This window comes from Pangasianodon hypophthalmus, chromosome 8 (genome assembly GCF_027358585.1).
Source record: "Pangasianodon hypophthalmus isolate fPanHyp1 chromosome 8, fPanHyp1.pri, whole genome shotgun sequence".
Classification (NCBI taxonomy): Eukaryota; Metazoa; Chordata; class Actinopteri; order Siluriformes; family Pangasiidae; genus Pangasianodon; species Pangasianodon hypophthalmus.
This window is the reverse complement of record NC_069717.1, coordinates 17,071,462-17,142,115: the sequence shown is the minus strand read 5'-3', so window position 1 is coordinate 17,142,115 and position 70,654 is coordinate 17,071,462. Positions and strand designations below refer to the sequence as shown.

The following is a 70,654-nucleotide window of genomic DNA, read 5'->3' as shown; positions in this document are numbered from 1 at the left end:
TGTGTGCGTGGGTGTGTCTGTGAGTATGAGACAGAGTATGTGAAAGAGGTTCGATGGTGTGTGTGTGTGTGTGTGTGTGTATGAGAGAGAGAGAGAGAGAGTATGATAGTGTGTGTGAGAGAGTGAGAGAGATCAAGTGAGTTGAATTTTGTCTATAATGGCCTCTCATAAGTGGCTTTACATTATATCCAGTGACATTGCAGCAGCAAAAATTACCCAATTTGCTGGGTTATCAGGTTTCTATCAGAAAAAAAATAAATCAAAATGGTGTTATGTTGTGCAAAAGCTGAGTTAGCATAATGTGATGAAGGTCCAAAAAATGACCCAACCTGCTCAACCCAGCAACTGGGTTCCTAAATAACCCAGCATTTTTAGAGTTTATGTACCTTTGAATAATTATTGAAATAATAATATTAAATATGTGTTTCTTTAAAAATAGCAACTGTACCTATATTATTGTTATGATCATACAAATATAATTTGTCATCTGAGGTGAACCCTTTTCCCCAACACATTCCATTAAGCTCTTTTATTCTCTCCATAAGTCAAAGGGAGCAGGCAATGAATATAGCAGAGAGAAAGGCAATAATCATTTACAAGCCTGCATGACAATATTTTGCATAACATTTGCCTTCATTACTGATGACCTAATTGGAATTTAAATAAGAAGAACATTTTTCAATGAACCTGTCAATTATTTACTTGCATACTTACTTAACCTTTTATTGTCCCCTTGGGGGCAATTTGTTTTGCAGCAATGGAATACCACTTACAAAAACAAGCAAATACACAAATTATACATTAAACATATTGTTACAGCAATGCCACAGCAATGCCGAATTTTCAATGTTCTTCAAATTGTCGAGAAAAAGATTAGGCTTTCGATTACAAAGAATTTTCAGTAGATAATTTTTTACTCCATATGAGGTTAAATACATGTTCAAGGTTGAGAAGAGGGACATAGTTAGTTATGACTTAGCTAGTTTTCTTTGCTTGCTAGCATGAGTTAGTTTAGTGAGGCAAATCTGGGGATCTCATCTAAGCTTTTAAATCTTTTTTTTTCTTCAACAAAACAGTTTCTGTGAAGGCTACAGATTTATTCATTTATTGAAGCTGATCTTTATAAATTACCAATTTAACCAGAACCTTAATCTGATTTTACTAGAAAATTGTGTGGAAACCCGTTGCCTTAAATCATTTAAGTTATTCATTTAAGGTGAAGCTAAGCAGGTCAAGTTGTATTAAGATAGAACCTTAATTGGATGCAGTAGACAAATCAAGTTTACATTAGTAGTCTTTACTCAAAATCATTAGTTCACATAAATTATTTCTTTTCTGGAGTGTAATTTGTATAAAATAACTATAGTATAACTATAGTAGTTAGCACGTTTCCCTCGCACCTCCAGGGTAGGAGATCAATTCCCGCCTTCGCCCTGTGTGCGTGGAGTTTGCCTGTTCTCCCCTTGATTTCCTTGGGGTTTCCTCCCCAAGTCCAAAGACATGTGATGCATTGATTGCCATCTCTAAAGTGTCCATAGTGAGTGAATGGGAATGTGTGTGCGATTGTGCCTTATGATGGGTTGGCACCCCGTCCAGGGTGTCTCTATTGCCCCAAGTCTCCTGGGATAGGCTTCAGGCTCCCTGCAACCCTGTGGAGGATAAGCGGTACAGAAAATGGATGGATAGATGGAAGTTAAACATACAAAAAATATATAATAAATATAACATTATTTGTCACTGCTTAAAATCATTTGTTAATATAAGTAATGTCTTTTCTTGTAATTTAATTAATTATACTATTTTGATTTTGAGATTATTGTATTAAATACATTCTGTTTCAACAAAATTAGAAGGGAAGCAATTAAATACATTTCAGCGTTCCAATGTATTTTACTGTTGACAAAACATTGCAAGGTAACACTACAAATGTGTTACTGCCACTCAGGTATCAGGTCCCCGCAGTGGAACAATATCTTATTCTTTAATTGTATAAAACTATTTTTTTTTTAATCAAAGACAGGAACTATCGAATAATGGTGAAAATTCAAGAATATGCCATTATGGTCCTTTTACATACTCTTTGAGAAAGTAAGAGGTCACTTACAAAGCATGCCTTGTGGAAGTCGGTGTGGTTGTCACCAAGGACAATAGGAAGCCCTTCGAGCACCAGTGACCAAATATCAGTTGGCGCTTTAGTCTTTTGGGGAGTAAAATGACAACACAGGTTACATAGCTAGAATGACAAGAAATGAATGGTCTTTAAGAAATCTGAACCAACCAAGCACAATTCTGATTGTATTGCACAACCAATATAGTAGCACTTTCTGTGACATGTTGTCATTACATAAGCTGTGAAGAACAATGCAATGCAAGTGTATAATGGATATGGACCAACCCTGGTCTGTTGTGAAAGCTGTCAACGTTCACCAGCTTTCACTGCCCTCACCAGCTCTGCAGGGCCAATCAGGCTCATTTTGATGGTGAAATTGCCAGCCATTAGCTTTGATACTCAAGATATCAGAATCAGAAGAAAGTTACTACTCACACTACTCTGCAACAGCTACCTGTCATTGCCAGCACAAAGCTCCTCCTGTTGTACAATCCAAGGCATCAAGCCGTTCATGCCAAAATCGTGGTGAACACAGCGACATGAATAGCAAGGGGTTGATTATTGTGTTCAGTGTGGTCTGCCTGGGCTACATATTCTCAGATAAAACATAATAAAAACTATTTGCAAACAAACATAAAAATACATGTAGGCCTATCTGGCTCATAACTCATAATTAATTTTAATTACAGCATGCTGCTGTTGACCGCCTTAGAGGGAAATATTTTCACTGGACATTATGACCGGAGAGATTTAAATATGTCAGACTTGAACAGATTTTCCCAGTAAAAAAATGGTAATTACAAGATAATTCAAACTTCTCTACCATTGTGTCTGCAGTTTAGGTGATTGCCTTAGTATTGAGAAACTTAATGCAGGAAAAAAAAACTAGCACAAATTGAACTATACCGCTCAGCTGAGCCATCTGCAATGTAGTGCTGAAAAATACCCATGAATGTCCTTACTGGATTTGAAATGATTAGTCTTTAGTCTATTAATTAGCCTCAATGTTCGATCCCCAACCAACTATACATGACCAAAATCTGCCCACCATACATTCTCACATGGGCCTTGAAGAATAAATGGGCAATGGAATAAATTAAGAAAAGATGATAAAGGGATATCCAGGGACATCAAATAATGACATCAAATAATGACAGAAAGATAGATAAGCAAAAATATTAGCATTATATTTCTCTTGAACATACCTGATGCTCTGTGAAAAGAGCAGGCCAGCATTCCACCATCTTGCTTATGGCAGGTTCAGACTCCACCACCTCTTTTCTTCTCAATGCAAACATCATGTCCATCTTCTGTTTTGCAAGTCATCCATCTGGTGTTCTCTTCTGCATTTTATCAACCAAGTCTTTGCAGGCACCCTCGAGGCCTCCCTGATCAAATCCGTCCAGAAAGTTGGGTAAGTAGTTGAGTTCGCCTTTCTTTGCCTTCTTGATATTCTTGTTAGCAGGTTCTCCTTCTGCTGAATGCCCTCCCCATTTACCTGCATTTACCGCAACATCAAGGCATTCTGATCTTTTACATTTGGTTCTGTGATTAGCCATTTTTTATTTTAGACTATTTTTCCAACCACCACAGCGTCTGGTTGAGCTTTGCTTGCTTATCAGTGCTGCTGCAACACTTTCAAACTGAGCATTATTTGGGTATGCTGTGTAGCTATACATAAGGATCTTGTGTTTTAGATCTTTTGATACTTTTAGGTCTGTTCTGTCCCTAAGATACAACAGATCTGCTTGCCTAAGTCTATATTGTACATCAACAGGCAAAGGTGGGATATCAAATAGTTCTGGCCACTGTGTCTGTCGGTCCTGAGATGAGTGTGAGAGGATCTCTGTATCTGCTGATCTGTGAGAGTCACCTAAGTTTTCATCAGATGTTGAGACAGGCACCAGCTCAATTACAGGGATGACTTTGACTGTTGATTTTTCTGAAAGATCTGCAATATCTGTCTGATTGCATAGTTCGTAACTGAATTTAGGATCTTTGTTTTGTACTGCCATTTTAATGAAGTCCCAGTGATTCTTTAAGCTTGCTTATCAATTCTTCCACTGTAGCAGCCCTTGTAGTCAGAGTGACCTGTCTTATATCCACCTCTGTGAGAATGACCCTCAAGGTCATCTTCTGGTTTGCATTATCTTGGGGATAAAAATAAAAATTAGCTCAATAGAAATATGCATGTCCTCAAGAACAGTTGGTTACTGAGCCACTGTAAGTATTAACAGCAAAATTAAGTATGAGAGGAAAGTTACTATACATATATGTTTATCTGACAGGGGCAGTGCATAATCAAGAAACAGTTCCATCAGAAGCCATGTTGCTTGAATTGATTACATCAATCACACTTGTGTTTTTTTTAACACAGAATATAACGCCTGAGTGTCACTATTAAATTATCTCCAAATCTGTATGCTGGAAGAGGGAAAACATCATTAGGCTCTTTTAGTTGCACCTCGCACAGAGAGGGGTTAGTGTTGTCACAGAGTTCAAAAGATCTGAACTGCTCATGGTACCATGCAGTCATCGATTTGCAGACAAACAGGATCTCTGTCTCTGCCAAAATCTGTTTGATCTTCTTGAATTTAGGGAGGCCTGAGCATGAACCAACAGAGAGTATCATATCAGCACAATATCTAATTCCATCTACAAAGACTGATGATGCAACAAGAACTGTTGCAAGCTGAGGAACTCTCTGGCAGAAAAATTATTGGACATTCTCAAAGGAAGATGCGATTTATGCTGTAGTAAACTTGTCCATTTCTGAGGGCTTGAAAAATTAACTTGTGTCTAAATAGTAAGCCATCATTTTCTGATGCTTTACAGCCAGTGTAAGAGCTACATTATTGAAGTTGTGAGCATTACGAATGACCTGCTTGAAAAATTTGTGCTTTCCCTCGAAGCGCATTGTCTGAAAGTGGACTGAATGCCTTAATCATCTCAGGATAATGCTCAATGAAGTGGTGTTTTGGACGTAATCTGATGTAGTGTGCAACAGTTCTTAGAAATCAGGTCTGCATTCCAGAGTGATAACTTGACAGGAAAAATGCCTTCCAAAAGGTGGAAGGTGGTAACCATGAACAAGGTGAAAGTGCTCCAAACTGTCAGTCTGGACATCCTCCTTTCACACCATACTATTTAGCCACAGTGGGATCCTGACATACCTTCTGCATCTGCCGGTTGTGAGTGTCTTTAATTCGGGGTTCAAAGATGCTTGAACATTCCTCTTTGTCTTGGATCTCATTGCTATGCAGAACCTGCAGAACCTGTCCACTGCAAAGATCTTGAAGGATCCTGCCAGTGAATAAGCAGCCAAGTTGTCAGCAGCCACATATAACACTGTGTCTTTGATATATGCTCCCAACTTCTCAACATATATACTGTGTTATTCCAAATAAACCAGATCTTGGATGAGAGAATGGAGAATTTTAGCATAGCCATATTCTTTTACATCAGAGGCTTTAAAAGAGCAAGCTGAATAGAGCGAAGCGTGGACCTATATTTTGATGGCACATTAGCTATCACCCAATACACCACACTCATTCTGTTTCTTTTTAGATGGTCCTAAAAGATTGGACACTTCAAATTCATCTGTGTAAAGTCCAGCAGCAACTTTGAACTCCTCCCCTTTAAGGTCATTTTCTCTACATTATGAACCATCTCTGTATGTACTGTACTCATGTGGCACATACTTTTGTACTGCAAGAGCTTTGTCTAAAATGTCTGCCCCATTCAACATTTTCTGTAGCATTGCATTTAGACGAAGATATACAGCACAAGATTTTTTTTTTCTCTATCAGTAATATACTCCACTGGCATAACCACTGTAAAGTTTTTGCTCATATATGCTGCTCTCTTTTTAGTGGTTGATAAGGAGCCATCCTTGCCACAAAATCTCATTATGACTTTGCTCTCTGAGGCAGCCCTGACTAACTGTCTCACAGCTGAATCATCTACATCTGTGTGTTGTTTCAGAATGTCCTTGGCTGAATTATACATCAGTGGCTGGGACAGTTCACATATCTCTAAAAGCTGTTGTATGACTTCTTGTACAGAACTTTCTGGAATATGAAGGATGGTTTGCATCTTTAAAAAGAAAGAGCTGTAAGGTTGTGCTCCAACTGTATCACTACACCATGAAGCTTTTCATTGCTGGAATCCTCACTGTCCTCTAAATCAGGGATGTTATTTGGAGGCATACGTTCTTCTTGGGCCATTTCGTTAGTTACACTACCAGAAACTATTTCTGGCTCGAACATCCTCCAATTGTTTGTTCTGTGCTCTTTACTTATATGTGCATTAAATGTGGAGTAGACATTAGTGAAAGTTACATCCTTTATATGGACACTGGACTCTGTGACTAACTTTTAAATGTGTACTGCGCAGGTGAGTGAAAAAAACTGCTTCTGTGCAGGGTGCACAAAAATCACATAACTGACAGTGAAAGGTTACTTGGGCAGTTTCTCACAGTTGTGTATCCTGGGCTTTCTGGTCAATCCTTGATAAGTGGATCTTAAGTGCATTAATGGAGTTAAATGTGCACAAATGTTTTAACCTGTAATATTTTAATAGGTAACCCCTTTTGTCACATATAAACTCACAATACTTCCACTTCAATCCAGACAATCCAGAGCCAAGGCCAGGGAGCAGACAAGCAGGCTAATCTGACCATCTGTTAGCTGCACTGAGTCACTTAGGTTCACTATATTGAGACTGTGTCTGTTCCCTGAGCTAAACAAAAATGTAGAAAAACTCAGAAGGTTTGTTGTCGTAACCTAATTAACATAAAATTAAATCATACTGAATGCCCTGAAGCTAGGACTGTTAAATATTGGATCTCTTACACCTAAAGCGCATATTGTTAGTGAAACTAGGAGTTTAATGTACTGTTTAACATAAACGTGGATTAAACCAAATAAGTATGTAGCATTAAATGAAGCTAGTCTTCCCAGATGCAGTTATATACATCAGCCTTGTCTAACTGGCAGAGGAGGTGTCGCAGTTATTTATAATGATTAAAATTAGACCAAACTAATTTCACTAATTTCCTCATCAAAATCATCAACTTGTATACTAGATTCCTTACCTACATGTTTCTTCAAACAGATAATTCCAGAAGCAATCGAACCTCTTCTAAAAATAATCAATACTTCCCTTAGCTTTGGCTATGTACCTAAATCTTTTAAACTAGCAGTTATCAAATCCCTGATTAAAAAAACCTGACCTCGACCCCTGTGAGTTGTCCAGCTATGTCCAACTACAACTAAAGCTTGTAGCACAGCAGTTATGCTATAGGAATAACATTCATGAAATCTTTCAATCAGGATTTAAGCCTCAACATAACTTAGAGACAGCGCTGGTTAAAGTGGTACTAACTGATCAGGGTTGTGTTTCCTTGTTTGTGTTGCTTGATCTTAGTGCAGTTTTCAATACCACTGATCATGCTATTCTCCTTGATAGACTAGAAAATGTTGGCATTAAGGGAACGGCCCTCTCCTGGCTCAGGTCTTATTTGACTGATTGTTATCATTTTGTATATGTAAATGGTGACATCTCTACTCAGTTACGTAAAGTTTGGTGTTCCACAAGGTTCTGTCTTAGGCCCACTGCTTTTTCCTTTATATATGCTATCTTTGGGTAAAATTATTCATAAACATGGTATTACCTTCCACTGTTATGCTGATGACACACAGTTGTATGTTTCAGCCAGATGAGAGACACCAGCTTAATAAAGTTGAGGAATGTGTAAAGGACAGTAAACACTGGATGCTTATTAACTTCCTTCTACTTAATTCCAAAAAGAGAGAAGTACTTGTACTTGGACCACATGCAGCAAGAAGTAAGCTTTCTGATTGTATAGTATCTCTGGATGGCATTTCAGTTTTATCATGTGATGCAGTAAAAGACCTTGGTGTGATTATTAACTCCAGTCTTTCATTTGTAGATAATATTACTAGGATAGCCTTCTTTCATCTCAGAAATATCGCTAATGTAAGAAATATAATGTCACTACGTGATGCAGAAAACTAGTTCTCTAGTTTGGATTATTGTAATGCCTTACTGTCTGGATGTTCCAGTAGGTGCATAAACAAGTTCCAGTTTAACTACTAGAACCAGAAGATCCACCACAACACCCCTATCTTATCCACCCTGCATTGGTTCCCAATCAAATTTCGCATTGATTATAAAATACTACTATCGACCTATAAATCACGGAATGGTCTCGTGCCACAGTACCTGAGCAAACTTTTGGTCTTTTATGATCCTACTCTGATCAAAAGGTGCAGGCTACTTGTTGGTACCTCGAATAGTGAAGGCTACAGCAGGGTGCAGAGCTTTCTCCTGCAAAGCCCCACAGTTAAGGAACAGCCTTCCAATTAGTGTTCGGAACTCAGACACAGTCTCAGTGTTTAAGTCTAGGCTGAAAACATATTTATTTAGTCAAGCCTATTGTGAATAGTTTTTTCTTAGGTAAAGGAGCAGATCTTGAGGGTTCACGGACATGTGTTATGGTGTTATGGTGAACTGGGATGTTAGAATGCTTTTTTGTGATGGGAATATGTACCAATGCACCATTTATAAGTCCATTTGATACATCCATGTTTTTCAGCAGCATGATCCATGCATTGATACCTATGTAAAGTTTTTCTGATAAACGTGTTGTAAACTTTTGCATGATGTCCATAAGTTTTTTTTGTGGCCATCCTGTTTTAGCAAACTCTCTCAAAGTCTCGGGCATGAAGCATAATAGGATTTGAGCATATTTTTTCCAGCATATCACTGTTGAACTTCATCAATGGTAGCATAGGAATGTAAAGTTGTAGTATCTTGGCCATCACCTGTTTCACATTTTCTAAGCATAGTGATATCCTCTAGCATTCGCTCATTCCTTTTACATGTTCTTCATCAGTTTAGTAATTATGCAAAACCCTTGTTTTTTGTCTCATAACATGAGTGAGTTCAGCTAAAGCAAAATGATTCTGCCATAGACTCAGGTTTCAGGTTTCTGTAGATTCAGGAGGTACAGATGTTTTCCTTTAACTGGACTGAACTGAGAAAAATCTTCAACTGCAATGAAGATTTCCAAAAGCAGTATAATACCCTGTTTGCTTGGTCTGTCTCAATGTGCCATGAACATCTGTGAGCAATTTGTGATCAATAATTAGTTATAATTATTAGTTAGTAATCAATAATTACTATTTACAATTTTCAGTCTAGCTCTTAATGAAGTAATTTTTTTTATTGGTTGGTAAGGCATTCCGCAGTCTGTTCCAATGGAGAAACAGATATGTATTGATACATTGATGTTATACACACTCATGACAGTTGGAGCAGTTAATAACACATGCATCTCATTAGGATTATCTGACAAATGTGATAGAATATGACATGGTTCATAATATACCGCTCTAATCAACATAGACATTCCCATACCACCAGGACCAGATAGGAATTCATGAAATGCCTCTGGATTTTCACATTGTACCTTTCTGCAAACACCACTGTCAGATTTTGTAGATTTCAGTTTGGTTTTCATTCTGTGAGTGAAGCAAAGACTTTTTGATCTTCCTGCATTTTTTCTTTCCTTCAAGATTGCTTCCTGCATTTTTATATTGGAAAAACTGTGCTCAAGTGCAGTAGAAGTTGGTCTTGGTAGTAAATCGGCATGTTCAGTGTCTATCTTTTTTGTGATTTGCTGGACATGACTCTAACCGTTCAGGTTCAGTCTCTTTACAGAGTTGTGTCCACGCATCCTCCATGGGACCATGCAACTATAGATCTTGTTCAGCTTTCACTCTGACTTTCACTGAGCAAAGCTCTTCACCAGTAAATTTCACAAAGCCAGTCTGGTAAAATTCCTGATTAGTGTTAAAATTGCTATGTAAAAGCTAGGCAAAAATAGATGCAAAATGCTTTGGTAATATATCTTGGGATTTTTTTTGTAGGTGAGAGTCAAGCATATTGAACCACTGCATCATCAGTTATGACCTTATTTTCACAAATCCAAATACATTTGTCCAATCTGATGCAGTCAGAGGACAAGCTCTCAGCATTTGATACTATTTTATACTGAGATGCAAAGTTGCAAGACATATTTCAGCAAAGTGTTGTGTTTTTGGTCAGCCTTTATATCTGTCAGTAATGCTGTTCATCCAAATGTTCTGAAATTTCTCATTACTGTATGTAGCTCTGTTGTGGATCACAGTATATGGTAGACTCATTCTGACTGCATCTTTTCCAGTTGGGATAAATTGTACCTTGTGAGATGATTCCTTTACCTTCATGTTAGTGAGATGGCAGACACTTTACTGAACTTCATGATCAAGAAAACAGTGCCTACTTTCTGTAAAACTTGCTTAGCAAGATTACTTTGCTCTTGAATTCTTCTTTCTGAGTCTGTGACAATAGCAGTCCCATCTCTCTTTCTGCTTTGTAAATATAGCTGATAATGTACATAATGCAAGCATGTGCATCAGCCAAAACTGAATGTCCATGTTTGCATTCCAACAGCATAAAAGGATTCTGTTATATTGATGTTCCGTTATATTGATTTATTGATTGATTTGGATTTCTTTTCAGAACTATGCTGGTTTTCCTTGTCATTCTTAAATAAGCAGCTTCAAATATTTCCTGATTAATACCAAATGAAGCAAATAATTCAATTCAATTCAATTCAATTTTATTTGTATAGCGCTTTTAACAATGGACATTGTCACAAAGCAGCTTTACAGAAATAAATGGATTCACAAAAATATATTGTAAATATTTGAATTTATCACTGTGAATTTATCCCTAATGAGCAAGCCAGTGGCGACGGTGGCAAGGAAAAACTCCCTGAGATGATATGAGGAAGAAACCTTGAGAAGAACCAGGCTCAAAAGGGAACCCATCCTCATCTGGGTGCAACGGATAGTGCGATTATAAATAAATCCCTTCTATTATTGTGTAGTATAAGGACAAATAGTGCAATTGTGCAAATTCATCACAGTTTTCGCAAGAAGTCCGGTTGGTTAAAATCTATCCACTGTCCACTGATGGAGTCCTGAGTACGAAGCTGCTCGTGGCAACTGCAGCCCCAAAGCCACTACAGCAATCGCAGTCCCAAGCCATTACAGTACAGCTCCCCATATGTGATCCCCAAGCCATCTCCACAGCGCCGAGGTGGCGCCATCCCCAGCAATCCAAACAGCAATCCAGCAGCAGTGAGCAAACTCAACCGATGAGAACTCCAACCTGAGTCAAGCAGCGAGGAGGAGCAGAAGGGGCATCAGGATGGGTCAGACAGCGAGGAGGAGCAGAAGGGGTCAGGATCACTGGCATCTCTGGCATCTCAGAAGTAGTATGTGTACTTCTGAGGGAGAGAGAGAGAGAGAGATGGAGAGAAAGGAAGAGATTGTTAGGTAAATAAAGATTCTACCAAGTCAAATGCAGCCTCAGTATTCAGGAGAGCAGTTCACACTTTCTTCATGATGGTTTGTGCTAACTCTACTTTTATTGGGGGGATGTATTTGTGACAGGTCTGACAACTTCATCACCACATTTGTCATCACTATGGTTCTCAGCAACATCAGTATAAGGTTTTGTAATAAACGACCTGTTACTTGGTGGATGTGGAAAGTTGAACCTGCAAGCTGTTCCTTTCTTCTTGCATGTTTTTGAATGTCTCATGCTGTGTTGTTGGCCAGAGGAGACAATTTAATGCAATTGTATGTCATCAGCAGGTGGCATTTCACTTGGCACAAAGCGGTCAACAAAAGCTAGAAATTCATCATTATCGTTCTGTGATTCATTTTTCACCCAAAACAAACAATGAATTTGAGGTGATCCATGTCGCTGAAATTCAATTCAAATTCAACTTAAAAATAAGTCTATTATGTCTCCAGTTGGTTGTGCTTCTGACATTATCACATCTTTAAGAAAGCAATGAAATAGATGGTTAAACATTCTGGCAGCTGTCACAGGGTTATTTTTGAACAGGGTGCATCGCACTGACCATTCAAGTTCATCAATTGGTGTTCCTCTCCCTTCTTGATTAATGATTGTTTGCATCAGTTCTGTCCATCAGAGATCAACTGAGGAAAAGGAGCAAAACCATGTTTGAATACTGAGCTGTCTCACCATTGCAAACAAGTCTTTCTGAACACATTTCCAGGACACAGGAGTACATCTTTTCGGTTTGAGAAATTTGTATCCTTCCTCAAAATTCAAGACCTTTAGTAGGGATTCTTTGTTTGTCAGTGTTTCTGAAGTAATGTCCTTTATTACATGCATAGGCAATAGTTACATTTGAAGCAACCTAGTTGAACTCATACAAATGCTGTGCATAAAAGATATAGTCCAAATTTTTTGGATTAATCTGCATTAAGGATTCTTGTATTCAAATACCTGCACAATGTAAACTTTTCCTGCCTAGTATCATGAAAAGTACCTATGCCTTTTGGGAATACCATGGGAAAGCACTTTGCCTCCTTTGAGTCATCATTTAGAAGCCTCATTGGGTTGTTACCTTCTGCACGTGCCACAACATGACACCATCAAAATGCTGATCTAATGTCTCTTGTGCCATATCGACAGGTTGTAAGCATGTATCCATAAACAGCCCATGTTTCTGTCTGTCATGCAGAGTTTCAATGATATCATCTTCAACTGTGCTATTTTCTTCATCGTTTTCCATATTACAATGGGCCCTGATATCTTGCTCATCCAATGCTTCTGCAGTTTTGCATAGGGAACTAACCTAATCATTGTTAAACTTCACATTGGTTTAGAAATTGTTTTGCTGTTTTAGATACAGCAATGCAATCTTTACTATTTTCAAGATGTACACATTCATATTTGTAGGGATCTTTGTATGTTAGCTTCCTGTTTAGTTTAATACTTACAGTAGATATAAAAAGTATACACACCCCTGTTAAAATGGCAGGTTTTTGTGATGAAATTAAACCAAGATAAATCATGTCAGAACTTTTTCCAGCCTCAACGTGAAATTAAAATACATACAATTAAGTGAAAAGCAATCAGAATTTTATTTTTTTTTTTACAATAACCAGGTTGCATAATGTCACGATGCAGGTACAGACGTGAGTGCAGGTATTCAATGTTTAATTAAAAAGTAGCAAACAAAACAGAGACATAATCCAAAGGCAGAGTCGAGATTCAGGCAAGGATCAGGAGATGAACAAACGTTATCAACTATGGTAGGCAAGCGTGAACGAGAAAACTGGAAACTAGATCAGAAAAAACAGAAAGACACTCAATGAAAAGGTGCGGAATGGTGTTGCTGTGATGGTAATTGAGTCCAGGTGTGTGTAATCAGTAATCAAGTGAGTGTGAACATGAGAGAGTCTATGGTGGCTGGGTGTTATAGTCCTCTGCGGCCATGTTTGTAGGCCACACTGTGTTCTGGGAATTGTAATTCTGGAGCAAGGTGGCTGTGGTGTTTTAGCTCCAGCTTATAAGTGAGCGTTTATGCTCTGGAGAACTTTGAATGGGCCGATGTAGCAGTGTGTCAACTTTCTGCATCTTTCTGTGACCTGTAGATTTCTGGCGGAGAGCTATACCCAATCACCTCATTCGTAGCTGGGTGTTTCTCCACGCCGTCTGTCTGCAAATTTCTTGGTGACTTGGGCTGCATGCTCTAGGTATTACTGAGCCTGTTCCCACACCTGCTCACTCCACTGGAGCCAGCTGTCCACAGCGGGTGAGTCCGTGAGGTTAGCATTCCATGGGAACAGAGGTGGTTGGTATTCCAAAACGCACTGAAATGATGTGAGATTTGGCCCCCCATTGAGATCTCCTTGGCATTTGTGGAAATGTGCTGAAATGTTACCTCATTACCTGGGTCATTTTCTACCAGCTTCACCTGTGTCACAATTCTGATTCGAGTCCATCTTGGCGAGAGAGGTTGAGTACTTGGACTGGGGCCCCGTGATTGTCCAAGCTTACCAGAGTCGGCATAACCAGCACAGCTCCCGGAAAGGCCAAGTGAGTTGGCTGTAGCAGCTACTGACTTTCACATTTGGAGCCCACTGACCACCCTTTTGCCATAACTGTAGCTACAGAGCCTGCAGGCACATGCACCACATGCTACCCTGGCCACCCTGCTCTTTTGTACTTCACAAGTCCATATTTGCTGGAAAGCATTTCTCTAGTCAGTCTCTAACATACCCTCCAGCATAGTCTCAAATTCAGCCTACACTATCTGCCAGCACCGACTGATTATGTTCATCCCCACAATACAAGACACTGAATGCAGAGAGGGTGGAGGATTTTTCACCACTAGGAATCCACGATCGGGGATTTTCATTGCCAAATGAGTTTAGTTTCCACATCTAGCTCGAGATATCCCAAATACGGGATATCGAGCCCGTTTGCTGCAGTCAGCTTAAGCCACCTGGAGTCAAAAGCATGTTTTCATCATCGCGCCCTAAGCGTAGTCAGAAAAAGCTCTCAGAGATGGTACTTACTTGGCTACCCGTGTCTAACAGACAAGATACTTCTACCCCGAGGACCTTAATCTATTTGGGAACATGTCCCAACCGCCCGCCAACAGCTGTTCATGGCTAGAGTCTACTGGTTGCCCTCGGACTGCTTGACTCCCAGCAACCATGTCGTCACATTTCCCAACCCACTGGTATGGGGTGTGGTCTCTGAAGCTGCACTTTTGGGGACATCTTCTCGTGACATACCCCACCTCTTGACATTTCAGGAACATTGGCTTGCCGTCCTCAGTGAATCGAAACTGGGCTCAAGTTTTGTTAGCCCTCGGACTCCTAGACTCGGTTTGTTGTGTAATCAAGCCCCTCACTGCCTGGGTTAACTCACTAATTTGCCTTCCCTGCTCGGCAACAACGTTCCATATCTCATTTAAAGTTACTGAGCTCTGGTCTGTGGCTTTCACTACCACTCAACGCGAGCCTTTACTAAAAGCACTAAGAGATAAGCTTCCTCCCTCATTTCTACCATGTAGGATCCAGGCTTATCCTTTACAGACCTCCGTAGTTCCTGCCTGAGCACCAGGTCCAGGATGCCTTCTACAAACTGGTCCCTCAACACCACCTTTTCATCGCACACCACCCCCGGTGCATGCTTTGAAATTTTACTGAGAGCTTGGGGCAAGTGCATGAGAGAAGTCACAAACATCTTCCCTCTCCTTCTGCTTGGGAATATAAAACTCATGAAGGAGTTGGGCACAGCTGCACTTATCAGTAAAAGCCTCCCTAAGGTAGGTGAATACATCTGTGGCTGCATCCGTGTCAATATCACTCTTGCCGTCAGACCTCTTCTAATGCTGCACCTTGCAGCAGTGACAAAAAAAAAAAAACACACTCATCATCTGCTGCTAAGTTTCTAGCTCTTAAGACACGCTCAACCTCTTCTATGAATTCATCTACTGTTCTCCAATCTTTTACAATGTCCCCAGTGAACGGGCTGATATGGGGCTCTCAATGCAGATACACAAAATCTTATTAAGCCCACCCCTCAGAGACTCGAGTGTGGCCACTGCTTCTTCCTGTTTTTGACTCGGTTCTTTTAACTGTGCATGAACATCATCCTCCTCTTCCGAATGGTCAAAAATGTCATGTGCATTAACAGAACATCTCCAACCATCCCGGTATCTACCCAGGAAATACACAGTTTATATAAACGTGAGGTCATCAATAATTCCTATTACCCCAAATCATACAACTTTCTCACATTTACTCATGTAAATAATGGGTTCTGTGGAAAGATGATACAATCCCAGAATATTTGCACAGCTCGTCTCACATGCACCGCGAAGCCTTCTCAGATTTTATTGCTCTCTCATTACCTCATACCGGGTGCACACACATGTTAAAAGGGAATTGCATTCTCTTATGTTTCTAGCACCACCCGGTTACACTAATATCTAGAGTCTGAAATAAATTAAGTGTTGCATATGAAGAAAGAAGTACTATTTTCAATATCTAAAACATACCTAATAGTGCTAAACTAACAACTTCTAAATATTACTAAAATACACAATATAGTGCTGTGAACAAAGAAATAATAAATTTTAATACAAATACTCAAATAAAACATTCTAAATTAAAACAATAAATAAACAATAAATAATCATAATAAATCATAATAAAAAAATGTTTAAAAATCTAATCAGTAGTTTAAATTAAATATACAAAGTAGTGCTGTATATGACCAAAAACACTCTAAATGCTAATCTGTAATCTAGAATAAAATAAACAGAACAGTGCTGCATATGAATACAGAAACAGTAAATACTAATAGGAAAATTTTTTTTTTTAAATTTCTTTTTATTGCATTTTAACTACACATGTACATATACATTTCCATGTAACAGAGAAAACACACACACAAAAAACTTCTCAGTATTTTACATTAATATACAATATCACCTCTGTTTTTAGTCTTTTATCAACACATTTCCAACTCCACTCCACATATTTATTACCATTTCTTTCAGCCAAACGTCCTATATCTGGTGCATATATACTTTTCCAATTTAAAGAAATAAGCTGTTTCGCTTGAAGAATACATATATTTATAAATATATATTCCTTCTTTTTTAACTTGATCTCCTTAGGATATAAATTAAATAAAAAGATTAAAGGTGACAGTGGTATGTTGACATCAAGGATCTTTTCTATCATTCCTTTCACATCTTTCCAAAAATTCCTAACTTCTTCGCATTCCCATATACAGTGATATAGTGTTCCTTTAAAGTCGCTGCATCTTAAGCAAGTGTCTGGGATATTTTCATTATATTTATGCAATACTACTGGAGTTACGTAAATCCCCATCAACCACTTATATTGTAGCAGTTTCAGAAGTGTGTTCATTGTTAGTGATTGAGCGTCCTTGCATGCTTAGATGCAGTCCTCCATCTGAATATCGTCCTTAAGATCCGATCTCCAAGCTTCCAATTTATAGTTTGAAGAGTCCTTTGATCCTGACAGCAGCATATTATATAATGAAGAAATTAAACCTTTACTAAAACAATTTCTTGTCACTTCTTTTTTCAGAATAGACAATGATGGCATATCGAGGGAATTATTTTGTGATTTGAGGATAAAATTTCTTATTTGTAAATATTTAAAGAAATGTTTTGTAGGAATAGTATATGTATTAACTATTTCCTCAAATGACATAAGAGTATAGATCTGCTATCTTTCGAATGCCCTTGCCAGCCCAAATCTTGAAACCTGCGTCTAATCTGCCTGGTTTAAATTTTTCATTGCCCCAAATGGGACTAAAATAAGATAAAGGATAGAAGGAACCTAAATATTTTTTCACATCAAACCATACGGCAATCATATTTATAACTATAGGATTGGAAACATTTTTTTTGAGATCTTTCAATTCTGATGAATATAAACACAAATTTAAAGGCAGTCCAGAATTAATGGCAGCCGATTCCATATCCACCCAAGACGGGCAGTCCTGAGATAAAAAATAAAACATAATTGTTCTAAGTTGCACAGCCCAATAATACCAATGAAAATTAGGACTCTGTAGACCTCCTCTTTCATATGGCAAATATAGAAGTGTCAGACGGAATCTGGAACATCTGTTATTCCAAATGAATTTAGTGAACATTTTTTTAAGTCGTTGAAATAGATGTTTAGGGGGAGGCAGAGGAATGTTCTGGAATAAATATAAAAATTTTGGCAAAATATTCATTTTCAAAATATTTATTCGACCAATTAAAGATATGGGTAAGGACATCCATCTTTCTACTGAGTTAGTAACACTTTCAAGAAGTGGATCATAATTTACTTGCACAACATCTCCTAGTTTTGGTACAATTTTTATACCCAAGTATGTAAAACAGTCAACTATCTTGAAGGTTGCAACACAATTACTAGGTTGCTTGTCTACACCCTCTTGATACGCTAAATGGTTTTGAAACAATATTATTTGTCAACACTTCTGCTGTAGAACTATTATAAAGTAATCTAACCCACCTACAGTACCTTTCACCAAAACCAAATCTGACCAATAAATCACACAAATAAGACCATTCAACCCGATTGAAGGCCTTTTCGGCGTCCAATGATAGAGTAGTATCTCGTTCACCCCTCTGTTCATAATGAATATTTAGGACTCTTTGAACATTGTGAAATCCTTGCCTACGTTGTATAAAACCATTTTGATCCTCTCCTATTAAATTTGATAGTGTACCTTCTAACCTCTTAGCCATAACTTTACTTAATATTTTTGTGTCTGAATTTAACAAGCTAATTGGCCTCATATTTTCACACTTTGTTTGTTTTTCCTGGTTTTGGTAATAATGTAATTAAAGCTCCTATCATTGATGCAGGCAAAAGATCTGGATGATATGCCTCTACTATCATTTCCATAAAAGGAGTTAGCAACTTTTTTTTTTTTTTTAAATGTTTTACAGATTTCTATAGGAAGCCCATCTGGGCCCGCAGCTTTTCCTGATTTCATAGAGTCAATGGCTTCTCCAATTTCTTATAATGTTAGGTCTTTATATAATTTGTTCTTTTCAATTGAAATCTGAGGTATATTTAGACTATCTAAAAATTGCACCTGGATATCTACATTTAGTGAGCACTCTGAGCTATATAGTTTTTCATAATAAGTTCTAAATGCTTCATTGATCTCTACTGTGTCAACTATATTCCAGTTGAACTTTCAATTATTGTGATAGTACGCTCTGTTTGTTGTTGTCGAATTTGCCAAGCAAGTAACCATCCTGTTTTATCTCCATATTCATAAAAATTTTTGTTTCAACCTTAAAACTTTTGAAGCTGCTCTACTTGCTGACAATTCATTATATCGAGACCTGAGTAATAATAATTTCTCTTTTGCTTCTACTGTATCTGTAGTTTTCTGAAAAATATTATTTTCTAATTTTTTGATTTGATCTTCTAATCGTTTCAGTTCTTGTCTAGACTTCCTAGCTTTTGAACTGCAAACCCCAATTATATGTCCTCGAATAAAAGCATAAAATGCTTCCCATCTAATACAAGCAGATGTTTCAGACTTATTAATTTCAAAACACAAATCAATTTGTTTGCCCACATATTCTACAAACTCTGGGTCACGAAGCCATCCTATCTGAAAACGCCATTTAGGGGGATTTTTTATGAATTTTGTAGTTTTGTATGATAAAGAAACCGCTGCATGGTCAGAGGTTACTATACTGTGATAACTACAATCCGTTGTATTGTTAAGCAATTGTGCGGAAATTAGGTAATAATCAATACGTGAGTATGTTTGATGCACACCAGAATATCAGGAATATGATGTCGCTGCAGGATTAAGTTAATTAAGTAAATTAAAAAAAGTAAATTAAGATCTTTCATAAATTCCTGTATCACCTTCCTGGCTTTAGTATGTTTTTTATCAGTCCCTGCTGAACTCTCTTTAGTAGGATCTAACACACAATTCATATCCCCTGCGATAAGATAGTATCCAGGCAAATTAGCAATTAACAAAAACAAATCATTAAAAAATGTAGGATTGTCATCATTTGGACCATAAATGTTAATTAAATTTATCTTTTCTGAAGATAAAGTGTATAGTGTATACTTTCTGAACCTGTATTGGGATTGATTTATGAATTAAAGTCATTACTCCTCTCGCATTAGAAGTGTGACAAGCAGCAAAAACTTGCCCTTGCCATTTCCGACGAATCTTAATTGTCTCACTTTTTACCATGTGGGTTTCCTGAAGAAAAATTACTTGTGCTTGTAATTGTTCGATCCTATCCATTACCTGCTTTATTTTTTTTAATATTGCCCAATCCTCTGCAATTCCAGGTTACAAATTTCACATGACCTGTCTCCCCATGATCTTTTACCTATTATTTCCTATTAAGATGTATTTTGCCTTTTACAAACTCAACAATCTTAAATACTGAGAAGCAAAAAATAAAACTATAGTCAATCACGAACAACACACCTATTATTAAAGAACATTCAACAACAACCCCGATTTTCCCAGTAGTGTCCATACTACTGCGTTTGACCCCACAGCCCTTACACTCCGTATATGGCGCTGATTGGTCCACACACCCGTGAGGAACTGTCAGGTACTTCTGTCTATATTTATTATCACAACCCTATTTGTAACATTACTCTCACATATTATATTAAACTATAAACACACATTTTCACATTTACAGAGAACAATAATAACTGAATATACTTAGTTATTATTTTACAATAAACACCTGTTCTTTTCATTTAGGAACTTCATTATTAGTGTTCTTGGTGGTGTATTGGCATCCCGTCTTTTGTTCCGAACATCCTTATTTCGTTGTGAGCCCACTCTATGTGCGCGCTCTTTAACTAACGATGTGCTCGAGTCCATTTCCAATATTTTGGGAATCCAGGCATCTAAAATCGCAGACGTATCATTTCCTTTTTCTTTTTCCAGTAAACCCACCAGCCTCAGGTTGTTCCGTCTGTTTCTGTTTTCCATGTTGTCAACCTTTTCTGTCAGTTTTTTAACTTGTGATTCAAGGGAATGTGCACAAGCACCGAGTTGAACGATTTCATCTTCTGCTCCAGAAATGCTTGGCCTCCTTCACACGTTTCTTTACCTTTTTGATCACTGACATAACACCGTCAATTTTACACATAACTCGTTTGTCCATTTCTTTAATGGCTTGTAACACATCTGCATTGCTGGGGTTCAACTCAGTTACTTTAGTAGATTCGCTGTCGTCATCTTCCTCTATCTCTTTTAGTTCGTCTGCGTAGTCAGAATCCTGCGACATCTCGAGCCTCGTTATTCACTTTTTCTTGAGTTCTGTTCTTCTTTTTCTGTGCCATTTCGGTTGTTAGACTTTTGTGCATTAAATAACAAAGGATGTATCAAAGTTTTAAGTGAGCTTGAAGGATTTATATTTAAATTTACAGGAGGGTCGTTAACTCGCGTCTTCTCAGTACCACTCCATAACTGGAAGTCTAATAGGAACAATTTAAAATTAAAAATACAAAACATTGTTGCATATGAAAAACAAACAGTAAATGATGATATTGATAGTCTGACATAAAATATACAAAATAGTGCTGTATCTAAACAAAGAACTACTAAATGCTAATATTGTCAGGTCAACCCAGTCTAGCGACTCCAGTTCCCAACATACACTGCGACCTCCAAACATGGCCGCCCTGGACTACATTTCCCACAACACACACACACACACACACACACACACACACACACTCTGCCTCGCTCTCAGTCACCGGACTTTTGATTGTGCACACACACACCCACACCATATATAAGTGACTCTCATTCACAATAACTTTGCGAAAGTATACGCTCTGTTCCTCTGTGTCTGTGACATTACCAAGCCTATTTATTCTCTGCATGATCTTTGCCTGTTTTGACCTTAACTTCTTTGTTCTGTGCCTCTTTGCCTACTCTCTGACATCCTGTTTGCTGATCACTTCTGCCTGTCTCTGGTTTTTGATTACTGCTCTTCGTTTTGGATTGTTTGCACGAACTTTATTAAACGCTGCCTTACCTGCAACTGCATCTGTCTCCGCTATCTTTACATGATAAAAATCGATAGTCTAAAACAAAATACAAAAAAAGCTTATATATGAACAAACAAACAAAATGCTAATATGAGCAGTTTAAAAAATAAATAAAATATTAATAGTCTAACATGTCCCTAAAACAGATCTGTGACAAAGTGATTATGCATTCATTTTCAAAAACAGATATTCGCCATTACAATAAATAAGACAATACATACACACTACAGCTTACTATCAAGCATGCAAATGTAACGGGTCCCACGTGATGGGACGTCAGCTCTGCGTTGTGTGTGAAGGACAAATGGACACCAAACTTCTGTAGCTAGTCAATGGCTCTTTATTCTCTGCACAAATGGGAAATTTCTGTTTATAAACATGTATTTTGTGGCTTTTCCCTACAACTTCACTATCTGTCAGTGAATAAACAGTAAATGAGCACGCGAGCACACGTAATATAAACTCCGATAAAAATAAATTACCAGCACATCGGTGTAATCCCACATTGCAGCTTATGTTAAGAACACTTCTTTTTTTTTTTAAACATAAACAGCAAATAAAAGTTTGAAATAGTATTACCTTTGGCTCTGTGAGCCGCGAAACATGCTCCTCCCAGCTCAGTTTGGCGCGAACTCAGAGAGGGGAGAACGCGCCCAAAGTCAAGGGTCTCTTAAAGCGACAGTGCGCTTCATCACCAATCATGTGTAATATGAACTCCAAACCTATGCATGTCAGTATAATTAAATCAAAAGACAATACAGTGAAATCGAGCGATTAACAATTAATATATTCAGAATAAAAGAATCACAATAGTGTTTAATACAACACAATCATAAGGGAAAGGAGAATTTTAGGAGAAATAATAAAGCTGATTTTACACTCGTTACACAAAACACACTTCGCCAATCCCTCCATTGTTTGTTACCTTAGGCACAACCATGCACTTTACAACCTTTAATAATGACAATGAGTGTGGACATCAAGGTAAACTACATGCACGTCAACAGAGATAAAAAGGATATAATAAAGTACATTCTTCAACTGTTTGTGAAACAGACTTAACTGTTTCTATTCACAAACATTACCTGTGTGTTGATGTGCACCTTCCTCCGCTTCTTTGGATGTCGTCCTTGCTCTGGTCCTCAATGGCATTCAGGGGAAGTCCTTGTCCAGGGGTTGTCCTTGTCCAGGGGTGGCCTGCGTCCAGGGGTGGTCCTAGTCCAGGCGTGGTCCTCACCTGTGGGCATACAATTCGATTCAATTTTATCTGTGTAGCACATTTAACAATAGACATTGTCACAAAGCAGCTTTACAGAAATATATAAACTCAGGATATACATTATAAATTTATGAATTTATCTCTAATGAGCAAGCCGGAGGTGACAGTGGCAAGGAAAAACTCCCTGAGACAATATAAGGAACAAACCGTAAGAGAAACCAGACTCAAAAGGGAACCCACCCTCATCTGGGTGACAATGAATAGTGCAGTTATAAATAATTCCCTTCTATAACTGTGTACTATATGTTCAAAAAGTGCAGTTGTGTAACCACAAAATTTCATTATAGTTTTGACATGAAGTCTATTTTGTTGAAGTTATCAACTGTTCACTGATGGAGACTTGAGTGCAAAACTGTTCATGGGAATTGAAGTCCTAAAGCTATCATAGCAATTGTAGTCCTAAACCATCATAGCAAAACTGTTAATATCAATTGAATTCCAAAGCCATCTTCATGGTTTCTAAGTGGTACCATCCACAATAATCTCATGTAACTTTAGGCTTTCCGACAATAGTCTCAGTAATGAATCACTTCCATATTTCTGATGTTCTGATGTAACAAAAAATATCTTTCAAACAGTTGCTTTGTAAGATTTAAAAAAGTGTGTATTTCTAGGCCATATTTAACTTGTGTGAGGTTAACATTTATCTGTAGATCTTATTTTCTATTTAGGTTAATGTTTATTTTACGCTTTTTTCTGTAATTTCACATTATATATTTATGATGTAGGCAATTCTAAACATAAACTCAGTTGGTGCCATCCTAATTATGGTCCTCATCAGCTGCTGCTTAACGTAATACAACCTGTTCTTCAGTCAATTTGGCTGTCAACACAGTTCTCACCATTCTCACCAGGGCCTGGATTCTTCTCTAAACACGAAACCAGAACCTGCATCACCCATAATCCTTTTTATCCAGTGTTGGCTAAACATTTTGCTGCAACTGCAGTAATAATAAATTACGTAGCATTAAAAAAATTGTGACACTTAGCTTTTGAGAGTGTATTTCCATCTGTCCAAAATGACATCCATTCTTGAAAAGCCTGGTCCAGTGTCCGTGGTCATCATCCATGGTGGCGGAAAATTTTAGAGATATTTCCATCTCCCAACCACAAAACATACAGCATACATTCCTAAATCATTTCATTAGTTTCATTAGAAACATAATAAATATCCTCTTGCAAAAGAAGTTTTGTGTATTCTTACTTACTGTTTGTCCTCACTGGGGTCTTCACCTGATCTTCTGGTTGCCCTTCTGCAATAAGAGAGGTGATTTGTGTATTCACAAACAGTCACACACCACAATACATAACTTTAAAACTTTAATTATCTGGTTTGGTGTGTTACTTACGTGTGTCCTTACATGTGTCCTCAGAGATGTGGCTTATGTATTCACATACAGTCACACACCACATTACATAATCAGCTGTAAAACATGACCAATGACTGCTGACTAGGCTTACCTGGTATGCTGTTACTTACCCTGTGTCCTCACTAGAGTCAAAATCTTCACCTGGGCCCTCTGGTCTTCTCATCTTCTGGAGAAAAAGCAGTAAAAGTCAACAGCAACATATATTTCACCCAGAGTCAAAATTAGCAAAGGCTTTCTTTAATGAAGAATTTCTTTAAAGCTAAATAATGGTACATTTACATTTACTGTAGAGTGTTTTTTTTCCTGGCTGTACTAAAGTGCGATGCTTCAAGATCACCATGCTGTTATACTGAAGATTTTCTTGTAGCTATACAGAATGACACAAATGGTTGAAATAAGAGAAATACATGACTACTTATGCCATTGATTGTTAACCCTATATAATACAGGTGAAATAATGTAAGTATTGTAAGATTTAATGATATAGTTTGATGTATTCATATGTGTGAACAGAAGGAAAACTACTCATATATACCTCAAGACCACACAGAGAAACAGTATCCCTTACTTGTTCTACCCTTACCTCAATATCTTGGTGTTCTGCACTAACTGAGACTGCTGCTGCTGCCACTGTCTGTCTCATCCCTGGAACTGCCAGACTACTCTCTTTGCAGGTTCTGTCTGCATCTGAACTGGGGCTGTTCCCCCTGTCCATCTGTCTCTATTTTGTCTGGACATGATCTAGCCTTTCCTATCTGTGGCTTTTGTGGAGTTGCTGCCATTCTTAATGTTGCCATTCTGTCTGTGGTTTTACTGGAGCTGTTTCAATCTCTACTGTAGATATTGTTTTGTAAAGTTGTATGTACCGTCTGAGGTTGTGCTGGAGTAAGCTAGAGGGACGGCTGACACTTATTGGCTTGAAACAGCCTGCTCAGTACCACAGAGACTGAATGCCTCTTAGCAAACTGGAGATAGTATATAAAACAGATAAAAAGGTTAAAATCATAAGCTAAAGGGCCAGCTGACAGTACTGGCTTTTATTAGCATCGAAGGTGCATAGGCACCCTATTGTTATTCTACAGTCAGGTCCATAAATATTGGGACATCGACACAATTCTAACATTTTTGGCTCTATACACCACCACAATGGATTTCAAATGAAACGAACAAGATGTGCTTTAACTGCAGACTGTCAGCTTTAATTTGAGGGTATTTACATCCAAATCAGGTGAACAGTGTAGGAATTACAACAGTTTGCATATGTGCCTCCCACTTGTTAAGGGACCAAAAGTAATGGGACAGAATAATAATCATAAATCTTTCACTTTTTAATACTTGGTTGCAAATACTTTGCAGTCAATTACAGCCCGAAGTCTGGAACGCATAGACATCACCAGATGCTGGGTTTCATCCCTGGTGATGCTCTGCCAGGCCTTCAGTTCCTGCTTGTTCTTGGGGCATTTTCATTTCAGTTTTGTCTTCAGCAAGTGAAATGCATGCTCAATCGGATTCAGGTCAGGTGATATGTTTTCTTATTATTTGGGGGCCTGATTTGATATACTGATTTGGGAGGGTCTAAGGAACATTCTGACCAAATTTGGGCAAAGAGTTGCCAATGCTCTAGTGCCATCGGGTCAAATTTGGGCCTAATTTGCAAGTAAATTTATGGTAATAACTTTTGAACCATGTGTCCAAAATTTAAAAGCCAGTTGAGACAAGTTCAATGCACCCCATGATGTACATTTCTACCATCTTGGATTTTGTTTTCCACCATCTTGGATTTTGTCAAAAACAGTTTTTTCGCTACTTCTCCTACAAATTTCTCCAATCATCACCAAATCTGGCGTACGTCATCTTCAGAGTAAGCCTCACAAAAGTTATCAAAAGAATTTTGAATAATCCAAAGAATTGTCCCATAATGGGCCAATGAATCTTATGTCGAAGCCATCAAACATAAAGTGAGGCTGTACCTCAGCAACGACTTTGTGCACTGACACAAAACTTGGTAGGCATCTTCAGTACCATGACCTGATCCTACGCTACAAACTTTGTGCCAGTTACACCTACTGTTCAAAAGTTACAATAATATGCTAAAAATGCTTACATCTAACTGCCATTTTTGCTACTCCTCCTCCAAATTTTGTCCAATCTTCACCAAATTTGGCTTACATCATCTTGAGACCTGTCTGAACAAAAGTTATAAAAGGAATTTTGATATTCAAAACCATTCTCCTGTAACGTGCTGGCAAATGCAAAAAACAGTATGTGAGGGTGTGTCTCAGCAATGCATCTACATATCACCACAAAATTTGATAAGTATCTTCAGGACAATGCCCTGAATGTACCCAAGAGGTTTTGTAAATGTGTCGCCTTGTGGTCAAGAACTCTAACAACTTTAATTGTTTTCCTTATATCATTTGAAGAGTTTGTCATAAATTCACAGTTCATTTATCCTATAATTCCCTGGAGTATGCAGAAGTGAACGCACACCAACAACTGAAATTCAAGTGTAGTTCCTGTCGACCATCTTGGATTTTGTCAAAAACTGTTTTTTCGCTACTCCTCCTACAAATTTCCTCCAATCATCACCAAATTTGGCAAACATCATCTTCAGATTAAGCCTCACAAAAGTTATCAAAATCATTTTGAATATTCCAAACAGTTTGTCCGTAATGGGCCAACAAATCTGACAGGAACAGGAATTGAGGCTGTATCTCAGCAACGACTTTGCGAACTGACACAAAACTTGGTAGGCATCTTCAGGACTATGACCTGAGGCTATGCAACAAACGTCATGCCAGTGCCACCTACTGTTCAAAAGTTACAATAACATGCTAAAAATGCTTACATCTAACTGCCATTTTTACTACTCATCCTCCAAATTTTGTCCAATCTTCACCAAATTTGGCTCACATCATCTTGAGACCTGTCTAAGCAAAAGTTATCAAGATTGCTTAGGCAACAATTGTAGTGCAACTGCGAATGTGCGGAGCATCGAGTCTCTGGGCCTATCCCCCGAAAATGCTGCTTGCAGCTTTAATTGATATTATTATTATTATTATACCTGATTTTCTGCAAATATCTCTTACAGTTTTCCATCCAATGTCCAGTCTGATCCGGAGAAGTGTTCTTGTATACAGCTTTTGGATATATTCATCCGTTCTCCTGCTACACTCATTTTTCAATCCCATTTTCTCCCTTTCACTTGAATGCCATCAACTCTAGCTTTTATTAAATGTTTATGTGTTTTCAAACAGCCATAAATCAAACAAATCCTGTTCAATACACATATTTTTTTTGCATCTGCTCGATCAGCAAAGTGCCCTTACCTGAACAATGAAGGATCAATGGGACCACAACATCATTTTATTCTCTTGTCAGTCAAGCAAATTTGTTTAAAATTGATTCATTTCTAACAGTGTAAGTTTAAGTTTAGCTTAAGTTTCATTTAGGTCTCAGTGGCTTAAATAAAGTGCATTACCGTAATATTTTTTTGAGGACAGTTCCTACCATGGGTTAAACCATCAAGCCAGTGCATGGGCTTGATAATTGCTGATGAAAAATTATCACTATTTTTAAATGAAAGTTTGCAGGACTTTCTTACACATTCTGTAATGTTAGAGACAGATTAACTTTTGTACATTATCACTGTATTCTTTGAGGACAGTTCATGCCATAGGTGAAATGTAATCGTGTAACTTGGTTTTAGTTAACTTCTTTTTCATGTTTTAGTGTAGCTTAAAGATGGGCATTCAAAGGTTGTAATGGACATAGATATTAAAGAACGTTATTTGAATGCTGTAATATAAACTGAAAGTCCGTGTCTGAACATTATTTGCTAATGTACCATGTCAGTCTTCTCTACTGAGTGCAGAAACTATAGTCGAGTTAGAGAGAGCCTGTTAAACAACATCCAGAAGTCTCACATTATTATGAAAAGGCCTTTTTTCAGGAAATTGATTTAAGTAGCATTGGGAAATAAGCAACAAATATGCAATCAAACTCGAAAAGGGAGTGTTCATCAAGACTATGGTTGTGTGCTATAGATCATCGCATAGAACTTAACAGGAGAATTTCTTATGACAGAAAATGAGATAAATCATACTGTAATGAAAAATATGTTCATGATAATCAAGGGTTTACACAGAATCCATATGTGTTTGCAACTACCTTTATTATGATCATGTATCACTAATTCCTTTATAAAGTTTTTTGTTTGTATTTTTTAAAAATCATTTTTCCCTCCCCGCAGAACTCTATCCTTGTATATTTTCACATATGAGTTATAACAGTGGTTCCCAAAGTAAGTCCTGGGGACCTTATGGTCTACACATTTTTGTTTTCCCCACTCTAACACACCTGACCCAGCACATAAAGAGCTTGATGAGCTGGATAAGATGTATTGGGGCAGGGGATACTATAAGTGATATGGGTATAATTCAGTGGTTCTAAGCCCTGGTTTCGAAGGGCTTGTTAATTAGCTAATGAACTGTGCCAAGTGTGTACTCCAAGCCCATGGTTGGGAACCACTGATCTAACTTTGCTGTTTAACTAGCAGTGCAGGAGCTCAAGAACTACAGAGTAATATTAATATAAGTAAGCAGCTCATAGTCAAAAGTAGTAGGGTATATCACATTTGGGTATAACACATTAAAATGTATTATTTCACTTTTGGAGCAATCTCTAATTACACACCTACTGGAACATCTTAGATTAAGAATAGTTGGATCACAGATTGACCTCAGTTGGATTTGGACTATTTTCAGTATATTGTAAACCAAGAAGTCTTCATTCTGATGTCAGCAGCCACAATTTTTTGATATACCAACTGAAATTGTGGACAGCCCTTTAGATCTTCAACGGAAAATAAATGGAGACAGTGGGAGGAAATGCTTTAAGAGCATCATGAAGAATCTGATTAAAATAATGAGCATTAGATATGAGAATAAGTGCACCAGATCAGACAATGGAGAGAACCATAAAATGAGCCCATAGCTAATCTTTATTAAAGATGAACAGAATATAAAGATCTGCTGGGCTTGTAGTTGTGTTAAATATATCAAAAGTGTTATGAGAAAATGGTGGATAATGAAAGGCAGGTGCAGAGATTGGCAGTCAGAAATAAACCACCCTTACCTGCTTATTTTAAACTTCAAACTGGCTAACAAATACTGTGCATAAACTTGTAGTTAGTTTTCAAGTGACTCCCATTTCATTATATTTACCTTCACAATAAGGTGTGACAGTTCCAAGTGTATATAAGTGTCACTTGTATATTGTCAGAATCACCAGAGCAGAGATAACTGAAGCAACGCTCATGCATAAAGGCTGGTGGAGGTTCACCTTGTGCCAGGGTGGCTGCCATAATTTCTCCTGTACTCCTAATAATGAGATGAATAAAACTGTGTAAATGGTACAGTTGAATCAAAGTCTGTTCCAATAAACAGACAAATAAAATCAACATGTCAGAACTACTGAAATACACACCTGAAGTAGTTATGGTCCTCTTTATTGTTACGATAATAAAGAGGATTCTTTTCCTTTTTGTCCGTACTGCAGACAAAGAGTTTTCTTTGAATCTCTACAAGCATTTCTAGGAAACAGCAAATATATACATTCAAAAGGTGATTTGACAAAGTGTCTGCTTTCACAAATATAAATGTATGCACTTCATCTGTTAGGAACTTTTTGCTTAAAGCTCCATTGTCAATCCCTGCTTCCCCAAAGAAGGTAACCTTTAGCTGACATTCAGGTGAGGTTTACTTTTGACGTTGGCATGCCTCGGTTGACAATGTCAGTATGAGATATGCAGAGGGAAAATGTGTTGGCCTCACCCAGCTGGCAACTAATCCAATTCAAAATATTGTCAGAACTGAAAATACCAAACAAAAAATGAAATGTAAAAGTGAAAGTTAAGACATACTGTATGTCAGGCAGCAGAGATGGTGACAGTTGCAGGTTAAGAGTTTTTATATTAAAACAGGCAGATGAATCCAAAACATGAGGCTGAATCAGAGTAAAAATACAGGCAGAAGTCAGGCGATAGAGAGGTATCTGGGCAAAAGACAAAGACATAAACAAAACCAGAATCATAATCATGACCATGAACACTAGAGCAGTGGTGGCTCAATGGTTAAGGCCCTGTGTTACTGATCAGAAGGTGGGGGGCCCCAGCACAACCAAGCTGCCACCATTGGGCCATTGAGCAAGGCCCTACGTGATGGTTATTGGGTGCTGTAGTCTTCGGCGGCCAAGTTTGTAGGCCCCTCTGAGTTCTAGTTATTGTTGGCTTCCATGTTTATAGGTCATTCTGTGTTACGAGGAGTGGGAAGCAATGCTGATTCTGGCATTGACATGACAACATACAGAAAAATTTTAAATGATTATGGTATTTTCATGAGGTCATTTTTACTTCTGGAAGGAATCTACTGGGGTACCCAACTTGCTGCCACTTCCATCAGGTTCTGTAGTTCTTCAAATATAAAAAAGTATATTTAATGAGTACTATTTTATTCTGAATTTCATTGTTTTACTCTGTAAGCGCCTTCGACATGAAGTATTCTTGAATTCACTCTATACATACATAAAAAGAAAATTAAGGGATAACCACTGCATACAGTCATGAATTAGTCAAAGTAACACTGATGCTATAAAAATTATTGTAATCCGCAGTCAGATGTCTGCACATTAAATACTTTTTTGCACACAGGACACTCAGAAGTCTAGCAAATTAATTTAAAATGCAAGTGAATAAAGCTTTGGGGTTTTTTTTGTTTGTTTTGCTTTGTTTTTAAGCTACTTTAAAATATATACTTATAATCAAGAGACTGGGTCAAGACTTTTTATTTATTTAAATCTCCCACTATCTTCGTCCGGGTGTCCATAGAATTCAGCGCTAAATGTTCTTCTTCTGTATAATTGTCCTAGAGATGAAACAACACATGAGACAGCCAACTCATTTAAAGAATTGTACTACATTTTAGTTAATCCAAAAAAAAAATTAAAGGCACAAAAAGAAATGCACAAATCCACATGCTCCTCCTGGCATCCCAGGATATGAATTGGAAGAGTCTGAAGAGGAACCATTTTGCTGCACATTGTACACTGGGCTTTGGGCATTTTTTCAAATTCCTTTGCTTCTGGTGGCAATGCAGTATTTTCAAATTCTTCTTGTAGAGGAGCAATGCAGAGGATGCATTTCGCATTCCCACTCACTGCTTTTAATTGCTGCTGACTGTATCCATCTTAGTCAGAAGGGATGACAACCAATTTGTGCTGCCCACTCCCACATAGAACAGAAAAATATAATGATTATTAATTGTATCCAACCTGAATATTTACTCAGATGCTATCTACAAAACAGCCACATTTGAAAGCACCAGATATCAATTATTTAGAGATATCATTTACCTGAGGACTTGTGCAATAACCAGCTTGTGCAATAACCAGCCACCAGAGACATTTGCCAGTTTGGGGTATGTTTTCACAAGCAACTTTTAGTCATAGTCTTCCCCAATCCTGGATTCCAGCACCACTGTAGCACCTGGTGTGCGAGGGAGTGGAGCAAGACTCGGGAGGCAGGTGGAATTTTAGCCAAGCTTTGGGCTCACATTTATTCAACCCACGCTTTTCAGAGCACTGTCAAAAACTCAACAAAAAACAGACATGGATTGACCTCAATAAAGTTACACATTTTTGTCAGACTTTATCTAGGATGTAGAACATTGGATGTTTTAAAAACTGGGCTAAAAGACTTTATTTTGTGTGCAGTTCTTCCCAAGCTATGGCCCTTAACTGTACTGTGGTCACTTCTTGCTGTCTGTTTAATAATCATACTTTATTTCAGATTTCATGGGATCTGAATGTAAAGAATGTAAAACTTGTTAAAAACACTGGTAGGGTTAATAAGCTGAATGCACTCCTCCTTGTTACAGGTAAAAATGTCCCTAATCCTCTATGCATGTGCAAACTTTCGATAGCTTCACATACAAAAAAACCCCACAGATTTTATACTGAATGTCTAGACTAGGATCCATATAAACCAGTGGTTTCAAACTTAAATTCTGTCCAGGCCACATCAGCATGTTTGTGAACTTTTGAGGGGTCTTAGTAACATTATTCATTTTTAAACTTTTTTAAATTAATTAATACCAATAACTTGCTTTGAAAGTCAAATGGGATGCTAAGTCACACACAAAGCTAAGGAAAAAAAGGGCCCAAGACTGGCTTGACTTAAGCTAACCCCTTCGGCTCCATCCGCCACAATCTGATCCAAGCAGCAATGAACCACTATCACATCTCAAATGACATCAAGAAAATGATCCTCAGCTATTTCAACACCATCAGGCTGTGATTCCATATTGCCAACTTCACAACAGAGTGGCAGTTTGTAGAGAAAGGGATTGTAATAGAATTTACCATTTCCCCCATCCTGTTCCTAACGGGAATGAACGTGATCATTTCCCTGGCTGGAAAAGAAACAAACAATGCAGGAGTCCAACAGCCAGCAATTGGCATTTATGAACAGTTTAACCATCACCACGCCAACAGATGTTTAAGAAAGATGGGTCCAAGCACAGCTTGACTATAATAGGGCACACTCAATTAAACCACTCACTGCACCTAATAAAAAAAAAAAGCCCATCACAGAACTCTGGCGACACTGTAATAATAGTGAATGCATTGCACAGCAAGGGAAGTCACCAAGGAAGGTCTGATAGTATCACTGAAATCAGAAGAACACAGGGAGTTCACACTGAAGGCGCTATTAGCGTACAGTCAGGGTGGAAGAAATTCACAAAACTGTCTTGAATCTGGAAATTACTATTTAATTTTTGACAGTTCATAGAAATTTTGAATCCCCGAAGTCTTCATGTCACACTCCTGTTCTGTAGGTGGCGGTAATGTGCCTTTTAAACGGGTTTGCCACCCGCCGAAAACGCCGAAACAGAAGTAGAAGAGAAGACGAAGAAGAAGAAAACAGTGCGCTTCTTAGGTGCAAATTGGATAGTTCTATTTACTATACCGTAGCTGTCCTGTATATTACCACTATTCTTTTTTGTATATTAACATCAAAATGCCAGCTGAAAGTCTGAGATGGGAGACGCTGGAAGCTTTGAAAAACTCACCGAAAGCAAAAATCAAATACAGTCCAGACTGGCTTGAAAAGGGGGAGGTAAACGAAAATGTCCTTCAAAGCCTTTTTAAATATGCTTGGTTACTATACGGTTATGCCGCTTATTTATTTAATTAATATTGGTTAAATAAAATGGAAACTCTTTAAAAACCTTCCTACATTAATCTGTAACAATATTTTATGCACCGCGTAAAGGTACATAAAATATAGTACTTGTATAGATAAACTCAATAATGAAAGCTTCACTGTTTTCTGAACATGAGTTCGTCCTCAGTTCTACATTAACAGGGTACTACTATTGCTGCTGCCGCCTTAATGCGTTTTTGTAGATAGCTTAATTTTTTTTTGTTTTTTTTTCCAGGACATTTTAGCAGGCTGTAAAGAGGTAACCAGCCTGTCTCCTCTCTCTGAACAAGTTCTTAAGAGACTGAGCCCTCGGTCTGTGCTGAAAAGTGGTTCCTGCTTGGGTTCCGTGATCCCTGATGCTAGTACATCTGAAGATGGCCTCATCTCTAGGTCATCTGCTGTTAAAATGTCACCACTGCTGCTCACTGTTGAAAATGAGGTGAAGGTAAGAGCTGCTACGTTTTATTCTGGTTCTATCTAAGAGCAATGCGGTCAGGTGTCTATATTGTCATGTTAGTCAAGTCCATACAGTACAGTGATGAATATGTATTTGTTTTATGTGTTCTTTCTGCTATTATATGCTAGGTGGCTGATAATAAATCAGAGAATTTGAGCTCCACTGTGGACATGTGCAGCAGTTCACCACCACCCATCTCCTTCCTCTCACCCAAGCACACTCGGATGGCTGGCTGCATCCGCATCTGTGAGAAGAAACATTGGGCTAAAGCCAAGGTGCTTTGTGGTCAAATGAGTGCAATAAATTGTTACTATGAAGTGAAACTGTTACGATAAGAGCAGGATGAATCTAAAAGTGTGCATAACTACTCAAGAATAAATTAAGTGTTTACAGACCTGCAGGACCTACAGAACAGTGCCTGAAATGCACTGCTATGCAATATAGCATGCAACTGTGAGGAATTTACTTACCTAACTTTGCCTAAGACACCTAATCTGAGATTAGTGATACAGAGAGAGTAGTGATAGTAACTCTGATTCTTTCAAACCATTCAAACAAAATGAATAAATTTCTCGGAACTAAATCAGGGCTTCACATAGGAATTGATATTCATAAACTGTTAGATATTATGATGTTCCAGTGTGGTGCAAGCTTACAACTTTGATGAAAGTATTACTTTGTACTCTTCGGCAGTGCTGATATTTTGTGTTTCCTTAAGTTAGGGTGTAATGATTTATAAAAGGTATGACAGTTATGAAGGCATAACAATAACTGATTGATTTTGACTGACTTAAATTTTGTCCAAGAAATGATACATCATTATCATTATTTAATAATGTTGCCTCTTTCTCCATTTCCAGGCAGAGCTGAACCTGAGGCAGGAGCAGCAGGACTGTCTGGTGGCTGGTGTTGCCAGTCGGGAATCAGAGCAGCTTAAACGCTTTGAGGAGTTCATGGAGCTTAAGCAGAGACAGGAGTACCAGAGCATGAGGGACATGATGGAAAAGGAGTATGTACTCTCTGCACAATCTGCCATTTAAAATGGGAGTAATATAACCTATGGTAATTCTTAGTATATGGACTTAGACAATTAATAGTTGTATACAAATGATAACACTAAGATAATTCTAATAAGCTTTGTTGGTCATTGTTTTCCAACTTACAAAAGAACACAGGAAAGCCTTGGACGCCAGGAGAAGTTAAAGGAAGAACACAGACATAGAATGAAAGTAAGTGTGAAAAATTAACCTTTAACCAGAGAGAGAGAGAGAGAGAAAGAATCTATCTATATATATAGATATATATATAGATAGATAGATAGATATAGTATTTTTTTAATGTAGAAACATTTAATTTCACTATTTTTGAAGGCATCTGTGCTCTACAGCATTTCTTTGCATGTGCCTAAGACTTTTGCACAATACTATATATATGTAGAATTCACAAAATAAAAATCTATAACAAAGTTTCTACCAAAAAAATAGGGTGCCTAAGACCTTTGCACAGTACTGTATATACATTATATACATATAAACAAACAGGTGAAGTGAATAATATTGATTATCTTGTTACAATGGCACCTGACAAGGCGTGGGATGTATTAGGCAGCAAGTGAACAGTCAGTTCTCGAAATTGATCGAAAAGGGCCAAATTGTGACCTCTAGACGACTGGGTCAGAGCATCTCCAAAACGGCAGGTCTTGTGGGGGTGTTCCCGATATGCAGTGAGATGGCACAAGGATGCACTGTGGGAAGAAGGTAAGCCGATAGAGGCAGTGTGATGTTCTATGCAATGTTCTGCTGGGAAATCTTGGGTTCTGGCATTCACGTGGATGTTACTTTGACACGTACCACCTACCTAAACATTGTTGCAGACCAAGTACACGCCTTCATGGCAACGGTATTCCCTAAAGGCAGTGGCCACTTTCAGCCTGCCACACTGCAAAAATTGTTCAGGAATGGTTTGAGGAACATGACAAAGAGTTCAAGGTGTTGACTTGGCCTCCAAATTCCCCAGATCTCAATCTGATCGAGCATCTGTGGGATGTGCTGGACAAACAAGTCTGATCCATGGAGGCCCTTACAATCTCTGAACTTACAAGACTTAAAAAAGATATAAAAAGTCTGAAGTTGATTCCAAGCATTGAATTTGCATTTGGTAGCTGTTCATGAGAACTCTCAGTATGTGGTCCAAAGAGGTGTCAATGCAAGTGAAGGAGGCCATCATTAGGCTGAAAAAACAAAACAGACCTATCAGAGAGACAGCAGAAACTTTAGGAATGGCCAGATCAACAATTTGTACATTCTGAAAAAGAAGGATTGCATTGGTCAGCTCAGCAACACCGAAAGGCCTGGAAGACCACGGAAGACAACTAAAGCGGATGAATGCAGAATTCTTTCCTTGTTGAAGTAAAACTCCTTCACAACATCTAGCCAAGTCAAGAACACTTTCGAGGAGGTAGGCGTATCATTGACAAAGTCTACAATCAAGAGACACTTTTGTGAATGTAAATACAGATGGTTTACCTCAAGATGCAAACCACTGGTAACACTCAAGAACAGAAAGGCCAGATTATACTTTCTAAAAACCTCTTACAAAGCCGGCCCAGTTCTGTAACAAGATTAACTTGTACCGAGAAGAGAAGAGTATGGAGAAGGAAAGGTTAGGCTCATGAAAGCATACCAAATCAACTGTCAAACATGGTGGAGACAGTGTTATGGCATGGGCATGTATTGCTGCCGATGGAACTGGGTCACTGGTGCTTATTGGTGATGTGACTGCTGACAGAAGTAGCAAGATGAATTCTGAAGTGTATAGAGCTATACTTTCTGTTCAGATTCAGTCAAATACTGCAGAACTGATAGGACGGCGGTTCACAGTATAGATGGATAATGACCCAAAGCATACTGCAAAAGCAACCCAGGGGCTTCCTAAGGCGAAGAAATTAAATGTTCTTAAATGTCTGATGACCTCAACCCAGTTGAGCATGCTTTTCACATACTGAAGACAAAACTAAGGCAGAAAGACCCACAAACAAGCAGCAACTGATGGCATCTGCAGGAAAGGCATGGCAAAGCATCTCAAGGGAGGAAACTCAGCATTTGATGATGTTCATGGGTTCCAGATTTCAGGCAGTCATTGACTCCAAAGGATTTGCATCCAAGTATTAAAAAATAATCCTAATATTTATGATTGCTTTATTTATTACTTTGTCCAGTTACTTCTGAACCTGGGAAAGTCTACATTTCAGTCACATCTTGATTGTTTCATTTCAAATCCATTGTGGTGGTGTACAGAGGCAAAATTATGAAAATTGCGTCACTGTCTAAATACTTACGGACCTGACTGTATATAGATGTATAGATGTGCCTGAAGGTGGTAGATTGTCCTTGCAGCCCATCCACATCAAGGTTTGGCCTGTTGTGCATGCGGAGATGCTTTTCTGCTCACCATGGTTGTAAAGAGTGATTTATTTGAGTTACCATAGCCTTCCTGTCAATTCGAACCAGTCTGACCATGGCATGGTTGTTGTAGCCAGACAGACTGGTTTGAGTATTTCAGAAACCACTGGTATTTTCATGCTATAGAAAGTCTATAGAGTACTGCAGGCAGCAACACCTGGTAGATGAGAACGCTAAGAGGAGAATGGCCAAAGTCAGTGAGAAGCTTTTTATGTGTGTCTGCATGGTTTTGTTTGTTGCGCTGTTACCACGTGCTTGGCTGACTGAATAACTGCATGAATGAGAAGGTGTACAGGTGTTCCTAAGTGTAACTTTTTTTTAACCAAAGTAAACAGGTATTGGATAGTATAATGCAGTCAGAAGTAGGATAAAACTCTTTTCTGTTTAAGTAGTAAAACTAGTTATGTTGTGCTCCATACCTTGTTGAATGGCAATAAGACAGCTAACATTTGGAATCTCCTTTGATCATTAATATGAAAAACAGCCTTAATGCTCATGCTGAAGTTGTGAGCTGCTCTTTCTTTGTCAGATCCTAAACCTGCGGCTGCGGGAGGCAGAACAGCAGAGGCTGAGGGAGGCAGAGCTCGAGCGGCAGAGGCAGCTGGAGGGCAGGGATAGGCTGAGAGCACTCAATGCCATTCAAGAGGAGGTGCTTAGACTCAATCAGCTCCTGGAACCTGAATGTTACACACAAACAAGCCCCACCTTGGACTATACTTCTTACGTCACCCGGGGCAACCAACTTTGTTCACAGGTTTCAGAGGTGGTACGCACTACGACTGAAGTGAGTTGTTATTTTTCAGGAGTTTTAGTCTTTAGTGGTTGTTTATGGAGAATGATTTGAAAATTGGGCCTTAATGATGCATTCATAAGCATTCCATAAATCTTTGATAAGGAATATTGGAAGATGAATGTAAGAATTGTGTCAAAGTATTTATGATGTATGTTGCTTTGTCTTTACTTGAAAGAAGAGAACCCTCAATTATCATTATGACTTGACTTCTTGAGAATGTTGTATCTGTAATTCCTTTAATCTTGTCTTGGATGTTATTATTTTGTCTCTACTAAAAAGCACATTCGTGAAGATGTACATCTTCAACAACTAGTGAAGAGAATTGCAGTAATAATTTTGATCAGACCCATAATAATAAGTTAGGGTTGTTCTCACTTATTTCTTTCATGTAAAGACAAAGTTACATGAAACATTAATGTCACCGTAAAGTTCTGGTATAAACCTTTCATAAATTATCAAGCATTGCATTATGGACAGAGTATGCAGAGTTTATGAATGTGTAAAGGCTCTATGGAGATGCTCTTCAGACAAGTGTTACTTAACAATATTTCCAAATTAATCAATAAGGCATTTTTATAATGGGATTTTTTTTTGTATATTATAACATTCCATATTATAACAGTTTATAGTTTTAAAATATTGCACACCATTTTTAAGTATATTTTGTAGTCAAAATTTACAAAAGAGTTTCACATATGCCAAAAATATGTGAAAATGCCAAAACAGAACACGCACACCTCCAACCTCACTCCCAATGATATTGGTGATATTAAGATGCAACCAAATAATCAAATGGAGGCTGCCAGACTCTCCCAGGTTTCTAACTATATTGAATGTACTAGCTCACCAAACCATAGTTTAACTGAGAGAAACTCTTTCTTTTTGCAGAACAAAAGGATATGTTTTTAGTTTTGAGAAAGGAATAACTACAGTTGCTGCTGGGCATAACTTAAATATTGCTCTGACATTCTGGAAATAATCAAGAGAGGTTCTGGTTTTAAACTTGTATTCAGTAAGGTTGAGAGACCATCAAAAATTTCAACCCAGGAAACTTGCAGTTAGGGCAAAGTACAGAGTTTTGGGGAAGTGATGTTTCTATTAAGAAACATGTCACAGAGGGCGAGGGAAAGCTTAGTTCAATTTACCTGCTTGAAAGAGCAATGAAATTATAAATATTTATGTAAGAATTTGTGCATATGTAGAGTATGCATGACATGAACTCTGTGTGCTGTACAGGGACAGTTTCCAACTGTTGAGGACATGACTGTGGTAGAACAGGCCCTACAGGAAATGAGAACACTGGTTAGAGCCATCCAAGAGGAGCTTGCTCAGGCACAAGAGAAAAAGAAGAATGAGCAGGAGGAAGAAGAGTATAGGAAGAAACAGGCGGAGATGAAACCCCAGCAAGAAGAACAGAAGAAAATTGCAGCATTATCTGTTAAAGAGAAAGCCAAAAAACAAGGTAAAATCAGGACTCGTACAGAATCTTGTCTAAATTCCTAACTACACTATATTACCAAAAGTATTCGGTCACCCATCCAAATGATCAGAATCAGGTGTCCTAATCACTTGGCCTGGCCACAGGTGTATAAAATCAAGCACTTAGGCATGCAGACTGTTTTTACAAACATTTGTGAAAGAATGGGCCGCTCTCAGGAGCTCAGTGAATTCCAGCGTGGAACTGTCATAGGATGCCACCTGTGCAACAAATCCAGTCGTGAAATTTCCTCGCTCCTAAATATTCCACAGTCAACTGTCAGCTTTATCATAACAAAATGGAAGAGTTTGGGAACAACAGCAACTCAGCCGCGAAGTGGTAGGCCACGTAAACTGACGGAGAGGGGTCAGCGGATGCTGAAGCGCATAGTGCAAAGAGGTCGTCGACTTTCTTCACAGTCAATTGCTACAGAGCTCCAAACTTCATGTGACCTTCAGATTAGCCCAAGTACAGTACGCAGAGAGCTTCATGGAATGGGTTTCCATGGCGGAGCAGCTGCATCCAAGCCACACATCACCAAGTGCAATGCAAAGCGTCGGATGCAGTGGTGTAAAGCACGCCGCCACTGGACTCTAGAGCAGTGGAGACGCGTTCTCTGGAGTGATGAATCACGCTTTTCCATCTGGCAATCTGATGGACGAGTCTGGGTTTGGAGGTTGCCAGGAGAACGGTACATTTCGGACTGCATTGTGCCGAGTGTGAAATTTGGTGGAGGAGGAATTATGGTGTGGGGTTGTTTTTCAGGAGTTGGGCTTGGCCCCTTAGTTCCAGTGAAAGGAACTTTGAATGCTTCAGGATACCAAAACATTTTGGACAATTCCATGCTCCCAACCTTGTGGGAACAGTTTGGAGCGGGCCCCTTCCTCTTCCAACATGACTGTGCACCAGTGCACAAAGCAAGGTCCATAAAGACATGGATGACAGAGTCTGGTGTGGAGGAACTTGACTGGCCTGCCTGTCCTGACCTGAACCCGATAGAACACCTTTGGGATGAATTAGAGCGGAGACTGAGAGCCAGGCCTTCTCGACCAACATCAGTGTGTGACCTCACCAATGCGCTTTTGGAAGAGTGGTCAAAAATTCCTATACACACACTCCTCAACCTTGTGGACAGCCTTCCCAGAAGAGTTGAAGCTGTAATATCTGCAAAAGGTGGACCGACATCATATTGAACCCTATGGGTTAGGAATGGGATGGCACTTAAGTTCATATGTGAGTCAAGGCAGGTGACCGAATACTTTTGGTAATATAGTGTACGTATTCCTCCTTAAAACCTATTCTTGAACCTTCTGAGAGGTTAAAATCTATTCTTGAATCTGCTGAACTTTTAGTAAGGAATTCCTAAATTAATGTGAAGGCCAGGGTCAACCCCATTGCTAAGGATGACAGCATGTTTCATGAATGAATATCAACAATGATGGGCTGATGGAATAAATGGAAGTCTAGTGCATGAAGTTTTGCTGGCAAAATGTAAGCGTAGCCTAAACATGGGTGTTAAATACAGGATTAGTATTTTATTTTGGAATTAGTTGGAGCAGATATTCCCAATCCAGGTCCTGGAGTAGCCCCTGTCCTGAACATTTTAGTGTTTTCCCTGCTCCCAACACACCTGATTCAACGTGATTAGTAATAAGCTAATTAACAGCTCTTGTTGAGTTGAAGTGGGTGTGTTAGAGCAGAGAAAACTCTAAAATGTGCAGGAGAGTGGTACTCCAGGACTAAGTTTGGGAATTAGATTTATTGTGAATTTGAATTAGATGTAGTGCCTCCATGGCTCCGTAGTTTGTAAAACCCAAAAAGAACAAATATTTGATGTAAGCATTTAGATTTTTGTGTGGGTTTTTTGTACTAATACAGACACTTTCATTCTTAATTATTTCATTTCATTTCAGGAAAAAGTGTTGAGTGTTTCTAGGATTTATATGGAATTATCCTTGTAACCAGCAGAAGAACTGATAATACTTTGGAATTGATCCAAACAGGCTCAAGGTCACAGCTAGGTCAAATGTCTGAAATAGATTTTTTTTAACAACTTCCTTCCTGTTTGTCATACAGAAATGTTACTTGCATGGTCATGTTCAGGAAATCAAGTCCCATTTTCTGGCCATTTACAATTTTTCCCATCGGTCTGTACATGTGTCCATCCATGCATCTGCCCAAGCTTCTTGTTAACATGGTATCTCAAGAACAAGTGTTCAAATGTTTGTAGGATTTATATGGAATTATCATTGTAACCTGTAGATGAATTATTAGATTATGGAATTGATCCAAACAGGGTCAAGGTCACAGCAAGGTCAAATGTCTGAGATAGCTTCCTTCCTGTTTGAAGTGCTAGAAGGACTAGATATGTTGGCGGTGGAGGCGTTGCTGCTGGCATCAAATTTGACTTGTTTTTAAATGTAATATGACATGGTGCAGTGGGTTTTTTAGTGTAACATGAAGACGAATCACTGTCAATATTCTGAAGATTCTTCTCCTTCTTCTTCTTCTTGAATGATTGTATGTTTTTTTTATTATTATTAGTGATTGCGCATTATGAAGCAGTGCACATCACTGTTGTTATCCGATTTCTATTCTGTATTATTAGGGGGCCAAGCACCGAAGGTGCATAGGCACCTTATTGTTATTCTATGTTTTCTTCTTCTTCTTCTTCTGGCTAGGGTGTCTATGGGAGCCCATAGAACCATCTTGTAGAAAGTTGTGAAATTTGGCACACTGATTGGGCAGGGTCTGCGGAACATTCTGACCAAATTTGGGCCTAATTTGAAAGTACATTTATGGTCATAACTTTTGAACTGTGTGTCAAAATTTAAAAAGGCATCCCTGGATTTCCTGGGTCGTAACGAGTTCAGTGGTTAGCATAGTAATGACCTAGCAGCACCCTAGCAACCAACTGGGTTAGTCAAGCAACCAGCTGTGTCAGCATAGCAAAAGCCTAGCAACCAACTTGAATATTCTAGCAACAATTTAATGTTTTAACATAGCCTTTTAACCTTTACATGCTTAACTGTTCATAGAAACAAAGTGGCAACACCCTAGCAACCAACTGCGTAAACATACCAAGCATCTAGCAACACTTTAGCAACCACCGCTACATTCATGCTAAGTAGTTGCTGTGCTAACCCTGTTGGTTGCTAGGGTCTTGCTAGGTGGTGGCTATGCTAACCCAGTTAGTTGCTAGGCGAACCCAACTCTTTGCCAGGGTGCTGCTAGTTCATTACTATGCTAACCATTTTGGTTGGTAGAGTGTTGCTAGGTGGTTGCTATGCTATAATAGCAATGTTAAAAAGGCTGAAACACGTATAACCTTTATATATGTTTCAGCCTTTTTAACATTTTATTGTTTACATATTAGAAGCTTTTAGCCTTTTAACCTTTACACCTTTTAAGCTTTAAGCTTAAAACCTTTAAGCTTTTAGTAAATGTTCATCTGTTTTTATACAGCCATAAATCAATCAATTCCTACTTAATCTTCAAATCAATCAGCAAAATCTCCTTATATGAACATGCCATGCGAGTTTTGAGCATTTGTTTGAGGTGAGGCCTGCTGTAAGAATTTTGTAATAGGCAGCCAATAATAGTACACAAACTGGCTGTTGGTTAAGAGTTCCAGAATGTCACAAAGGGTTAGCCTCTCTTCTTTCATACACAGCACAGCACAGGTGTGCGGGCTTGCACTTTGACAGGCATTTCACCTCAAAATTAATTCTCCGTCTATTCATTCCCATACATAAATACCACTATGCCTGCTAATTGATCAAAAGAATAAAAATAAATCCCCCCAACCTCTAATTGCCCCAAATCCCAAAACAAATATACCCCTTAATGGGTGATTCCCCAAACTCAAATAATACATACGCCATGACCTCTAATTTCACTGCAAGTAAATATAAATACCACCCTGACTGCTACTAATGGCCCCAAATCCCAAAAATAAATATCATGACTGTTAAATTTCCTGAAAGCCAGAAAAAAATACCACCTTGACTGCTTAATGCCCCAAACCCAAAAAATAAAGAAAGAAAGACCTCCATGATGTCTGACTGCCCCAAAGACAAATATAAATATAAGCCTGATAGCTAATTACCACCAAAACCCAAATATAAATAACTTTCTGCCTGCTAATTGCCACAAAACCCAAATATAATTGCTCCTTGAATGCTAATCGGAAATGTACTTTTTAGTGGTTCAAGCACAAAAAAGTCCTTTTGTAAGGACTTTTATTAGGGGTTCAAGCACGTTTTTTTTTGCAAAACCTACCTTTGCGAACTAGCCCTAGGCCGTTCGTCTGATTGGAACTAAAGTACATGTTTGAAAAACGTTTGAAGTGGGCATGGCCACTTTTACTTAAATGGCTGTAACTCTTGAACAGAACTCTTGAGCTGTTTTCACCAAAATTGACACACTTATGTATGGGCCCAATCTGAGGACACTTGTAAAAATTACTGACTGTGACCTGTTGGTGGCGCTATAACAGGAAAAAACATGAAATTGGCTCTAACTACAGAACTATTGGTCCAGTTGAGTTGAAAATGTGCATGCAATGTCTTTGTCAAAGTGGCGTATATTGAAAAACATGTCCACCATTGGCCAGTTAATTTTCAGAAGCTATTAGATACGGTTAACAAAGGCCGATCGAAGTGAAACTTGGTGGACTTGCTTGACTCGCTTGACTCATGGCCCCATAGATGTCTGAGAAATTTGAAATTAATCGGTCACTGGGGGGGGGGGCGCTATCAAGTTTTTCATGCACATAAATGGTTTCATATACCAAAGTGTTTTGCACAAACACAGGTAACTCATACAGTTTGATGGAGCTCCTCATTGTGAATAACTTTGCCTCAAGAACCATTGGAGACAGTCAAATTGTTTATTAAATGTTTGCAATTAATTAAAAAACATAGTTTTGCGAACTAGTCCTAGGTTTTTCACTCAACCAAAATAAAACCAGTGCAGGACAATCGTGTGGACTCTGTAGATCAATGATTATTAAAAAAAAAATGTTGAACTTTTGATTTACTCTTGTGATTGCTCATTAAAACGTTTGAAGAGGGTGTGGCCTCTTTAGCTATAACTCTAGCTATAGCTCTTGAATGGAATGAGATGTTTTCACCAAACTTGGCAGACTTATGTATGGGCTCAATCTGAGGTCACATGCACAATATGGCGGAACTTGGCCACATGGTGGTGCTATAACAGGTCAAAACATGAAATTGGCACTAAATATGGAACCATTGGTTGACTTGAAATATCGAAGAAAGTGCCTTTGTCCAAGCTCCCATCAGTGTCCATGAGGACAGTTGTGAATCTTGAAAAACATGACTGCCATTGGCCAATCAACGTTCAGCAGCTATTACACAAGGTTAATGAAGGCCGATATTTCTCCACCATTCTCTCCCCAAGTTGGGACGGAAATGAGGAAGCAGGAGGCAGGATTGGGAATAACTCAAGAGGCAGTTTATTCTCCGTCTTTTACTTTGGCTTTTCAGCGGTTTTATTTTCTTTCGCGCTCGCTCTCTCTCTCTCTCTCTCTCTCTAGGCGCTCGTCTCTCTCTTTTTTTTATCCTCGCCACAGTTCACTGCAACAAAGAACACTCGTTAGTAGAATTCCCCGCAGGGGTGCATACCTTACCACTCATCTCCTCCGCTCCGCCCTCCATTCGCAGACCGGCGCTCGGCCACGCCCCCACTTTCACGCCCACGTACACTTTTTGTGGCCCCATTTAACCTCATGGCTACACCAGGACCCCTTGTGCCAAATTACAGACAGATTGCACTCATCATACTCTTTCTATCTATGCTTCTTTCTTCCCCCATAAAAGTTTTTCAACACATTTTCATCTATCTCCATTCAAGAAATATATATAATAAATATATATAATATATTTATAATAAATATAAATGTAAAAGATTTACATTTATGGCATTTGGTAGACGCCCTTATCCAGAGCGACTTAAAATAGTGCTTTGAAGTCTATCAAAAATACATTCTGATATTGGCTCGCTAGGTCACAAATTAGGAATACCATCAGTCCAAACCTCTGTTGGGGAGGTGCATTTTTTTTTTTTTTTTTTGTGTGTGTGTGAAAGTGCTACTTTAAGTATTTTATGAAGAGGTAAGTCTTTAGACGTCGTTTGAAGACTGCCAGTGACTCAGCTGTTCGGACATCTAGGGGAAGTTCATTCCACCACCTTGGTGCCAGAACAGAGAAGAGTCTCGATGCATGCCTTCTTTGTACCCTGAGAGATGGTGGGACCAGTCAAGCAGTGCTAGAGGATCAGAGGGAGCATGGTGTCGCTCGAGGTGTGATAAGTGCTTTGAGATAAGTGGGTGCTGGTCCGTTTTTGGCATTGTAGGCAAGCATCAGTGTTTTAAATCTGATGCGGGCAGCTACAGGAAGCCAGTGGAGGGAGCGCAGCAATGGGGTGGTGTGGGAAAATTTAGGAAGGTTGAAAACCAATCGTGCAGCTGCATTCTGGATCAGTTGCAGAGGACAAATGGCGCTCAGAGGCAGACCTGCCAGGAGTGAGTTGCAGTAGTCCAGTCTTGAAATGACAAGGGACTGAACAAACACCTGTGTGGCCTGTGAGGAAAGAAATGGACGAATTCTTCTGATGTTATAATGGAGAAATCGACATGAGCGTGTCAGATTAGCAATGTGAGAGGAGAAGGACAGTTGATTGTCCATGGTTATCCCAAGGTTGCGTGCAGTAACCAAAGGTGAGATCTGAGAATTGTCTAGGGAAATTGCAAGATCCTGAGATGGGGATGAATTACCTGGGATGAACAGCAGTTCAGTTTTGGTGGGATTAAGTTTCAGCTGATGAGCTGTCATCCATGATGAGATGTCTGCCAGACAAGCTGATATCCGAGCAGAAACATGAGAGTCTGAGGGAGGGAAGGAGAGGATGAGTTGAGTGTCATCTGCATAGCAGTGGTATGAAAACCCATGTGAGGATATGACCGCACCAATAGATTGAGTATAGAGGGAGAACAGGAGAGGAGTCTGCGAAGAGCAGATGTGGATCCCCTCCATGTCACCTGATATGAACCAGGTAGGAAGCAAACCATTGCCATGCTGCACTACGAATTAAAAATGACGGTTTGTCAGCTGAGAGTTGACCAAGGGCCAATCTTGTGTGTGGGCCTGCACTTTGACACAGACAGTAATTTCAGCTCAAAATTAGTCCTCTGTCTATTCACTCACATGCATAAATACCACTATGCCTGCTAATTACCCCCCCCCCCCCCCCCAAAAAAAAAAAAACGACCTCTAATTGCCCCAACGCCCAAATTTAATGGCCCACTGACTTCTAATTGCCCCAAACCCAGAAATCCCCATTACTGCTTAAGACACCCAAACCCCAAAATAAATATACCCCTGAATGCTTAATGCCACAAACCCAAAAAATAAATCCCTGCATGATTTCTGATTGCCCCAAACGTGAACATAAATACCACCCTGACTGCTGCTAATTGTCCCAAAACCCAAAAATAAATAATACCCTGACTGCCATAAAAACCCTAAATAATACTCCCATGATCTCTACTTGCCTCAAACCCAAAATTAAATACCACCTGACAATTTTTTGCCCAAAAACCCAAAAATAAATAGCCCCCTGACCTTTAACTGCACCAAAGCAAATATAATAAATATAGACGGTGAGTAAATGACTGTGTCCTCATGGACTTCAAGAAGTTTTGTCTAAATCACCTCTAGGGGGCACTATAATTCACAAGTTAGTATAGCTGTTTATAACTTTTGAACCATTCTATCTGCAATCAAGATTCTTCTTTCTCTTGATTCTCAGAAAGGTGCCAATAGTTTGTCATGTAGATAATTTGTAATTTGCCAAACAGCAAGTCAGCCATTTTGAAAGTCCCCCCCCCCCCCCCTTTTTTTTTTTTTTTTTTTTTGCCTCTTCTCCTACAAATGTTGTCCAAGCATGAGGAAATTTGGATTGCAGCATCGTCAGGCCAGTCCAAAAAAAAAACCTTGTTCTTAGGATTTTCAATGTGTGAGATGCTTCATCCATAACCTGCAAATTAATTTGATGAATTATCATACAGCTGTCAACAAAGAAATGTCACAAAAAAACATCCAAGCTCAACCAAGATCACCCCAGGCCATGTGGCGAAACATGTTATGGTCTGATGAGACCAATTCCAAAAGGTATAATAATACCATAATTACAAAACGTATGTTTGATGGGGAAAAAAAAATTCACCAAAAGAACACCATATCCGCGGGGCAGCATGGTGGTGGCAGCATCATGCTTTAGGGCTGCTTTTCTTCAGCCAGAACTTGGGCTTTTATCAAGGTGGGGAGAATCATGAATAGCTACATATACGAGTAGATTTTAATGAATAACCTTCAGGTATCTGCTAGTAAGCTGAAGATGAAAATCCAACTAAAAATCTGTGGGCTGACCTGAAGATGGCTGTGCACAGGAGATGCCCTTACAGTTTGATGGATCTAGAATGTTTTTGCAAGAAAGTGGGAAAATATTACCAAGGCAAGATGTGCCATGCTGATAGAATCTTACCCAAAAAAGACATCAGAAGGTGCTTCAACAAAATATTAGTTTAGGGGTATGTACACTTATGCAACTAGATTGTAAAAAGTTTGATTGTTTTTCACTTTATTTGTATACTTTGCAATTTCACAGTAAAGATGAGAAGGTCTGACATGATTTATCTTAGTTTCATTCTTTTACTTCACAAAAACCTGTCATTTTAACAGGGGCATGTAGATCTTTTATATCCACTGTACATTTTGTGTGTTAAGTCAGTTAGGGTATCTACTTAATTTCTGTAAAATTTCATTTCAAAATATAGCTTACTCTGAATGTATCAGAATGGAAAGGCCAATACTTTTCTTTTTGCTACACACTGAAGACGTTTGGATTTGAGATCAAAAGATGAATGAGACAATAGATCAGAATTTCAGTTATCATTTCCTGATGTTTACATTTAGATGTGTTAAATTAACATGGCACCTTTGGTGAGCAAAAATGTAGGAACAGATATTCTTAAAGTAAATAACATAATATTTGATTGCATTTCTCTTGCTTGCAGTAAATGCATCAAGCCGGCGACCCACTAACATCATCATATTGTTACATTCTTCTTTTCCAGGCTTGTACTGCAGCTTCTTTCAGTTGTTGTTTGTTTAGAGGGGTATCTCATTTCAGTCTCCTGTTCAGGAGGTGAAATGTATGCTCAGTTTGGTTGAGGTCTGGTGATTGACTTTGCCAGTCTAAACCCTTCCACTTTTTTCCCCTGATGAAGTCGTTTGTTGTGCTGGCAGTGTGTTTTGGGTCATTGTCTTGCTGCACGATAAAGTTCCTCCCAATTAGATTGCATGCATTTTTCTGTAAATTGACACACACAATGTTTCTGTAGACTTCTGAATTCATTCTGCTACTACTAGCATGTGGTACAGCATCAATAAAGATTAGTGAGTCAATTCCAGAAGCAGCCATGCAAGCCCAAGCCATGACACTAACTCCACCTTGCTTGACCGTTGAGCCTGCATGTTTTGGATCATGAGCATATCCTTTCTTTCCCCACACTTTGGCCTTTCCATCACTTTGGTAGACGTTAAACTATTGTGGCTCATCTCTGTATTTCTTTGCCAGTTCCAATCTGGCTTTCCGAATCTTACTACTGATGAGTGGTTTGCATCTTGTGGTATGGCCTCTATATTTCTGCTCTCAAAGTCTTTGAACAGTGGATTATGATAGCTTCACCCCTGCTCTGTGAAGATTGTTGGTGATGTCACTGACTGTTTGGGTTTTTCTTCAAAGTTCTCCCAATGTTTCTCTGATCAATTGCTGTTGTTTTCCTTGGCAGACCTGTTTGATGTCTGGTTGTTAGTATACCAGAGATTTCTTTCCTTTTCAGGATATTCCAAATTGTTGAATTGGCTATGCCCAATGCTTGTGCCATGGCTCTCATTTATTTTCCCTCTTTTCCCAGCTTCAAAACGGCTTGCTTTTTTTCTCATAGACAGCTCTCTGGTCTTCATGTTGGTTTATCAATTTTTAACAGAAAAAATTGACAGGTGAAACCCAGGGCTCAAATCAAGAGAAGACATTGTGTTTTGGGTCTGTTTAAACAGTCAGTCTAACTGGGCAAACCTGGACATCATGAAACTTGAAAAATGTGTGGGTTCAAACAAAAGATGTCATGCTCTAATTTGTGTAACACTACCAGAAAATGAAAGCTGAAATTCTGATCTCATATTCATCTTTGTCCTTGCCATTCCAATACTTTTGGAGAGGACTGTAATAGCTAAGAGACATTTATTTCAGCTTTTCTTTACTATATCAGATGTCAGTGGGTCAGAAGTTGACAGAACTTTTTTTAGTTTTTGATGGCATTGCCTTTTAAATTGCTAAACTTGATCAACTGCAAATGTAAGTCTGGCTTTCTTATGCCAGTCTTGGAGTAGGAGCTTCTTCTTTGCGCAACGGCCTTTCAGGCCATTGTGATATAGGACCCTCCTAATGGTAGCTGAGGCCTCCAACTCCTTGATCACTAATCTTTGGCATTGAGTTCTACTGGTTTCCGGAAGTCTTAGCAGAGTTGCCTGGATTTTCCCTTGGTATCAAGGGCAAAAGGCACTGGCTATAAGTACAGCTACAGGTTAATTCCCGATTAAGTCAAATTATGACAATTTGCTAATCAGAAGCTTCTAAAAGTCATTACATCAATATCTTAACTGTAAATCTAAATAAGCTACTCCTGCAAAATAAGTGACAGGATACCTTGAAAGCTCATTGTCTTTAAATGCATCAAATACAAGATACCTTCAAACCTCATTGTCATTACATACATCAAACACATGAACTTGATTGCATTGTTGGATGAAGAAATGTAATGTTTTCAATTGCTCCAGGCCTGCAGACTATAGCTGATGACAGCACCTTGAAGTGGTACAAAGAACTGCAAAGTTTGGCCAGCCACTATGCCCAGTCCTTTGAAGATTTGAACAACACAAAGGATATGCAGGTCAAAAAGTCTATTAATAATAAATATAAATGCTGTGAAGCACTTTAGGTATTTGTGTGTGTGTGTGTGTGTAAGTAAATATGTATGTTTGGCTTTGCAGACAAAAAAAATGAGAATGGAGCTCCAGAAAGCTGCAACAATTCCTGTGAGCCAGATCTCTAGTATTTCAGGTCGGTTTATTGTTATCATTTTCTGCTGATCTCAGCCTTGTTGAATAGATTTGTGAAAATAATTGTGTAACCCAGTGTAAATGATTGTGTGTGAAACATTTTTTTTTTCCTTGATAACCGAATGATCTCTAGGTTCCCAACTGAAGGAGATTTTTGACAAGATTGACAGACTGTTATTAGGACGACCAGTTGTGTCTGGTGGAAAGTCAGTTTCCACATCCCTGCATCCTCATGGACTAGAATTTGTGAGCTATAAATTGGCAGAAAAGTTTGTGGTAAGTTAAAAGTATTTGTAAGTTGTTTTTAGTTAATTACTAGCGTTATTTATCTAGCTTTAAAGAAATAAATCTGGTTATTGTACATACATTTTAATATCCTGACTGAAAATGCTCATAGAAACAAGGAGAAGAGGAGGTAGCATCTCACCATGAAGCTGCATTCCCCATTGCAGTTGTGGCTTCAGGTGTATGGGAGTTGCACCCTAAAGTAGGAGACCTCATCTTAGCACATCTCCACAAGAAGTGTCCATATGCTGTTCCTCACTACCCCCCAATGAAGGATGGCACCTCCATTGAAGAATATCAACAGTAAGGATCTATCATTAATCAATGGTTTATTTTTTCATCCTTGTCTCTCGTGACAAAACAAATTGTATTTGTTCTCAGCTGAACTTTTTCTTGCTCTGTAGGATTCTGGGATATCGGGTGGATGAGTCAGGGGTGGAAGGTCAGGACAGTTTCTTAAAAAGGATGTCTGGAATGATCCGACTCTATGCAGCCATAATACACCTAAGATGGCCTTATACTAACAAACAAGGGGTATATTGTGCCTTAACATATGTGTATTACATTATGTTGTAAATTTATTTTATTTTTTTATGATCAGATGCAGTTCTCATATTTCTCGCTACAGGCTGGTCCTCATGGACTGAATCATGGCTGGCGTTGGTTGGCTCAGATGCTGAACATGGAGCCTCTTGCTGACGTTACAGCAACTCTTCTGTTTGACTTTCTAGAGGTAAAAATAATCAACTTCTTGTTTACAACTCTAAGTGAAATCACTGACATTTATGAGTAAACCCCACATATCCTTCTCTCAACATGTACAGGTTTGTGGAAATGCACTTATGAAACAATACCAAGGGCAGTTTTGGAAGCTTCTGCTCCTCATCAAAGAGGAATATTTTCCCAGGTACATTTACAGCCATGTGTGTTAAGTGAATGCAGTATTCACTTGAGACATAAACCTAAATGTTGAGAATGAAGTATCTGCTGGTGATTATAGGCAATATTGTGGAATCGTTCTTATGAGACCGCACATTACAGCTAATTACAGCTTATCTTCTCTTTATGCTCAGAACTCCAACTCATTTAAGTGACTCTGAAGGTGCATCAGTTTGTTTAAAATGATCATGTTTAAATTAACTGCATTATTTGACAGTTGCTTAGACCTATAATTTCTGCCTTTTCCTCTGATCATTGACCATCTTATATTTAATGACAGCCTCATCAGATTACATCAAAGTCTGTTTTGGTTTCAGGATTGAAGCAGTCACCAGCAGTGGTCAGATGGGCTCTGTAACAAGACTTAAACAGTTTCTGGAGGTGAGGCCCTGTCACAAACCTTTAAAATATTCAAATATTAATACGTATTAACATACCAAAGGTACATACAGTAGATGCTGTGGCTCTACAGTGGCACAACAGAAAAGCATTCACCCTATCATTGGGAGATCATGACTTTGAATCCTGGGGGTTGTTACTGCTACAGTTGGTTGTGTGTGCTCTGCTGCATGAAGCCTGATAGAAACCAAAAACTATACCATCAACTGAGCTTCAAGGATCAAAATACAAACACTCAGTAGTTATTTCTGTGCAGCTTAAACTCCATCACTGTTGCATCCTATTATAATTGTTTTGTATAAAAGTTTGGCTTGCTGGCTCTTAACCTCAAATGTCATTCTCTTATAATTATGTGATGTATTTGAAAATCCAATCCCTCAAAATGCCTTTTATTACATTTTTAATGAAGAAGAAAATCTTGTGTAGTGTAACACTTTTAATTCCTTTTGTGTATTTATTTATTACTGCCATGTGAATTCTATTACTGATACACTTCTTTTACTGTTAAGACTGTACATTTGTATTCTGTTTTGTTAAACATCATGCACAGTGCTAATGCTTTGCCTTTATTCTTACCTAGAACTCCTTAAGAAACAAGCAGATTGAGCCACCCAAAGGACAGCTGAACTCAGCCTTTTGGAGATCCTGAGGGCTTTGATTGTTCATCTGTCAGCTACCTCAGTGCTTATGAAGAATATACCATGAATCCTGACAAGCTGTTTATACTCAGCCACTATGTTCAATATTGAAGTAAAAGTGTCATGGCTTGTATTACGATCCCACAAATCCTTGCTGTGTGTGCTGCTGTGGATGTTACAAAATCAAATTATTTTGGTGTACCAAAATATCCAATCAGTTAATCATGTTGCAGCACAGCAATGCATAAAATCATGTAGATAGAGGTCGAGAATTAATGTTAATCAGTTAATGTTCACATCAAACATAGGAATGTGATCTTGGTGACTTTGACCATGGCATAGTTATGACTTCAGGTTCAGTGAAACTGGACAATTGAAAATTCAGTATGACCTGTATGACCCATGACCTGTTTCTGCAGGATATTATGCATTGCACTGCTGCCACATCATTGGCTGACTGGAAAATTGCATGAATGTGAAGAGGTACAGGTGTTTCTATTAAAGTGTCCAGTGTGTTTCATGTATTTTATTTAGCCTGTGGTATATTTTCCCTGTTCCTGGGGTTTATTTCTTGGACAAAAATGTAGATGTGTTCATTACTGATGTCACAGGATAACTTTGGAATATGTCATTAATGAAGTCATACATCACATTTATAATTTTATAATGATTACAATTTATACACTCACTGAGCACTTTATTAGGAAAACCTGTACACCTACACATTCATGAAATTATCTAATCAGCCAATCATGTGGCAGCAGTTCAATGCCTACAGTCATGCAGATACGCAGTCTCTAGAGTTTACTCAGAATGGTGCAATAAAGAAAAAAACATCCAGTGATGAGTTGAATCTGCTTTGCTGATGAGAGAGGTCAATGGAGAATGGCCAGACTGGTTCGAGCTGACAAAGACAGTAACTCATAACCACTCTGTACAACTGTGGTGAGCAGAAAAACATCTCAGGATGCACATGTCGAACCTTGAGGCAGATAGGCTACCACAGCAGAAGACCACATAAGGTTCCACTTCTGTCACCCAAGAACAGAAAGCTTAGGCTGCAGTGGGCACAGGCTCTCCAGAACTGGACAGTTGAAGACTGGAAAAATCAAGGAATTTTGATATCTGCTGAGGCACAGAGATGGTAGGGTCAGAATTTGGCACCAACAGCATGGACCCAACCTGCCTGTGTCCAGGCTGGTGGAGGTGGTGTAATGATGTGGGGAGTGATTTCTTGGCACACTTTGGGCCCATTAATACCAATCAATCATTGCTTGAATACCACAGACTATTTGAATATTGTTGCTAACCACTGGATCTGAATCCAATAGACCACCTTTGGGATGTAGTAGAACAGGAGATTTGCAACATGAAAGTGCACCTGATAAAATCTACAGGAACTGCATAATACAATCATGTCAACATGGACCAGAATCTCAAAGGAATGTTTCCAACATCTTGTAGAATCCATGCCACGAAGAATTGAGGCTGTTTTAAGAGCAAAGGGCGGCCCTACCCAGTATTATTATAGTGTTCCTAATAAAGTGCTCAGTCAGTGTACAGACTACAGACAATAGAAAACAGACTATTAACATGTCGTTGCTGGATCATCTAGATGTGCAGGAGGGCTGAAAAAAAATGTCTGATGATTAAACTTTTATACAAACATGAGATGTGGTCCTATGGCAACTGTCCTCCCACCTCTAAGCAGCAATGTTTTATTCCTTTTTTGTGAAACACAGTTTAAAAAAATACTCCTAACAAGTTTTGGAAGTGTGGCAATCAGACATTAGTCAGGGGTCAGTTGCAACCAACAGGGTTAATAAATGTACACATGGCGCTTCAGATCATCTCAGTGTTTGCAGTTTTATGACAGGGAGCGTTCCCGTACTCCAGCTGTTAACTGGCCCTGTCTCATCAATTGGAGAATGGAGGTTTGCTGTTCAACTTTTTGAGAACCAGCAAGGAATTCAGTTTGTAGTGATCACATTAAAGAAACCTAATGTGCTGATGCACTGGCCAGCCTAAGAGCATTTCACCTGCTTTCCAGGACTGTAGCTACATGCCCAAGGTGTAAAACACACCTAGGCGGGTGATCAACATTGGCAGATTCAAAAAAATTACCTACACATTATCAAATGAATTGTTATAGAAGTTAAACTTACCCATTGTTACCACAGGTGGAATATGGGCAATATTATACCACTGAAAATCTCAGATCCCTTTCTGTTTCACCCATATTCCACTTTGAGAATCACCCATGTATATGATTATAGCCTGATACTGACATAGTAACTATTACTTCATGCTCGTTGTACAGCCATGCTCCTATTTGTTACAGTATCATTAGAGCTGTTTTTATTCTAGTCTGGGCATTCCAACCAAGGGAACAGCCAAGGATAGCGACAAGAGAAGAATTTGAGACCTTGAGAATCATCTTTTGTGGTCTTGATTATAGACAGACAGGAGCATTTTTCCTCAACACTTGACACCAAAGCTGACCCAGAATAATAATAATAATAATAATAAAAAAAGAAGGGGGCGGGGGGGTCCCATCTTTCAGCGCTACTTTTCTCATCTAAAGGACTTCTTCCAAATAAATGCTTTTTGAGTTGAAGGAAGACAAGAAGGTGACACCCCCCCCCCCCAAACTTCAAAAAACTTTTTTTTTTTTGCCTATACCTTTTACTTTTTGACAAATCTCAAACATGTGCACATTGTGTTTTATTTTAAGCAAAGCAAACTGTGTATAAGTTCCTAGTATAAGATTACTAGAAGGTACACAACAACTTAACCCAGGCTGTTGGGCCAAAACTTGCAGGCAAATTTTTTATTTATTTTTTGTTTGTTTTTGTAAAGATTTTATTTTATCAAAATGTCATTTCAAGTCCAATGAATGTCTGTGAAACAAGATTTAAAAAAAAAAAAAAAAAAAAAAAAAAAAAAAAAGTATAACCAAATACCCTTGTTTCTTCACTCACTGAGGGTCAGCCCTCATAAAATTACAAGCTCACAGAGGGGAGAGGAGTAAGGTTGTTATTTATATTCTTGTAACCACAAGCTAGAGGGGAAAACTCAAGATCACTAAGCAGTTGTAACGCCATGAGCAACAAAGCTGTTAAGAAGGATGCTGGAAATACACATCACACACCATGGCCTTTGTTCCTTTAACCACACTAACAGGATGAAATATGCATATACATTTATATATTTATATAAAAAGTTTACCCTATTCGCAAGTCTACTCCAGACAGTGTGCTGCTTATATTACAGTGTGTTTTGCCTTTTGTTTTAATCCTCAAAATGTACTTGGGAATTGAGATATTAATTGCCATAGTGGCAGTATTTTCCAGTCAGTTTATTAAGTCTCTTCCTGGGTGGATTTCAACATGGCACTGTCAGGACAGGAGATGGAGCACAAAAAAAACAAGACAGGAAGGAAAAAAGGGGGAAAAAAGGATGCATTTTTGCTCCCAAGAATCACCAAAGAAGCAGATGGGTTGTGGCAGACAGGACCAAGCAGTGATGGATTATACTCAACTTTCTTACTTTTCAGTCATCCTCTCCATCATCATCCTGAAATAAGAGGAAAGGACATTTTCAAAGCACCAGCACAACTATTACCACTACCATAAGCCACACTACTAAATTTCTAATTATATTATTTATCAATTATTTCAGATGAATAAATAATAATGGGAACCAATTTAGCTGTAAATTACCTCCCCATCATCCTCTTCTCCATCTTCTCCCTCTTCATCTATGTCTTCTAGACCTTCTTCATCTTCATCCTCACCCTCTCCTTCCTCATCTTCCATATCTGGGACCTACAAGCAGATGAGAACAACTTTTGTTCAGCTAACCAGTGATGAGAATATTCCTACTCATACTGAGGGTAAAAACTAATTAAGATTCACCAGGTAATACTGCAGAGGATTGGGCCAGATGTCATCTTTTATGACCTCTCCCAACTCATCTGCTCCTGAATCAGAGTGATCAGTGAACCAGGTGAAAAAGCTCTCAGGCTCTTCATGTTGCCTCTTCTTGCCCGCTTTACTTTGAGTTTGACTGGAACGATTTGTGAGGTCCTTCAAAGGACCACAGATTATGTTTGTTCAATAACCCATATACAGCAATTGAAGAAAAAGTAATGTCAAACAATATTAATGAGTATTACAATCAAACATCATTCACACCTTTCCTGGTTTCCATTTGATCTCTGTGGACTTTGGAGTTGGGTCTCCACTTTCATTCAGATGAATTTCTTTGGATAGGACTTTGTTTTCGAAATACATGTTTTCATCAAAGTACTACAAAGCACAGACAAAAATCTCAAACCTGAGAATGACGCACCAACAGAAAGATTAATTTATTTCCAAAAAATATTCAGATGTGCTCAAAACTTACAAAATCTATTCTGTAGCCTGATTTGATGTCTTCAAATTCTGTTACTTCCACCCTTGTCAGATAGTGAAGTGCTTCTTCATCCTCCTCACCAAGGAGAGCAGAGACTAGGTGGATAGAGAGAGCATAATATTGAAGAATCGTTCCTTTTTGTTCCATTTGCTCAAACAAATGATCGAGCCATTTAAGGTCACATTGGACTTGTATAACTCAGGTTGATAGTGTTTTCTGTTTGCTTACCTTGCGGGTGATTCACGAATGTAGTGACCCAAAAGTTGGGAATTTTGGCAATGAGTTCTGACCTCTTCTGAAAGAATGGCTGGCGAAGCTTGTTGTATTTTTGCTCGACTTTGAGGATTTCCTCACTGGCCTGTTCATTCAGTCTGTGATGGACAAACACATGCAGTTTATTTCTATCCTAGACCTTTGCATAAATATAAACATTTTGTTATTATCTAGATTGGATACCTAGAAATGAACTGACCTGTCAATTTCATTCTGGACTTCATCAATATGCTCAATAGCTTCCTGTTGCTCTTTTTCTGAAGATGCAGGAAAAGGGCAATGATCAGAGCAAAATTATAGCACTATAGCAATTTTCTGGAATCAGAGAAATACCTCTAATCTAATCCAATTTAAAATGTCTGGGGGAATCGTGAGTTTCACGATATCAACACGGCTAAAAGAAACAGTCCAATGGCAAAATAAGTTGAGCTGAGTTTCTAACTTGAAATTCACGCAGGTAGAAAATGTACTTTCTCGTTAAATTCGTCTTACTGCGGAGAAATGTGAGGTAGGGTTGCATCTGATGGACGTGATTCACTATGCAGCTCCACTGCAAGAAGTACATTGTAGCAGCTAGTTTTCTTGTCTATGAGAGGATAGACGCCGCTTCCTGCTGCTCGGGCCGCGTGGTTTAAATGTGCACAAACAGATCTTTTACCTGCCTGCTTCCCGTCTCTCATACAACACCATCGGATGGTTAACAAACATAAAAAAAAAAACTAGCTTCTTCACACACAACTTCCATAAAACTCGGAGTCGTACGTTTTAACTGGAAAATTTTGGAGGTGTGATTATTAGCACCTTTACCCTAAGCGTATAGCCAACATGCCAGGCTAGCTAACTGGTATGTACATCATGGCGGAGGTCGCTACCTTACAACAATAAGTAGCGTATTGCCTCGACGATATATCGAGCACAGATTCATAATTATGAAAAATAAATTGTCCCATGCAGGGAACACGTGCTCCTTTAATGTATATGGAGCACATACCCATAATAAATTAATAAAACTTTTTTTTTTATCTGAACATATCCTTACAATTCATCATTGCAGCAATGGCGTTAGCCTTTAGCGGCTATCTAACATGGCCTCCACTGCCGGCGCCTGCCATTGCTCTTGAACGCTCACAACATCCAACCCCGGCGACGACCACAGCCAATCATAACCTCATGAAACCCACAGCGAGACACGTAAAATTAGATATACTTTGCTGCCGCCCTTTTGGTAAACAGCTGGTCAAAGAGACTCAAAAACGTGAAAAGAGAAAGTGAAAATGGCGATGCTCACGAGGCCCTCGCTTCTTACCAGAGGTCTCGTCCGCTCCATCGTGGTGCGAGTTCTGCTCCTTTTTACTCACTTTAGCTGCTGGGGCAGACATGTTTTCACTGCTTAGCAAAAAAAAAAAAACTACTTTCACGGAAAATTACCGACTATTTATCTAGACTTCGTAAAGGTAAGCAACCTTCCTTTGCACTGAAATATGTCGCGCTCCTCAACTTACTGCGAGGAAACGCAAATACACGCGCACGCGCGCTCCCAGTTGTACTAGTAGCACATCGACTACACTCACGCGTTTCTCTTTCGGAGAGAGCGCGCCCTCGCGCGCGCACTCACGCTGAAAAAGAAAAGTCCACCCCGCTGAGAAGTCAGCCCTCGCGCTTTCCTCTCTACGATCTCATTGGCTGCGTCATGAAGCGCGAGGCACAGTGAAACGCCCACAACAGAACGCACAGCAATCATATTTCAACGTCTGTGTCCTGGGTCCTTGTAACTTTTGAACACTGTATTGTGAATTTAAATGCAAAAATGAGAATTTGAATGATATTTTGAATTTTAAAAATTCCTGTCTGAAATTGAATTTAAACTGAAATTGAATTTCGAGGTTTCGTGGTCCGTGTACTTTTGCATTCATTCATTATTCTATTTTTAAACTGAAATGAAAAACCAAAAACTAAATTCTTTATGGTTTTAAAAAGGCTATAATCAACGTGTAATCAAAGAATAAGTGTTTGTTTTTCAAATTATTTGGAAATGTAAATTCAATATTATCTATTTTGTCTTTGTTATTTATTATATTAATGTGCTGAAATCATGAAATACAAAAATGGAAATGTAATAATGAAAAATGTTCATGCTACGAATTTTCAAGGGTAGGCCTACGGGCTAGGCTGTTGTGGCCTGGAGGTAATTTAGAGCCCTAGCCGAGGCTGACTAGCTAAACTTTCTGGCAGTAATTTGAATGCCTACAGCTACAGATCATGGCTTGAGCCACATTCTGGTAACAATGAAGATATGCTGAGGAGACACATGGGACACATGAAGAGATTTCACAGCACCTTGTGTTATATTACAGACTCCTTACATCTTGCCAGTTGAAACTTGTCTTTTAAAAAAGTCAGTTTCAGTTGAATTTTGCATTTGCATTATTAGGAGTCTGTAATATAACAGCTGAAATTTTAAAAAATGTCCAAGAGAACCTATAGTTAATTTCTTTCCAATTACATTATTTGTAATTTTAAGGACACACTATATGCCTAGTATCACAGTATCACAGGGATTGTCATAAAATGTCTCTAACCCTTGCACACAGTGCAGTTGAAAGCCGCTTATACTTTCTCTGCCCATGCTTCTATCAAATGTGGGTTGTTCATTGGAGGCGCAAAAGGACAGCCTTTTGATAGTTGAGGTCACATCCTGAAGGTCATGGGCATAGACATCCTGCGGGCCTGTTATCCTTTTTTCAACAAGACAAAAATAACTGCCATAATTAGACTTAGTTCTGTCTAATGTAATTAACACAATATCTATTCAATAACAAGAGTAGTTAACTTGTTCTTTTTTGTTTGTTACAGCAAGGACTTTGTGGGCATTCTGTTTCAAATAACTGGAACCTGTGGGGTGGGGTCATGAGAGACAGGTCACCGCTCAATCTCTTTTTGCCTTAATTACCAGCGTATCCTAGACTGAATTCTGCAAAATGAAAGAAAACAAAACAAATGACAAAACAAAGGTTTAGGAGTCTAAAGATGAACATTTAAAGGATTACAGGATCATAATTTCCAAGGGTGTCTTGCACATTGCCCATCATGCCATGCACACTGGCCTCACATTCCATTAAGCAGACAACCACCGTTCTGCTGGGTCTTAATTTGCCATTCACAAAGTTTGCAATGTATATGGATCTATAATATATTAAAAAGGGTGAAAAAATATTACTTGTTTTATTACTTATTATATTACTTAAAATCTGTTCCTTGCAATATAATTCCTCACTGACAAATCATCAATGAAATGCTGATCCAGGGTTTCTGTTAGCTGGTAAATACCGGGTGTGACTGGCAAATTCAGATCCCGCCGGACACATTGTCCTCTAAAAATATTTACTTAAAGAACATATAAATTTCAAAGTAAATACAGTACATATAATTTTTAAAGTAAGCGAAGATCTTTTCTACATCTTCTCTTTTATTCAGTAATACATGTCTTTAAATGAATTTTTTGCTGAAGGAAAAAAGTCACTGTTTAAATGTAGCTGTTGAAAGCCGATGCTAGCTGATGCTAGCCTCTAAGTCAGTGGTCTTCAAGCTTTTTGAGCACAAGATCACTCTTGAGGTCAAAATTTGAACCGAGATCTGCCACACTATATGTTGCCAAAAGGAACAAACTCCCCAGCAAGAATATTGCTATTTTACTTTGCTAACAGTAAAGCAGTTCATCTACCAGTAGAGGATTCAGTAATCACAGTGACATAAGTAATACAGATCAAATATCAGTAGGTAACAACAGGAACAGAAACATGTTAATATCATTAATGCATGTTAATACAATATGCACATGTGTGTGGTGTACAGTTCAAATTTTACAGGTCACAGTGTTAATATTTTGACTCATTAAATTCAAGGTGATCATTCTGCCTGAACTCTCTCAGTAATATGGAGCATAGGTTGAGACTGCCAGCCTAATGCAGTCATTCAGATGTCTATCAGTCAGACTTGTGTGGTACTTGGACTTGATTTTCATCTGGGGAAAAAGCATTTGTAAATCCTTGAGAATCCTACCAGAAATGTCTTCAGATAACAGCTCTACTTTTCTCAATTACCATTGCTGGATCAAGCAGCACACTGTTAATTACCATTTTAATGTCTTCTTCTTTGGTTTCTGTGAATAATGTGTTTGTGAATAATGTGTCAGCGGTCGCAGCCATCGCTTCTTTTATAAACTAGTCAGTGAAGGGCTCATTGTGCCTGGCCCGCAGATGGCTAACATGGAATGAAGCCTCAGTAGCCCCTTTAGCTCTCTTGGTGGGTTTTGTGAAAAGTGATTGCTGGGCTTTTAAAACCATACTCTTGAATTCTCTTCTCTCATATTCTGCTCTTGGGTGGGAATGAGTCCTTGAATTTCAGATAGTTAGTGGTATGATAGTACCCCAAATTACCCCTTTTCGACAACGCTAAAGCTGGTGACATATCAAGCAGACAGTCTTTTCTTTCAACACTGTAAAAGCACATTCATTTTCCTATTCGGCATGGAAATTATATATTTTTGCCTTCTTTCATTGCTCAGCCATGGGTTCCTGAACAGAGTTCGCTCATTGACAGTACACATATGAAGTTAACATTAGCTAGCTACGTAGCTTAACAGCAGGTTGATGTGATGCAGCCAGAAACAGTTATATACAAAGGTAACCTAATTTCATAACTGTCATTGCCAGAATTAATGTTTTTTTCTTGGGCTACTCCCTGGCCATACAGTTGCATGCATGTGGCAGTAGCAGTATTTGAATCTAGCAAATCAGCGGATATTTTACCATTGACTTTTTTATTTTAAAATGTGCAATCATTAACAGTGCATGGTTGGTTGTGATCTACAAATATCTCGGCGATCAACCAGTAGATCGCAATCGATAGGTTGACAACCTCTGCTCTAATTCATATAGCCACTGCTGTAGAATTATTATTTTCTAATAGCTACAGTGGTTGTGATAAAAAAAATGGGACAGGAATTAAAATGTGATTCATGGATACATGTAGTTTGCTAAATGGTTCCCAATGCTCTTTAATATCCATTTTTTATCTGAGAAAATTAGACAGCTTGCACAGTACACGTCTTATCTAAATAATGCTAATGCCGCTCATCACGGGGGATTGTTTGAGGATGGACTCTCTGGTTGGTCCAGATACATTATTCAATTACAGAATTAAAAATTCCTGTCACCCTGTCATTTACACTCTATTCAAGTCCAAAATCAATATATCCTCTTACCCAGTAAGATATTACTTTATTTAATTTCAAAGTTCAAATTTCCCCTTCCTTGTGGTACACAAGGCGGCTAATACCGAGACCTGTATAATCACTGTATAATCAAATGGTTGAACAGACACTGGTGAAACAGTCAACCCAGAAGAAAGTGATTTTGGTCAGTGAGGAACATGTTGCGGTCACAGAGACATATGATCTTGGACTAGCTGCAAAGAAGCAGAAATGTACATTTGAGAATATGTGTTACAAGGTAACGTTTGCTTCTTTAAATACATTTCAGTCTAGGTAAAACAAAGTCAAAAAATAATATTTTTATTAGCAGAAAGTTTTATTGTTCTTGGCTGTTTGTTGTGTTCATAGGCCTGCTGATGATTTTATTTATGTTTATTTAAATGCTGACTACGTGCAAAAAAGTGGTAGGACACCATGACCAGCACCAAAAATTCCTAGTGGAAACACTGTTCTGATTATATCCAATTAAGTTATATGCAAAACATGCATAATGTTGTATAATGTTGCCTTTAAACATCCATGTGCACAATTTCCCTAAAATTGCACATACTCCAACTCCAACACAGCAGGAGCCACTCCTGATTCCACCTGTTTAATCAGTTAATCTTGTTCATTGGATGTCTCCAATCAACTAACAAGTGTACTGAAAATGCCCCCTCAACTTGAAATTTCAACTCATCAACTTGGGGTAGCCTTCTCAAATACCAGCTCCTTCCCCGTTTATGGAGTAACGTCAACTCAACATGGTCATGCACACTGTAAACAGTGTAAAGTACTCCTTCTCTACATTTAGAGTAGTTTTTATTGCAGTATTGGCTTTAGATCAATCAATATACTGACACAGTACTTGGCTAAATCTATAACGTTGACCATACTAATTACTGTTTTGAGAAGATAATCATCAACATTAGAGTAATCACTCATATAACTAATGTTAGCTGGCTAGCTTGTTGCTAATGCTACTCGCTATTGTTCGCTGTTGTTAGTGTACTGCAACTTCGGTCCAAAATGTTGCATGAATATTTGACATTCACTATAGTAGAACATTACCAATAGCCACTCAGGCCTATAACTATAAAAATGCTTTATGTTGAGCTTTACGTGCTATCACAGAGCAAACAAAAGACATGGTTTTGTTGGAGGCGTCCATGTTTTTTTCCCACTTCGCATGTCGGAGGTGCCGAGGTAGGAAACAACATCATTAAATCTTGCACATTACCACTTAAAAGTCACCATGAATGCAGCAGAAGGTATGAGGCATGTGTCAAAAAACACAACAATTTGCATCAAAACACTGTATCAGTGCTTGATCCATTCTACCATAAGCGATCAATGATATTTGAAGCTATATTCTGGCACACAATCACATGAATGCTTTGGAAATGAACTCAAAAGAGGTTGACTATTTATAAGAAATCTGTATTACTAATGTGTAAGAGTTTAGCTTAAAACAAAAAAACTATATACTGTATATGGGGATTGCTTTTTTTTTATTAAGTAATACACATTATTACTTAAGGTTACCAGATGTTTTCACTGTTAAAAAAAATTTCAAAGCATTGGATTGTACAGATTTGTTAGCTGGAACCCAAAACCCTGCTGCATGATCCATGAGGAGCTGCACTACATGATTTTGACCACCAGATGCGACTAACACACTATGATGAAAAGCTTATAATAATGAACCTTTTTTCAATACATTTGGGAAGAAAGCTTCATTTTGCCTTCACTATTATTTTCTAAGTCATCATGTCACCTCTCATGGTCACTTGTTTTTGCTCCTTAAAAGGGGTATAATGTAGACCCATGCACTACTGCTACATGCACGTCATGTGATGATATAAATACCTAGATGCCACATTGGCTTGGTTGCAAGTCAGCATCGGCGCCACATTGGGGCACTATCCACCTTATTTTCAGCATTTTGTTGGACTCTGTCTGTTCAAAGGTTTTTGTTTAAGCCCTACAGTTAGCCTGGTTCTGGTTATTTCAGTCAACTTGTTTGTATTCTTCACAGCATCTACTGATATTGCCATTTAACATCTCATATTTAACATTAATAGTTATGGATTCACGGAAAACCAGTATTGCTTGTGCAGTTACTTACAGTAACTAGTTACAGTAACTGCACAAGCCCAACTTAATTGTTTGGGCTGAGATGCATGAGTGAAAACACAGAGGTCAGAAGTGCATGTGGATTATGTTAAACGCTACTGAGGTTAGCTAGTTGTTTGATTTCCCAGCGGTGTCTAGTGTCCCCAAACAGCAGCTGACAAGCATTAAGTTATTTCACTAGTTGTTTGTTCACTGCTACAACCGTGAGAGTGGCTAGCTGATGGTCAAGAACTGTAACAACTTTTTTTTTTATACGTAGATGCATTGCTGGGATACACCCTCACATCCTAGCAATGCATCTATGTATCATCATGAAACTTGATAAGTATCTTCAGGACCATACCCTGAATGTACCTAAGATGTTTTGTCACTGTGCCACCTTGTGGTCAAGAACTGTAACAACTTTTTTTTCCTTATATCATTTGAAGAGTTTGTGCTAAATTCACAGTTCTTCTTTCCTAGAATTTCCTGGGGTATGCTGAAGTGAACACACACCAAGATCTGAAATTTAAGTGTACTTCCTGTTGACTATCTTGAATTTTGTCAAAAACTGTTTTTTTTTGCTACTCTTCCTACAAATTATTTCCAGTCAACACCAAATTTGCCATACATCAAATTCATACCACCCTGGACAAAAGTTCTGAAAAGAATGTTGATATTCCGAACGGTTTGCCCATAATATGCCAACAAAGCCGCCAAACAGGATGTGAGGCTGTATCTCAGCAACAACCTTGCACACTGACAGAAATCTTGGTAGGCATCTTCAGGACCATGCCCTAAGACTATACAACAAATTTTGCGACAGCGCCATGCACTGGTCAAAAGTTACAATAACATGCCTAAAATGCTATTCCTCCTCCAAATTTTGTCCAGTCCTCACCATGTTTGGCTCACATCATATTGAGACCTGTCTAAACTTGCATAAAATGAAGAAAACATCAATACCTTACATTAATTGCAAGAAGAAAAATTAGGTTGGAGTTCTCAGTTGAGATCACTCATGGACGGCCTGAAGATTGCTGGGGATGGTGCCACTTGGGGGCCGTGGAGATGGCTTGGGGATCTCATACTGGGAGTTGTACTGTGATGGCTTGGGACTCCGATTGCTGTGGCGGGTTTAGGGCTGTGGTTGCCACGAGCAGCTTTGTACTCAAAACTCCACCAGTGGACAGTGGATACTGTCCCACCAAGTGCCACCATCGCCTCTGGCTTGCTCATTCGGGATAAATTCACATATTTACAATTTATTTTGGTTTAATTTAATTTTAATCTATTTATTTCTGTAAAGCTGCTTTGTGTCCATTGTTAAAAGTGCTATACAAATACAATTGAATTGAATTGAATTTGAAAGGAGCTACATACTGGTGTATCTTAGGAAAAAAGCAACACAATTATATTCTGGTCACAACCTTGCTATAGGGCATACAATAATGTGATAGGACAGTTCATACAAAATATGATTTTAAAGTTTATTTTAAAGGTTATATTTAGAATGAGTTAAAAAGTGTGAGATTTCTGCTAATATCTAGTCCAGATTCTTCAGCCTATAATGCAGTAACCAAGCCAAGCAGAGGTTATTACTATGATAGATTTGGTTTATGTAAACATGACTCATAGATGTGTTAATCTCTTCCATGAGCTGATTCATCTTTCTGAAGCTAAATATAGATAGCAGTTTAGATAACTGGCCACATGACTGTAATGAACTCGGCCTGGGAAGTCATTTGATTTTCCTAATTATATTACAGCAATGTCCCTCAAAAATCTAACCTGTAGGTAACGTTTTAAGGTGCTTCCACAAATGAGAACTTGGAATGTTTCTAAATATTTTATTACCACCAAAAATCTTTCTTGACCCTTAATTCTATGATTTTTGGCTGCAACACCTATATAATTTATTATAGAGCTTTACTTTTGCACTCTGCTCAATTTTCCATTTGTGTTATAAATTGAGAAGCATGTGTATATTGCAGCACTCCCACCATAATGCTGTGTTCAACTAAAGTTTGTAACTAGGAGATTTCGACCTCTAACTAGACAAATCGTCCCTGAACTTGGAATTCCTACTTGGAAAAGTCAGGAAGGTTTCCTCAACCCCAAGTTCAGCCTATGACATAATGTCAACATGAGATATCAATATGTCTTTTATTGTTCCCCAAGATAAACAAAAATGTAGACATACCGAGAAAGTTTAACCCTCTGGGGTCTGAGGGTGTTTTTCGGGGCCCTGGAGAAGTTTTGACATGCCCTGACATTTGAGCATTTTTCATTTGCTTATAAAAATATAAATGGCTAAAGTCTGATTACACTGTAATCAGCACAAACTGAGCTACAATAATATGTGAGCAGCATATATGTACAAGTTTGTATTTTGGAGAAAATAACAGTTATGTGTGGTTAATGAAAAAACAACAAAAAAGGTTACTGAAACAAGGCCATAAAACTCATTCAAAACATTTGTCCACAAGACTTTTGAGAACTGGATCTTGTAGCCTAGAGCTTTTGCTTCAAAATGACATGAAAATTATCCTGCTCACTCATTCAGAGAAAACAATATATTGATTTAAATTTTCTAAGACACTTTTTGTATAGAAAGTCCATATGCGAGGGGGTGTGAATGATCATGCATAATGCTGTGATTCACACCTGAGAAGACAAAGACCCGCCTAATGAGGTGCATAATGAGCCTTTCAGTCAGGTATGTGACTGAGAGGGAAGTGCTACAAGAAAGAATGTGAGGACAAAAGAAATATATTTTTTGTCTGTAGTTTATGTAGAATATATTTAACTGTCAGGCAAAATAACTCGAGATTCACTTGTGAGTGCATGTAAACAGTTTATTAGAAACAAAAAAAAAAAACAACACAAGAGTCAAGACGTCATGGGTGCAGATGACATCTGCACTGGAACACAGCCAAATCTGAAACTGGAACACAGGAAAACGGGAGACAGCAGACACTGCACAAGAAAAAAAATGGACCTGAGCATAAAAAAAGAAAACAAAAACGATGACAATATATATAATATAAATAAACAACACATACCTAGCATTTCCAAGCTGTTTGGTGTTTATGTGCACTGAAGAAAAAAAAACTTTCCTGCTTCCATTCACTCTATGTAATTGTATAACCTATATAAACCTACACATAGCAAACCTACTGAAAGATTTGTCTTATATATATACTTTACATAAAACTTAAGACATATACTTGAATTTGCACATGAAACATGTAGTGGTACAGAAGATACATTCAGGGCAAAACTATGGAAAAACAGACATTCAGGATAAAACAGTGCAAGATAAAAAAGGGTGTAAGGTTTGTAAAAGCCCATTCTTACACCCTATGCATAACCTTCTCACTCACAGTGCAGAGAAAGGTCCAGGAGTGAGGGGAGAGGGACACAGACGATCTTATACACTATACTTGAATTTACACATGAAACATGTAGTGGTACAAAAGATACATTCAGGGTAAAACAGTGCAAACAGGAAAAGTGCAAGATAAAAAAAAAATGTGTAAGGTTTGTAAAAGCCCACTCTTACACACTATACTCAATCACACATCTCTGTGCCACTCTTGAAAGCAGTTCCTGTTCGACTGAAGACATGGGTGCACATCGCATGCCTGGCATTTCCATGGTGTTTTTTGTTTCTTACCATGCACTGCTTTGCAATGCACACAGCAACATTCCTGGCATCTGAGGTCAGATCAGTTCCTGGAACTGGTACATGGTCACTACTGGTCCGTTTTGGTGCTACTTTCTGTGAGACACCACAAAGCTCTGTGATAAGTGGTTCCATAAACTCTTTATGGGACAAGTTACCATATAGCTCTTTGTGCACAATGAAAGCATTGGTGGCAGAGAAGTGTCCAAGAAGTGTAGAAAAATCTTTCTGTACCACTTCATTGTTTTGTGCTGTGCAGTGTAGTACTGTAACAGCTGATCAGACAGGTCAACGCCCCCCATGTGCTGGTGGTATGCAGTCACAGGTGCAGGACATGGAAATGTCTTTGTCCTCCATGTACCTTGTGATTTCACTCTCCTCTGCACAGTGTCTCCTGTATAAGCAGAATGGATGGTAGAACAGACAGATACCTCTCGTATGTCCATCCACTTCACAAATACAAGAGGCCCATCCCGAATCCACCTGATGGATCCCCTAGCCTTTTTAGAGAGTGAATTATCTGCATTCTGAGGGCAGTCGTTCCTGTTGTCTCTGTAAGTCCCACATGCACCAAACTTCATGGAAAGCAAGTCTTTTAGGAGCTTTGGACTTGTGTAGAAATTGTCCATGTACACATGGTACCCAAAACATTACAGTCCAAAAGAGATGTCACAGCATCATATGACGGTCCATTGCCATGAAAAAACAAAACAAAACAAAACAAAAAAACATGAGCATGCTGATAACACAAAAGAAACTATTGTATTTTGTTTTTATCATCGTCATCAATCACTAACGACCATGCATAAAGACACAAGTTTTAGTAATATCATACAAGTATATATAGTTTTTGTATTACGATGATATAAACAAAATTACATCTGTAAAATATAATGTCTGTACACTTACTCAGTATGATTCTCGAACGCACTGAAAACTGAACGACACCTGCGTGCCCCGGTGCGAGGTGCCGTGAAGGCGAGGGTGACACAACCACATTCCTAAAAGAATAAATAAATAAATAAATAAATAAATAATTGAATACAATTAAATATATATTAGAAATAATAATGTTTAGAACATACCACATTACAGAAATTTACATTTGAGCAGATATTTGCGGACGTTTGTAATTGACATTGAAAGGCAATGTTTCACGTAGGCTGCCAAAAACTAGGCAAAACAAAGTCTGAAAAATAATTTCTCTTTTATATTACCAATTAATTATCAATAGGACTTATATAGGACTTACTCATTCGTAACAATTTGCAGGAAAATCCTCAGCTGGATCAGTTCGCTCTTTAAAATGCAACCGTTTGTTGTCGGAGTCGCAATCGTCTTCTGAGGAAAAGATAAATTCTTCCTCACTGTCCAAAATCATCTGAAGAGCTTCCTCGCCTGAATAGCCGGTGTCACCCAGATTAGGATGTGTTCCTTATTGATTCTGGTTCCTTTCAAGGTTTCTTCCTCATATTGTCTCAGGGAGTTTTTCCTTACCACCATTGCCTCTAGCTTGCTCATTAGGGATAAATTTATCAATTTAAAATTTACAACTGGAATTTATATATTTCTGTAAAGCTGCTTTGTGACAATGTCCATTGAGAGGAAAGAAACATGGCTGAAGCCTGTACAGCCAGATAATCCCCGTGCAGCCATTTGATGTTAGCAAAGATCATGATTTGCGTCAGAAAAAAACTTAACAAGA

The 70,654-nt window shown here is 38.5% G+C and overlaps 2 protein-coding genes and 2 long non-coding RNA genes across 6 annotated transcripts; 1 reads left to right on the top strand and 3 right to left on the bottom strand.

Moving 5' to 3' along the window:
• Positions 1–16,279: 16,279 nt before the first annotated feature.
• On the bottom strand, positions 16,280–24,061 carry LOC117597787 (uncharacterized). Its single transcript, XR_004578546.2, has 3 exons — positions 22,725–24,061; positions 22,219–22,361; positions 16,280–21,060 (listed from the first exon to the last, which is right to left on the bottom strand). It is a non-coding gene; the product is annotated as an uncharacterized LOC117597787 (long non-coding RNA).
• Positions 24,062–29,510: 5,449 nt separating this feature from the next.
• On the bottom strand, positions 29,511–30,344 carry LOC128318692 (uncharacterized). The gene is made up of 3 exons (XR_008302143.1): positions 30,212–30,344; positions 29,776–29,881; positions 29,511–29,669 (listed from the first exon to the last, which is right to left on the bottom strand). It is a non-coding gene; the product is annotated as an uncharacterized LOC128318692 (long non-coding RNA).
• Positions 30,345–33,219: 2,875 nt separating this feature from the next.
• Positions 33,220–55,039, top strand: gle1 (GLE1 RNA export mediator). Of its 3 annotated transcripts, none has more exons than XM_026925922.3 (16): positions 33,220–33,463; positions 33,786–33,995; positions 34,136–34,282; positions 34,868–35,016; positions 35,176–35,236; positions 37,998–38,252; positions 39,498–39,723; positions 50,664–50,776; positions 50,877–50,946; positions 51,079–51,221; positions 51,343–51,533; positions 51,635–51,764; positions 51,859–51,963; positions 52,055–52,137; positions 52,487–52,550; positions 53,149–55,039. In XM_026925922.3, exons 1-16 carry the CDS (start codon positions 33,365–33,367, stop codon positions 53,215–53,217), a joined length of 2,115 nt encoding a protein of 704 aa, XP_026781723.1. In that variant the 5' UTR covers positions 33,220–33,364; the 3' UTR covers positions 53,218–55,039. The 3 variants fall into 3 exon arrangements, with proteins under 3 accessions (XP_026781723.1, XP_026781722.1, XP_026781721.1); XM_026925921.3 differs by having other exon boundaries at positions 51,838–51,963; XM_026925920.3 differs by having other exon boundaries at positions 51,832–51,963.
• A 982-nt stretch (positions 55,040–56,021) lies between these two features.
• seta (SET nuclear proto-oncogene a) lies at positions 56,022–59,499 on the bottom strand. The gene is made up of 8 exons (XM_026925931.3): positions 59,202–59,499; positions 58,095–58,152; positions 57,851–57,993; positions 57,614–57,717; positions 57,403–57,516; positions 57,124–57,294; positions 56,929–57,033; positions 56,022–56,782 (listed from the first exon to the last, which is right to left on the bottom strand). The coding sequence occupies exons 1-8, from the start codon at positions 59,272–59,274 to the stop codon at positions 56,759–56,761; spliced, it is 792 nt and encodes a 263-aa protein (XP_026781732.1). The 5' UTR covers positions 59,275–59,499; the 3' UTR covers positions 56,022–56,758.
• Between the last annotated feature and the right edge of the window lie 11,155 nt (positions 59,500–70,654).

Bases quoted from the DNA above. Each gene is read 5' to 3' on its own strand.
- gle1 (XM_026925920.3), top strand. From the start codon at position 33,365: ATGCCAGCTGAAAGTCTGAGATGGGAGACGCTGGAAGCTTTGAAAAAC. The intron at 33,464-33,785 runs GTAAACGAAAAT...TTTTTTTTCCAG, and splicing joins ACTGGCTTGAAAAGGGGGAG to GACATTTTAGCAGGCTGTAA. The intron at 35,237-37,997 runs GTAAGTGTGAAA...TTTCTTTGTCAG, and splicing joins AACACAGACATAGAATGAAA to ATCCTAAACCTGCGGCTGCG.
- seta (XM_026925931.3), bottom strand. From the start codon at position 59,274: ATGTCTGCCCCAGCAGCTAAAGTGAGTAAAAAGGAGCAGAACTCGCAC. The intron at 57,295-57,402 runs GTGTGAATGATG...GGTCCTTTGAAG, and splicing joins TCAAATGGAAACCAGGAAAG to GACCTCACAAATCGTTCCAG. The intron at 57,034-57,123 runs GTGAATCTTAAT...ATCTGCTTGTAG, and splicing joins ATCCTCTGCAGTATTACCTG to GTCCCAGATATGGAAGATGA.